This window comes from Hemicordylus capensis, chromosome 6, assembly GCF_027244095.1.
Source record: "Hemicordylus capensis ecotype Gifberg chromosome 6, rHemCap1.1.pri, whole genome shotgun sequence".
Lineage (NCBI taxonomy): Eukaryota > Metazoa > Chordata > Lepidosauria > Squamata > Cordylidae > Hemicordylus > Hemicordylus capensis.
The window spans coordinates 6,594,458-6,650,463 of NC_069662.1; the positions used below are offsets into that span (position 1 = coordinate 6,594,458).

A 56,006-nucleotide genomic window follows, 5' to 3' on the forward strand; every position below is an offset into this window, starting at 1 on the left:
GTTTATTGACCTTATTAATGAAGTTTGCGTGACATTTTCAACTTTTTCAGAAAGTCAAAAATATGGCCTGTTTGGATTATGCCAAATCTTCCAGTGTGCTCTCCAGGATACTTTTCCTTTCCTGGTGGGTCAGTATCAGGCCAGCTGAAATCTGCAGGGGAGGCAACTCGCAGCCCTTTATACACATGGTCTCACCCGCTAAATTCCTGGACAGAAAGGAAGCCTGGCTCCTGGAAAGCTGGGGGAGTCTCCTACTAACTACATTGGCTTCTGTGACTTCTGTTGTTGAGGAATGAGTGAATGAGGCTTCTCCAGACAATGGAGGCATTTTATAATAATCAATTCAAGCTATAAGACCACAATATATTATTGCCATATTCAGACATACTAGACATTCCCCATATTCAAACATTCCCCATATTCATACTAGACATTCCCCATATTCAGACATTCCCCATATTCATACTAGACATTCCCCATATTCAGACATATTCAGACATTCCCCTTCACCTCTGGTTTCCCATGCTGCAATTCTGAATTGACAAAACTGGAGTTAAGGGTGAGAAAGGACCTGCAGTTTCCCTTCCCAAACTCCACTCTCAATCTCTGGTCAGAGTGGGGTCTCACCACCCTTACCTCCACTTCTGTGGCACCAGCATTACACCTGAATGCTGGCGCCACAGTTTCAGCCCCACGGAACCAGAGTTGAGGGAGGAAGCTCCTTCCTAACTCCTACCTGATTGGCTGTGAGGGCTGTCCTGTCAAGAAGGAAACCCGCACAGCCAGCTCCCTCACCTCTCTGCAGTCTTGTTATCTTGAGAGAGGCAGCTCACCTGAACATCCGGAGGTGGACAGGAAAGCAGGGGAGGGGGTGCAGAACTGTGGGTTCATTGGACCCATGGTTCTGTCTTATGTCTGAATGGGGCCTATTTCTTCACTGTCTAACTCTTTGCTATAAAGCTCCAGTCTGGTGGATGGTGGGGGCAAAAGGGGAAAGCAGCAGATATTTTGGAGGGAGCATTCACTATCCTTGTTACCCCTTGGAGTAATCCCTGTTGTTCATGCTACTACATTAGAGAGTTTGCTAACAAACAACTTCTATTTGAAAAAGAAAACGGATGAAACCCATTTTGGGGATTCAGCCCCTTGATGGACAAAGACCGTGTCTGTTTGAATGCAAAAGATAGAGGAAATATCTAGCCACAGAAATGCATAGCTGGATACATCTGTTTTATTCCCCTCTTTGACAGGATGCTTCCTTTTTGTGCATCACGGCTGCCCCCTTGTGCGAACAGATGGAAGCACGTTCTATGGGCTGGTATATTTCGTGCAGAGATTTGAAGTGAAACTCAGGGGGTGATTTATGAGCTCCAGCTAACTCCCCTGGCTCTTGAATCTCATTGAGCCTTTGTGAGTTCACTGAATGTATTATGTAAATCAGGAGTGCTGTTCCCTCAACTATGCATTTGAATAATTCCCCCCTCATTTTACTGAACTCGCCACCAAAAATTAGTAACCCACATTTCCCCAAAAGTGTCTTAATCCACTGTCAAACCTAGTAGCCCATCTCTCCCCACCAAAAGTGAGGAGCTGCTCCTCAAGTTTCCCTTCTGTCTGCACCCCAAAGTTAAATGAGTGAAAAGAACATCTTCTTAAGGAACTGTTCATACCAGGTTGGTATCCTGTCACTGTGTAATTCACAGCTGCGTGTCTGACTTCAATGAATCCACCCCCAAATGTGGTGGGTAACTGATACACAGCACAATGGTATGTCAGCCTACTAATGTGGGGGCATACAACTGCAAAATTGCACAACTGCTGTTACATAACAGTAAGCTTATTCTCTCCAATGTGCTTACTCTTGTATAATGGCACAACTGAGGTGCCTGCAGCATTATTAGTGGCGAGGACTGCTGGTCTTGTGGTAGCAAGCATGAATTGCCCCCTTTGCTAAGCAGGGTATACCTTGGTTTGCATTTGTATGGGAAACTACATGTGAGTACTGTAAGATATTCTGGATACAGCCCTCTCTGTTGGAAACTGTGCCTGGCTGTAGGGAGCTGCCGAGAACACCCCGATAATACACACAATTGGGGCTGTGAGGTAGGATGGGGCTTTCCCCTTCCTACCTTGATAAAAAGCAATGTATAGAAATCAAGTAGCCCAAGTCTGGGGCAGCAGGGGAGGTGGCAGTCCCATAGCTCCACAGCATTTACTGCCTCCTACCCTGGTCATGAGAACAACCTCGTAAAGCAGGTATTGCTTTTTCATGGTGTGTCTTCTAGTGCAGTAATGTGTGCCAAGGTCTCTGACTTCCATTTGCCAACAGATGTCAGGCTGAAGTGTCTCTGGAGATAGTCAGCTATGTGTGATTTTTTAATCAAGCCCAGGTAGCTCTTGGAGTCATTTGGTAGCTCTTGGAGCACAACTAATATATGCCCTCGCCTCTTGCCTGTGGGCTCTCCAGAGGCATCTGGTGGACCACTGTGTGAAACAGGATGCTGGACTAGATAGGCCTTAGACCTGATCCAGCAGGGCTGTTCTTCTGTTCTTAAACTATTTAAGTCATTTCCTTGGTGGTGGAGGGAATCTGATTCACCCCTTGTCCATACCAAGCAAATGAGTGTTTTTGCCTGGCTTTAGATTCACTTCCTCTCACTGTGCCTCTTCTCACACAGTAATACAGAGCGGTGTCCTCAGCTTTCAGATTGTTCATTTGCAGATGGAGCAAGCTGTTGGAATCATCCCGGGAGATGGTGAAGCGCCCTGTCACGGCAGCCGAGTAGTAAATGGGCCTTGAGGATTGACGTACGATTGGCACCCATTCCAGTCCTTTCCCAGGAGCCTGCCTCGCCCAGACCATCCAGGTGTCTCTGAAAGGGAACCCAGAGGCTCCACAGGAGAGGCAGAGGGACTCTCCAGGCCTCTTCACATCCACTGCAGACTGCTGAAGATGGGTCTGTCATTGGACACCTGGGAAGAGAGAGAAAATGCAATGTCCCCTTTATATTAACCCCTCGAATGTAACTGTCCCCTATTTGCCAATTGCACCTGAAAGAAGGAAAGAAATACCTCCGAAGGTTGCTGAAAAGAATGCCAACAGAAGCCAAAAGATCATTTTTTCTCTTTGTTGCTCTGAGAGGGATTGGGAGGAAAGTGGTCAGAGTCACATGGGGTAGCTGTGGCCACAGCTGGGATAGGCAGACTGATTTAAACAGAGTGCTGTCCCTGTATTTACATACTGCTCAAGATAAAAGATGATACCCCACCTTTGGCAATGTGTATTGCTTTGTCCTTTTACATTACAAATGATTTGGGAAATCATGAACCTCTTTATTTAAAATATATATATATATATGCATAGAGACCAGTATTATATGTTCCAAGTGTGTCAGGAAGGCAAGTGGAGGTTCAAATTTAAATAAGTGCCAGTGTGGTGTAGTGGTTAGAGTATTGGACTAGGACCAGGGAGACCTGAGTTCAAATCCCCATTCATCCATGAAACGCACTGGGTGCCTCTGGTCCAGTCATGTATCTCTCAGCCCAACCTATCTCACAGGATGGTTCTAAGGAGAAACATAACCATCTATACTGCTCTGGGCTTCTTAGAGGATGAGTAGGATATAAATTTAAAAATAATACATAATAAAAGCAAAATGCAAAAGTTAAGCAGTAGAATCTCCTGTGGAATCTCCTTTCTTGGAGGGTCTCAACGAAAGTATTGTTGGGTACATACCAGGGATAACTGAAGTTTGAATTTGAGTTGAGACCTAGGTGTGGGCAAAACTGGGTAGTGTTTCCTCTTACCTTGTTTCCACTCAACCAAAAGTTGTTTCCACGCAACCAAAAGTTGGTAACACAGAGAGCTTCCAAACTCAGATAGAACACAGTCTTTATTATGGTCACAGACTAGCATAAAGAACATTTTAAAACCTAAGTAGCAATAGATTTTATACTCTAAGGCTACCATAGATGAGTAAAAATATACAATAAGAAATATAAAGGACGCTAAAATATATTACTAACATAAAATCATTTAAAATATAAAAAGGCACGTGAGGGCTTTTAATGAAGGGCCTAATGTGTATAATACTTCAATTATATTATATATTATTTTATATTTTCTGCATTTTATTGTAGTTAGGATTCATTCCATTTGTGTACTACCCCTTTTGTTTTCTACTAGAATATGAAGTGGGGCCTTCAGCTAAGTTCAGGATTTTGAATTGCTTTGTGTCTCCATTCAAGATAATGACTCCATCATGGGCCTTGACATTCCTGTTAGTGATTAACCACGCACCCCCACCCCCTGAGAATCTGGGATCATCTTGCCTCAGATAGAAACAGGGAGTTTGGGGTGACAATCTGGGGATAAAACGCATTTTAGTTGCTGATAGTAACACCTACAGCTGAATTCTGCAGAAACAATTACCTCCCTCTTTAATTATCTAAATCATTGTAATTTGTTCACTGGGCCAAATCTCTGGTGGCTTGTTAAAAAGAGCTCATGGATGCAATAAGGAAGACTGAAAGAGGTTATAAAACTCTATTCTATTGAGAGTTGAAAGAATAATGCCAGACTCTGACAGTTTGATCATGGAAAAATTCCCATTTTAACTTGATGAGCCAGACTGGAAAAAGAGTGCTGGCCATCTAGGTTGCAACTCAAGGCATGTATTTTTAAAATGCTCCATAGTAAAAGTAACTGTGATATGTTCCTCTTTAAGGGGCAAATATGCTGAAGCAGCCACATCCCCATGTAGCCTGTTTAAGTTGGGCAGTTGCTGTAAGTGGATGCAGAGAAGATTGTATAATGAGAGGAACTGTGTTGCAAGGATGTTTGAAATTGTGCTGCTGCTGCTTCTGCTACCTCCCATAATATGCAAAGTATATACTCTGAAATGCCCTGTGAATGATCCCTTTCATGTCCCACATGAGTGGTACCAGCCTGGTGGCTTCCTCATTGGTGGGATTACCCATCAGATCATTTACATTTCCCACACTGTTTCCTTCAATGAACATCCTTCTCATAACCTGTTTGGATTTCCAATGTAAGACATTATTATTTTTGTCTGTATCATGGGAGCTTGTCCAGATCACAAACTCTAAGGATAGTTTATATTCTTAGTTTATAGTGAAAGCACATTCAAATAGATGTTGGTCTACCATACCTTCCAACTGTTTTCCTATTCTTATGTCTTCTACTAAGTTTATGTGAAATGTGGACTTTGTTACCTCCTTACTTAGTAACCTGGAGAGCAGTATTGGAGTGGAAGGAGTGGTTTGTTATTTCTCTTTTAAATTTTTAATGGCATGAAATTTTCATACAATCAAATGTGTTGAAATTCTAGATGGAAATGAAAAATGAACCATCAAAATAGTGGAAGACAACCTGCAAAACCTTGCATTGATCTTCCTTTTCTGGTAAAAATGACATTTTGTTGCTGTGCTGTATACTTGATTTAGGCAGATCTCCCAACTTTTAAAAAATGAGTGCACCCTTTCTGCCACGCACCATCAGCTCAGGTGAGAGAGAGAGAGAGAGAGAGAGAGAGAGAGGATATTTTTAATGCTGCAACAGAACTCCATACAAGTATTATCTGGATCTTGGAAGCATGCAGTTAATTAAAAAAGAACAGTATACATTTATTGTTGACTAGCAAAATAGAAATATAATGAGCAAGATGTTTTAGCTTTCACCTTCTTCAACTGCTCTGGTGTTACCACATCTTGTTGCTGTGCTGTATAATTGATTTAGTAGAAGAAGAAGGCTGAAGAAGGTGCAAACTGAAATGTCTTGTTCTGTTAATCAAATACACATACACAACAAATAAACATGTGGGGCTACAGCCTGGGTATACAGGAGGGCTCTGGGTACCCCTAGGGGAAACGAGAACCTCCTGTTGGGAACCCCTGATTTAGGGCATGAAACTGCTGTGCTGTCTCCCTACAATCTGGTTCATTATGTGTTTGTTTCAAATCTCTAAATGGAGAAGGTGATTGGTAAAAGGATTTTATTTATTTATTTATTTATTTAACATATTTTTATACCACCCAAAACTTATGTCTCTAGGCTGTTCACAGTTCCATTTACTGTGGAGAAGAAATGTTTCTGTGACTGTATTAACAAAAAGAATGTCAGAAAGACTTTGCTAAAGAGAAACTCAGAATTATTTCACCAGCCATTATAAACATAATTCCTTCAGTTCCTCTCCATTCCTACATGGACTTCTGCATGTCCAGGTGTTTATGAGTTCAACCACATCTGTAAAAAACAAAAGGCTTATCCTAACACTCTAAAACAGTAATAGGCAGAAATGATGGGTATTGTGGAGTAATGACTTCATACACTCTAGATTTCTTTTCTGAAATAATAAGTAGAATTGTTTTCAGAAATAAGAAGTGCTCTGTATTTGCAGTGTGGTACCAAAGTTCTACCAGCACATGCTTGCCTTAGCATTTGCTGTCAATGAGATCAATGAGAACCCCAAGATCTTGCCCAATGTCACGCTTGGGTTCCACATCTATGACAGCTACAATGATGCGAAGATGACTTATCATACCATTCTGGACCTGCTCTTCAAATCACAGAGCTATTTCCCCAGTTATGAATATGGCACCAAGAAAAAACTCATGGCCATCATTGGAGGACTTGGTTCTGATGTCTCCTTTCACATGGCAAATGTCTTAGGTCTTTATAAGATGCCACAGGTATGATCTATGCATTGCGGCATGGGGGTTGTCTGAAATTATAAGCCTTTTGTGTCATTCTGGGAGTGATTTCATTATTAAGGAGAAATGAAGTGTATCACTGGCATAAAATCATTCTCGCCAGGTGCTTTATATTCTTATTATGTGAGAGAATTATTATAAAAGAATTCTGGAAATTCACCAGACCTATACATATCTTCAACAGGTGATTTATGATGCTTGTTTAAATATTATTATTAACTATCTGCATGGTAATAATAATCTTCCATGGCTATATAGTGAATTCAGTTTTAGAGGCAACTATACAAACATGATGCTGTTTGTGATTTCTTTTTATCAAAAATATTACGAGGACATTCACACAATCAAAAACTGTCTTCTATCAGGGTTTGGGAACAGTGTGTCCCTCCAATTTTTGGTTGTGTGGAAGCAAAGTAGGAGGAAAACCTGGGTAGCTTTTTCTCCTACCTTGCTTCCACACAACCAAAAATTGGGAGCTCACACAGCTCCCAAACCTGGGTGGAACACAGTTTTTGATTGTGTGAATGACCTCTATGTGTATGGGATAAATGGAGAAGGAAACGGATCTGCAATGTTATCCTATTCACTTTGTGGAACAAAATTTTTTAAAGCTAGGTTTGAATCTAAAATATTTTCAGATTTGGAAAGCCAACAATCTTAACCATTTCTGTGAAGTTTTAGATAGGAATGGTTTGGTAATGAGATCAGAACTGATCGTCAAGTCTAAAAATTGTCATATTCCTTGGCTCAAATATTTCCAATAGAGCAAATTCCTAAGTTTTTAAAGAATTAAGAATACTTATGAAACAATGAACTAGGTTGAAAAAGCTAATTGTTAATGGCCGGAATGGTATAAAAGGCTTAATATCTATTTTATATCAAATTTAGATAGAGTGGGAGATAAGGAATGTCACTATATAAATGAATGGGTTATATATTGTGATCATAATATTCAAAAGGATAGATAGTCAAGAATATGGTTATCAAATCCATTTACTTAATTTTCATTAAACATTTGGAAGTTGTCATTTGAAGTAATGGTGCATCTCTATATGATACCTCTAGAATGATCACATATCAGTTCCATTTTTTCCTTAAGAAGCTGGAGGCAAAGTGATAATATTGGGACCATACAGTATTTTATTGTTTCTTTTTCTAAAGAAGGTATACTGTATTATATTGAAAACTGAAAAATAAAATGTTTTAAAAACTTTATGTGCATAAGCAGGCACATTCATAGAAGAGCAGGCACATTTACATCTGTTGCATAAGATAAAAAGTTCTGATGTCTCTCTAAAATATCTGCATGTTGTCTTTTAGCTCACATATGGTTCATTTGCCCCCAATGGGAGTCCTGCGATGGGAATCCCTTCCTTTTACCGCATGGTCCCAAATGAAGCCCATCAGCATACAGGAATTATCCAGTTGCTTCATCATTTTGGATGGCTATGGGTTGGGCTTTTTGCGGTGGATGATGAAAATGGAGAACATTTCTTACAGACCTTGGAACGTATGTTTTCCCAGAATGGAATCTGTTCAGCCTTCTCAGAAAGAATCCCAAATCAAGCACATTTTGACACTGGAGACATTATTGATGCAATTTCAAATGTCTATATACCTTTCACAGATCAAAAAGTCAGTGCATTTCTCATTTATGGAGAACCTCTGACAATTTTATGGCTGAGATCAGCTATATTTGGACGAGATCCTGAAAATAAGGAGAATGCTTCATTTAAAAAGGTGTGGATTATGACAGCCCAGATTGATTTCACACTAACAAGCCTTCAAAGGGGCTGGGATTTTGATCTGTTCCAAGGTGCTTTTTCCTTCACAATTCACTCAAAAGAGGTTCAAGGGTTTGAAGAATTTCTTCATATGATAAAACCTCACAGGATGGAAGGAAATGGTTTTTTCAAGGACTTTTGGGAGCAAGCATTTGACTGTTCATTTTCAGGAAGCCAGGATCTGATATTTGCTGATGGAGCATGCACTGGGGAGGAGAAGGTGGAGAACCTCCCCAGGACTCTCTTTGAAATGCAGATGACTGGCCGCAGCTACAGTATTTACAATGCTGTCTATGCTGTGGCACATGCTTTGCATGCTGTTTCTTTATCTACATTCAACTACAGAATTAAGATAAGGAATAAATGTTTGGAACTTCAACATCTCCAGCCGTGGGAGGTAAGATCTCTGCAATGATTTGTTTATGTAAACGGTGCACAGATGCACACAATATCCACAGAGAATATTTTAGAAGTCCCACAAATTTCCCCTATGTTTTCTACCTGAAAATCGGGGTGTGCAAATCAATTTGCCATAAAATCAATTCGGGTCAAAATGGGGATGATTCACAGATTCGACCCCAAATCGAATTGCCCTCAAAATGGAGAGACCAATCCAGAGTCAAGGAGAATCACTCTCTTATTCGACCTGAATTGATTCAGCCAATTCAATTGCCATTTTGAGGCCTGTTTTGCAGAGCCCTCCAAATGATGCTTCTTTCCTGGGAAAGCTGGTTTACCAATTGGGATTGGCGGGTAGACCCACCCTCCGCTCTGGACTTAGCATGCCAGCCTGCTTTATTGAACAGGTCTACCCAGGTGATATACTAAGCCTGAAATGGAGGGCTAGTCTACCATCGATCCAAAAAGACCAGATCTCCCAGAAAAAAGCACCATTTTAAGGCCCATATTCTGAGCAAAATAAGCCTCAAAATGACTCATGAATCACCCAAATCAATTTGATGTGTTCAAGGATGATTAGTTGAAGTCGCCTGCCTAGCTGGCTGCTTTCAATGAATCAATTCAAGGGGTCTGTGATTTGATTCAACCTCAAATCGAATATCACAAACCTGAGAAAGCATAAGCTGTACATTCTTCACACATTTACCACTGAGCCATAGCTGCATTTTCAGGCTGGGTGGAGGTGAAACAACTTTAAAGTACATCAGCCAGGAAAGATATTGGTAAACCTTTGGCCCGTGGACTCCGATGTACCCCTTCCTAGCTTTTAATCTTTCAACAGCTCCACCCATTTCTTCAAGGCATTTGGTTTAACAATTCTGCTGGAGAATCATTATCCTTCAATCCCAAGAAGGAGATGGGAAGTGGATTTGACATTATGAACATGGTTACATTCCCAAACAATTCCTTCCATAGAGTGAAAGTTGGAAGGGTGGATCCCAATGCTCTTGAAGGAAAAGAATTCAGCATTAATGATGATGCAATAGTGTGGCACAGAGGATTTAACCAGGTATGCATTCTAAGATTTCTTCATTGGTCACTCCATTCTCCTGACTGGGGACCCCAGGGTCAGAAGGCGAGACTTGATTCTCATGGGAAATATATGAGGTGGGAAATTCCAAGAATATCCTGCTGGACCTCCAATTATTCTCAGAATGTTCTCTGAATAATTCTCATGCTGTGGCTTCATTGCAAATGAAAAGTTAATCTGCAACTTTTTGCCAATAAATTACCAGTTAATTACCAGCTTAGCACCAGGAATTAGTGTCTCTCACCAGGGGAGGTAAAGTAACGCCTTCTTCAGAAATGGCAGTTTGGTTTGGAAAACCTAACCGGCATGGAAATAAGAATACTTCTTTTATTAATTAATTTGATTTTTGATTAATCTGAGTATGGGATTTGCACAAATTCACCTGGTTAGGTCAGTGGTTGAGAATGAGAATTGGACATGGGATCTTTCTCCACTGCTCTGAAGACCATGGTGTGGCCATGCTCAGATTTATACAAAGAGACTGGTACCTTTATGACTCTAACCTTCTATTGTTTCCCTGTGGGTCCCCAGTGGTGGCTGGACTCTGACACTCATCACCCTATCATCCATCACAGCAGGGCATGATGGGATTTGGAGTACAACACTACCAGGCAAGCCAAAGCTGGGCAGCTGTTATTCAGGTCAGGGGTGGGGTGGCCATCTTGAGGCTCACCATAGGGCTCCAATGCCCATCACCCTATCATCCATCACAGCTGGGCATGATGGAAGCTGGAGTCAGCCAACCACTTCTTGTCAGTGTCAATGAGAGAGCTGAAGCTATGCCTTTTAATGCCACCATGAGGCTCAGCACTGCATAGAATGACAGCATCTTTCATTGCTGGATAATTGCTTGTGATAGGAAGAAGCAAGGCAGTTGCTGCAGAGACTGAATGAGACAAAATGGATTTCCGCATGTACTCCTCTGCTCCCCTGCCTCCTAAAAATGAAGTGTGAGAGATGTTGTGACAAATGAGTATTTGAATGGCTAAATGCGCCACTCTCCTGAACCTTCTGGCAAAATCAGTAATATATGCTTTTAAGAAAATCAGAGACACAGTCAGGCTCTTTCTGCATATTATTCTTCTCGTTATTATTAGCCTATATCCAGACTAGTGTTGCACTAGCATAATCCTGTTGTGCAAGTACAAGGACATTGTGCAATTATATTGAACAAAGAAAGGAAAGTCAGTTCCACATTAGTCCTTGTTGAGAATTTGCACACTAGGTTGCAAAGCATGTTGAACAACCGGTTGCACAACTGGGTTGCACAACCTTTGTAATTCTTTATGTCTCCACTAGCAGTTGGGTAACACTGTGGAACACTACAACATCTTTACACATCTCCGCAGACTTTTTAAGTGTGTAGAACTTGTAGGCAACAACCCCCATTTACACAACATGTTTACTAGGCCTGTGCATGTTTGAAAATATCAGATACGATGCAATATGACAGGTATTGATATTGGGTCTTTTGATCCTTCAGAATATCAGTATCGTTATTGGATTTCTGATTGGAAATCTGATAACTGTCAGTTAAAATTCCCATAGAGTTCTATGGGAAAATACAAGGGGGAAAAACAGAGAAAAAATGGCTTGGCAGAGAGCTTTGAAATTAGGCACACTTATAGTCCAGGATGGTAGGATGTTATGTGGTTAATTTCAATTAAATCTGCCCATCGATTGCTTTTAAATGATTTCTTTAAATTAACCTGGAAATTGTACTCATATCCAAAAATGGCAGCAAAATGTGAAGTCACAGCTGAGAATCACAGGGGGATTCATGTCATATATGAGAATTGCAAGGGAAGTGATGTAACATCCAAAAATCTATCATCCGGTTCTGTGCACACCCCTATGGAATACACGAATGAAATAACAGCTGCAAAGTACAATTCATAGTGTTCCATATTATTCCATATATTTTCTCAACATCTTTAGCAATTAGCTGGTGAGCAAAAAGACATTTAAATACATTCATTTTAAATGTCCTTATTTTTACGGATAGAGCCTGCCACTTTCTGTGTGTAGTGACTCCTGCCGCCCTGGATATCAAAAGGAAATGAAGGAAGGGGAGAAATTTTGCTGCTATAACTGTGTTCCATGTCCAGAGGGAAAGATTTCCCACCAGAATGGTAGGCAACATAGTACTCCAAAATGACATATTATTCAGGTATCATTCAGAGTGTCATATCCGATGATATTCTAGGAAGTGGTAAATTATCATATTGAGCCTCTGTTGCCAAAAAGTAAAGAGAAGTTCATTCATATATATATATATATATATATATATATATATATATATATATATATACACACACACACACACACACACACACAGACTTTCAATGCGGCAGGGTTCACACTTTCAGCTGTACTCCATGGAAGAAGAGATATAAAATTGTGTGTGTGTGTGTGTGTGTGTGTGTGTGTGTGTGTGTGTGTGTACCAAGTGATTCCCAAACTTGGGTCCCCAGATGTTACTGGACAACAACTGCCATCATCCCTAGTCACAATGACCCTCAGCCATTGTGGCTGGAATGATGGGAGCTGCAGTCTGACAATATCTGGGACTCAGCTTTGAGGGCTCCTGCCTTAGCAGATGATGGTTTTGGGAAACTAATAAATCCAAACAGGGCTTCCATTTTGTCAGTTAGTGAATGGGTCAGAATTGTATTGAGGTTCATTCTATATGTCACTGAGTCTGGAAACAGGGATCACCTCCAGCATTTTTGAAACAGGTGTGGTTGTCACTTGCTTCCAATTGTTCTTGTGATGTGCACGGATGGTTCTATCAACCATACATACATTGACCAACCATCGGCCTGCACATACTTGGAAAGCAATTCTGGGAACAGCATGCAAACATTTGTTTTCGACTTTCCATTATCTTCAAAAAGGGACCTCTTCAGACATCCTACCCAGCTCAAGAAACTGTACATGATTTAACCCAGCATATTATTGAATGCCACTCCTCAAATTTTGCTGTGTCTCTCTGGAGGCAGCAGCAGTTGCAGGGAGGGACATCTCCCCAATTTCACTCTAAAAAATATTGCTGTGGCTGGCTGAAGGGAGGGAGGATGAGGAGGGTAGAGTGCCCCCTTTAATTGTACCTTTCAAAATGCCACCAGGAGCAGTGGTGGCCTGACTCCAGCCCTGCCACCCTCCAGTAACTGTAACATCCGTCACCAGGCTTGCTCAGGCTCCACCTCCAAAGCCCAGCAAGCTCCTCTCCCCCTTTATTTCCCTTTCTCTCCCTCCAGAGAAAAGGAACAAAACATTGTTCGTGCAGCAATGGCTGCCTGAAATGTGAGGGGGAGGAGGAGCTCACTGGGCTTTGGAGTCTGGGCCATGCCCCCTTTGTGTGTGACAGCTAAATTTATGACATTCCAAAACATATCACACACACACACACACACACACACACACACACACACACGTACATTGTTATACAGAAGATCATTGTTCTCCTCCTCCTCCTCCTCCTCCTCCTCCTCCTGTTTTTCAGACATGGTTGACTGTTTCAAATGCCCAGAGGATCAGAATCCAAATAAGAATAAAAATGGATGCATCCCCAAAATGATGAGCTTTCTGTCATATGAAGAACCTTTAGGAATCGGTTTAGCCTCAGCTGCTGTTTTCTTTTCCCTGATCACAGCTTTAGTGCTAGGAATTTTTATTAAACACAGAGATACCCCCATCGTCAAAGCCAACAACCGGGAAATCACCTACACTCTCCTTGTCTCCCTCTTGCTTTGCTTCCTCTCTGCTTTGCTATTCCTTGGCCAGCCTGGAAAAGTGACCTGTCTCCTCAGCCAGCCGACTTTTGGCTTCATCTTCTCAGTGGCTATTTCTTGTGTGTTGGCGAAAACCATCACTGTGGTTGTAGCTTTCATAGCCACCAAACCAGGATCTAATATGAGAAAATGGGTGGGGAAAAGGTTGGCCCATTCTATTGTCTTTTCCTGCTCCCTTATTCAAGCAGGCATTTGCACTGTCTGGCTGGCAACCTCTCCCCCATTCCCCAATGTGGACATGCATTCCCTAATTGATGAAATAATTGTGGAATGTAATGAAGGGTCCCTCACCATGTTTTACTCTGCCCTGGGCTATATGGGCTTCTTGGCCATCGCAAGCTTCATGGTGGCATTCTTAGCCCGCACTTTACCTGACAGTTTTAATGAAGCCAAGTTCATCACCTTCAGCATGTTGATGTTCTGCAGTGTTTGGGTGTCCTTTGTTACCACCTACCTGAGCACAAGAGGAAGAGCGACGGTGGTTGTGGGGATCTTCTCCATCTTGGCCTCCAGTGCTGGGTTACTGGGTTGCATCTTTGCCCCTAAATATTACATCATTGTGCTGAGGCCCCAGCTGAACAACAGAGAGCAATTAATATGGAGAAGAAATTAAAGTATCTGTTTATCAGGCTGGCATCCAGACTAGGGGTGTGTACAAAACCAGAAAATCTGTTTGGTTCCAGTAGAACTGGACTCAAACTGAACTGGGCCTGGACTGGTTCTGTTGGGCCCAGTCTGGCTCTAATCCAAACTGGTTCAAGTCCAGCTCGGGGGAGGAAATACTTTTTAAAGGCAACAAAGGTGGACTTACCATGATTACCAGGCTCTGGGGGGTGCTGTTGTGGCTATGGGGGTCCTCCCCTGCCCCTGCCTCTGACCAGCTGTTTTTGGCCCATTACACTCCATTTTGGCCCATCATGGCCTAGCCACAGAGATGTTCATTGTGCATGCATAATGGCCTCCAAAATGGCCACTGACACTACAGACAGTCTGTAACGGGCCAAAAACAGCCCATAATGGGCTGAGAATAACTGGAGTGGTGGTGGAGGGAGGGGGCATAAGGAGGACCCCCCCGGCCACAACAGCATCCCCTGGAGTCCAGCAATGGCAATAAGTCCACCATTTTTCTTTATCTTTAAAAAAACAACCAACCAACAACAACTGGCTCCAGATCAGCTCGGCAGATTCGACTCGACTTCTAGCCAAACTGGGCCAAGTCCAGCTCAATGGTGAGCCCTCAAGTTGGTACACTTTAACAGTGGATCAGCTCGAGGTTGAGCCGATATGCACATCTCTAATATCTCTAAACCATTGCTGAGTAGTTCTGTTGGAATTAAGTTCTCATAGTCTTTTTGCACTATGTTCTTTTTTCCTATTGAAAGCTACATCTTTTTGCCTCATTGTGCACTTTATTTAGACTGCTGAGGTGATTTCTCTACTACAACAATTTGAGTTTTATAATGTCTTAATTATTTATTTTGGAATGGAGAAGGTTGCTAATAAAAGGATATACTGTGAGAAGTATGTTTCTTTGAATTCTACACCAAATAAATTTGGGATACTGAGGTCATAAAAAACTTTGCTGAAGAGAAAAATAAAAATAATTTAGCCATTTATTACATACTTGGCTCCACTTTGGAACAGGCTTGGATTTAAGCATGTACAGGTCTGTATCAGCTCAAAAAGTGTCAGTTAGTTTGAAGGCTATTCTTAGAACCTAGATCAATTAGAGATGGAAATGGCAGATATGGTGGTATAATAACTCCATGGACAGTTGGTTTCTCTTCTGAAACATTAAGTACACTCCATTTGCAGAGTGGTATTAAAGTTCTACCACCATATCCTGGCTTTATCATTTGCTGTAAATGGGATCAACAAGAATTCCCAGATCTTGCTCAATACTACACTTGGATTCCACATCTATGACAGCTGCAACTATTCAATTATGACTTATTGTACAACTCTGGACTTGCTTTTCAAATCACAGAGATGTTTCCACAATTCAGAATGTGGAATCCAGAAAAAGCTCATGGCCATCATTGGAGGACTTGGCTCTGATGTCTCCTTCCATATGGCAAACATCTTAGGTCTCTATAAGATTCCCCAGGTAGGATCTTATGTGCATGGGGCATAGGGATTGCTAGACGTTGCCTTTCATTCCAGAAGTTATTCTGAGGTAAGTGGGAGGGAGGAACATGATTGACTAAAAAACATCGCCACCAATTGCATTATATTCTTGTTATGTGAAACGATTCTGCCCAAAGAATCCTCTATTCTCTCAAACCTCCACATTCCTTCAACACATATTCCTTGCTTAAGCAAATATACCATGTAACATGCTCCTGGTTGTGCCATTGAGTGGTTTTCTTGGTAGAATACAGAAGTGGTTTACCATTGCCTTCTTTTGGACATGCTCCTAATATCTCTTTAAAATATCTGTACAATTCCTATAGTTAATATGAGGCTCAGTCGCACTAGAGCAGAGTGCTGCAATGGGAGTCCCTTCTTTTTACCACATGGTCTCATATGAAGCACACCAGTACATGGGCATTGTCCAATTGCTTCTTCATTGCTTCTTCGTCTTTATTTCTATGTCACCAGATATGTGCAACAGAGTAAAAATAATTAAAACAATTATACAATTTCACATCATAAAAAGTTACAATAATCTCATGGAATAAAGACAAACAGTTATAAATTAATTTCAGTTAAATGCCTGTGTCAAGAACCCACCCTGGCTCCTCTCTCAAGTCCAAGGAGGTGGTTTTTTCTATATTGTTTTATAACAACTTAGTCTCCAGGTTCTGGGAATTTATTCAGTTTTTACTTTCTTTCGCTGCCACCATATGATTACTTATTACCCTGTTCTCAGTACTCAACACCTTGTACAAATGAAACAAATCTTGAGGTGTAGAACAAAAATAATAAGTCTATTGTTTACAACTAATTGGAATAATGATCTCTGCAAGGCAGGGCACATAAACATTTCTACAAAGTTGCTAAGTACATCAGCTGTTTAACTCTCTCAGAGTGGCTTTTCCCTCTTGATAACAATTAGGGAGTTGATATAATTGGGACAGAGGTAAGTAAAACTTGATTTGCAAACTTAGTAAACCAACTCAGACCTTCCTGTTTGTTACCATGAGATTTCACTTCTAGGCACCATTCACATTCAAGGTTTCTTTCCCAGACTTAACACTCTCCCACTTTTAGTGGCAATGCCCCAGTGTACTGCTGGTTCTGCACTCTCCACACATTCACCACTCAAGTCTCCCACAAACCCCTGAACAATCTCTCTTGCTGTGATCACATAAACTGATCTCTCTGCTGAGCTCTGTCCAGCCTCTCACTCCGAATGATCAGTTCCAGCTACCTCCAACTCCAGCTCCAACTGTCTCCTCCTAACCAACTGCCCTTATTTAAATCCTTCCCCACAAACATTCCATGCCTGGTTACTATGGCAACACACACTCTCACACACTCACTCTCCATCCCCTATATGTACATTCTATCACAGCCTGAGAAAACAGGTGTATCTTGAAGGTCTTCCTAAAAGCAAACAGAAAATAAGATGCTCTTATTTTAACTGGGAACATATTCCATAGCCCCAGGGCAGCCACAGAGAAGGTCTGGTCCCAAGTTGCCACCAAATGAGCCAGCAGCAGCCATAACCAGACCTCTCTCCAGATGATCTTAAAAGGCGACAGGGTTCATGACAGATAAAGCGCTCTCTTAAAGTACCCTGGATCCAAGCTGTTGAGGGCTTTATAAGTGATAATCAGCACATTGTATTTCACCCAGAAACATATCAGCCATTTGTGCAGTTCCTTTAAAATCTGTGTTATATGGTGACTTTGGGTTGTTGTGGAGACCAGTCTGGGTGCTGCATTCTGTACCAATTTTAGATTCTGGACTATGTACAAAGGCAGCCCCACATAGAGTGCATTACAGTAGTTAAGCCTGGAGTTTACCAGCATATGCACTACTGTTTTAGTCATAATCTTCCAGAAATTGGCATTGCTGACGTATCAGCTGCATACAAGCTGAGTCAATGGTTTCCTGTTAGGGCATGTTTTTCCTATTGGGGATTGCTCACTGTTAACAGCCTGGAGCCTTCTTGTCTTACTAAGGAGCAGGTGGCTGGGACCAGACTTGAATAAGATCAGACCCAGAGCCAAGTCGTGGAGACATCATTATCTCCCTTTGTGTTTTTCCAAATAACTGTAATTTGTTCACCTGGCAAAATCTCCAGTGGCATTTTAGAAGATAGCCAATCTTCTAACTCAATAAACAAGACTGGAAAAGACCATAAAACCCTGAGCTATTGAATTATAGAAGGATTAAGCTGGACTTTGCCAGTTTGATCCTGACAGTTGCCATCTTCATTTTATCAGTCTTGGAACCAGAGCACTGGCATTCTTGGCTGCTATTCAAGGCATGCATTTGCATCACTCTGAATGCTAAATGTAATGCTGAAACATTTTCCTTTAAGGGGTGCATATGCAGGGTCAGCCACATCCCATCCTAGACAGTTTAACTCTGTCAGCTGCTCTAGATGGGTGCAGATGAGTAAATGTCTAGAGAGAAGTTTTGCTGCCTGGATACTGAGGCTGGTGTCATTGTTTCTTCTGCCTCCCATAGCATGCAAAGCAGATACCATGAAGTGCCCTGTGAATGATCCACTCCTTGTTCCACATGAGTGGTACCAGCCAGGTGGCTTCCTCATTGGTGGGATATCTTCTCAGCTCATTTATACTTCCGATTCAATACCCTTCAAGGAACATCCTTCCGAAAGGGTTTTTGTATTCCCAATGTAAGAAATTGTTGTTTTCAGATTGTTCAGATTGTTTGATTAATGCTTGGCCACATTACAAAAGTTTTAAAAGTGAAAATATGAAGAGCCCACTTCTCTGTTGTTTTCTGAATGTTATGCAATGCACTAAATTTACATGAAATATGAACTTTGCTCCCTCCATAAAAAAGCTCTTCCTACTCTGGAAAACAATGTAAAAATGGGTAGAGTGTTGTTGTTTTTTAATGCATGAAATTTGCATGCAGTCAACTTTCTGCAGATTTCTTGAGCAAGTTAATACATACATGCACACACCAACACCCCGCAAATTCAGGGCAGTGGAAAAAGTAACCTTCAAAAGTCCACACTATTAAATCATGTCAAGTATGTAAAAATGTGGGAAATCTGAAAAAAGAAAAGAAACCACAACTTTGCAAGGGGGGGCTGTGATTATTGGAACTTGAAATCAGATTCTTTTTCTTGATACCGTACAAAGAAATACTTTGAGAAGTATGCTGTGAAGAACCATGGAATGTAAGGAATGGAATGTAAGGAGTCGTGAAAATGTGTCCAAAATAAGATATTGGTGCTAAAACCACCAACTAAAACTAATAATACAGTTGGTAGCTGTTTTGCAGAGTACTCACATTTGCAATTTAATAACCAGGAAATAGAAATTCAGGTCAGATAAAATTCATGCTGGCTACAGAGCAAGATAATGCCTGGTGTGTATTTTGTATATGCAGAATGTTGTTGGTAGAAGGACGTCCCTTTGAAAAAACATGTTTTCATGTATGCATGTGTGTGTGTGTGTGTGGGGGGGAATCTGGAATGTTGGTAAAATAAAACACTGGTAAGTCATTGCATATCCCTTTAGCTTGTCTCCCCCTCAATATGGGCTTGGGGTGATGCATGACCTGAAATTTCTTATTTCAAAAACATCAATAGCAAATAAAAAGAGGCCCTGACACTCCAAGGAACTAGAGACAAAAAGGATGGAGACTGTGTTATACAGCAGTATTATGTACAAAGCTATGCAATGCAGGATTCTTGTGTGAAATAATAAGTAAACTCTATCTGCAGTGTGGTGTCTAAGTTCTACCAACATATCCTTGCCTTAGCATTTGCCATAAAGGAGATCAACAAGAGCCCAAAGATCTTGCCCAATATCACTCTTGGCTTCCACATGTATGACAGCTACAATGATGCAACAATGACCTATCGTACCACTCTGGACCTCCTCTACAAATCAGAGAGATTTTCCTTCAATTATGAATGTGGCACCAAGAAAAAGGTCATAGCCATTATTGGAGGACTTGGATCCGATATCTCCTTCCATATGGCAAATATCTTAAGCCTCTATAAGATGCCACAGGTAGGAACATGGGGATTGTCACCAATTGCAAGGACCCTGCTATTCTGGGAGCAATTTCAAGGGTCAAGGAGCAGGGAATGTGGCTGACAGGAAAGTTGTTCCCTGCATTGCATTCTACTCCCATAAGATGAGAATGTTCTGCCCTAAGAATCCTTGAGTATCTCACCAGGAAAGTTGTTCCCTGCATTGCATTCTACTCCTATCAGATGAGAAAATTCTGCCCTAAGAATCCTCGAGTATCTCACCAAACTAAGTTCTTCAACAAATATTCATTGCAAAAGCAGACACAGAATCATAGAATTTTAAGGCTGCAAGGGTTCTATTGCATTCTTTGACAGACAGCTGTACAGCTTCTCTTTTAAAACCTTCAGTAAAGAGAGCCTATCCCTGCATGACAAGACAGACTGTTCCACTGTAGCAAACCTCTTATGGTTCTTCTTCATGTTTAATTTAAATTGGCCGAATTGTGATTTCAACCAATTGGTTCCAGTTCTTCCCTCAGGTGCATCAATCCACTCTTTCTTCTGTGTAACAGCCCTTCAGATATTTGAAGATGGTTTTCAGATCTCAGTCTTCTCTTTTGCAGGCTGAACATGCACAGTTGCTTCAGAGGTTGCTCAAAGGGCCAAGTTACTGGGCCCTTCACCATCATTGCTGGCCTCTTCTAAACCCCTGCCATGATGATGATGATTTATTCTACTTCTATACCGCCCTTCCAAAAATGGTTCAGGGTGGTTTACACAGAGAAATAATAAATAAATAAGATGGGTCGCTGTCCCCAAAGAGCACACAATCTAAAAGAAACATAAGATAGACACCAGCAACAGCCACTGGAGGTACTGTGCTGGGGGTGGATAGGGCCAGTTACTCTCCCCCTGCTAAATAAAGAGAATCACCATGTTAAAAGGTGCCTCTTTGCCAAGTTAGCAGGGACTGACAATGTATGTATGTGGAGAGAGCTCCTAATTATCTCTAAAATATCTTTTCATTCCCAGTAGTTCACATATGGCTCAGTTGTTCCAGAAGAGAGTGCTATATCATGGGTCCCTCCCTTTTACTGCATGGTCCCAAATGAAGCCCATCAGTATATGGGGATCATTCGATTGCTTCTTCACTTTGGATGGATGTGGGTTGGACTCATTGCTGTGGATCATGACAATGGAGAACGTTTCCTACTAACCATGGAGCTTCTGTTTTCCCAAAACCGAATCTGCTCAGCCTTCACAGGAAGAATTCCTAATAAAATCAGTTTAGATACTTTTGAGGATGTTCACTTAATAATCATAAATGTACATGCACCTTTCACAGATCAAAAAGTCAGTGCATGTATCGTTTATGGAGAATCCTTGACAATTCTATGGCTGACATTTATATTTCTACAAGACCCTGAAAATAAAGTTAATACATCCTTTAGAAAGGTGTGGATTATGACAACTCATATAGATTTCATATTCACAGGCTTTCAAAAGGGTTGGGATTTAAATGTGTTCCAAGGTGCCATTTCCTTCACAATTCATTCAAAAGAGGTTCAAGGGTTTGAGGAATTTCTACAGAATATAAAGCCTTCCCAGGCAGAAGGAAATGGTTTTCTGAAGGACTTTTGGGAGCAAGCTTTTGACTGTTTGGTTCCAATGAGGAAGGAACTGATAGAAACCGATGGAGTGTGTACTGGGGCAGAGAAGCTGGAGAATCTTCCTAGGACTATGTTTGAAATGCACATGACTGGCCACAGCTACAGTATATATAATGCAGTTTATGCCATTGCACATGCTTTGCATGCTATTGACTCACTTGCAACCAAGCACAGAACCAAGATCAGGGATGGAAGTTTTCAACTTCAGTATCTCCAGCCCTGGGAGGTAATGTCTCCTCTGTGAAATTGTTTTCTTTGCATAGGCAAAAAACGCTGCAACCTTGAACACATTATTCATTGAGCACATTTTGTAGTAGCTTCAAACATCCTTCTATATATATGAGAGGTCATAAGCTGTACACTTTTCACGCTTCCACCTCTGCAAAATCACTGCATTTCCATGCTGGGTGGAGAGATCCTTAATAGATATCTCAGCTTGAAGATTCTATTACATTCCTTTTTATCTTCCAACTAGCTTCATCCATTTCTTCAAGGCATTTCATTTAACAACTCAGCTGGAGAAAGTGTGTCTTTTAATGCTAAGAAGGAGATGGGAGGTGGATTTGACATCATGAACATGGTCACATTCCCAAACCAGTCTTTTCTTAGAGTTCAAGTTGGAAGTGTGGATCCCAATGATCATGAAGGAAAAGAATTTATCATTAATGAAAAGATCATTATGTGGCACAGAGGATTTAACCAGGTATGCATTCCTGGATTTCTTCAACAGCCACTCCATTCTCCAAACTGAGAACATTTCCCTGCATAAGTTGACTCTGTCTTGGGTGATTGGGGTAATACAGTCAGTAGCACTTATTGCATTCATAAACTAATGTGACATTGGGGGGGGGGGGATTTCTGGAGAAATTAAACATAGTACATCTCTTCCATGCCATAAGATGGCCATCTAATATCTGTTGAATAATGCACACGTGTGCCTTCTTGTTATTTTCTCTGATCTCCAAATATTCATTAGCCAAGCAATAGACTGAACAAGTGCAGAGAAAATATAAGCAGATTGTTTCCACGTACAATTATGTATATTATTTGATATGAAACATTTACATTTGTATTCATCAAGTAGTGAACAACAAAATGTTAAATCCTAAAGTCCTTAAATTTTTGAATAGGTGCTGCCAGTTTCGATTTGTAGTGACTCCTGTCTCCCTGGTTACCACAAGAAAAGAAAAGAAGGGGAGAAATTTTGCTGCTACAATTGTGCTCCATGCCCAGAAGAGAAAATTTCCAACCAAAAGGGTATTTATTTATTGTTTTTATTTATTACATTTATAAACTGCCCCATCTAGAGGCTCTGGGTAGGGTAGGTGATATAATCCCCATACATGATTAAACCAGAGTATCATGTCAGATTTCATCTACTGAGTAGCACATTTCCATGTTCTGCAATAAAGTTCCTGACTAGCTAGTGGTCTGTTGCATGCTGACTTAAGGTTTAGGATATTCCTCTACACTTCTGCACTGGATTTAGAAATCTTGGAAAACAGATCACTAACCTACAGAACCAGTTCCTTTTGAAAAGAATGGGATCATGGTCATCTTCACACTATGGAAGTAGTGATGAGAAATCAAGCAATGCACATATCTGTGTAAACCACTTCTTAGGGATAATGTCTTGGAGCAATAGATAATTTTAGCAGACACCATCGTGTTCACTTGTGCTGCGGTGTTGACAAGCAGTCAACCCTCCAATTTTGAATTTTGTTTTCAGCTGTGCCCAGCTAAACTACATCATGAACTGATGTGGTTTGAGGCTTGCTGGCCACTATTTGAGACCTGCAGGAAGGACTCATAGCCAGGGATATGGGCTGACACTTGAACTCGGTATCTGTGCAATTGTGCAAAGGGACTTTTGTGCAAGTGTAAAAATTGTGCATGAATGCACACATAACCATACAAACAGCACTAGATGGAAATGGTACTATAGAACAAGAAGTCTGGTGAGAACTAATCTACCTACTCTGCTTTCATTGTAACTTCAAGGGATAATTGTCATCTTCAACTTCATGCCTTTTTTGTTGCTAAACACCAAATGAAATACACAGGGCACAGTGAAACAGTAGTCCCATCTGTAAGAAGAGGGTGCAGTGTGCATAGGTGGAGGATGGAAGTGTGAGACAAAGAGGTCATTAGAAAACAAGGTGTTTGTAGCACCACAACTGTACTATATTGCATCCAAACTGGTGCCAGCATTGCAAAAGGGGGGGGGAGAGACACACACAGCTGCCATCCTGAAATGGGTTCTGAAATACATTTATGGGATATTAAAGTTTAATGTCCTCTATGCATACTAAATTTGGTGCAAATCAGTTTGGTGGTTCAAACATTAGCTTATTTCTATCCCCAACGTTTGTGTGTTCACCTTGAATTGGGGTGGATGACATCATCACAAAATAAACCATTAAATTGTCCCTATGTGGCACTAACATTTGGTGCAAATGAGTCCAGGCATTGCAAATTTGTTAGGAACACAAACACACACACGGATGGATAGAAGGACAAATTGACCAACACGGAGACACACAGACATGGACAGCAGGGTAATCTCATATGATTACTTTCCATGAGGAAAGTAGGCTAAAAAACATGCCATTGAAACGTCCCTATGTCCCTTTAGTACAACTCTACTAAATTTGATTCAAATTAATCCCAGCATTACGCAGTTAATAGGGGGGGATCACACACACAGCCATCATCTTGACATGGGTTCTGGAATTAATTAATGGGATATAAATGTTTAATGTCTATAATCTTAACATGCATACCAAGTATGGTGGTTCACAAGTTAGCCCACTTCCACCTCAGAAATTCATGTGTCTGCCATCTTGAATAGGAGGGAATTATGTCATTACAAAATACATCATTGTTAAAAACTGTGCACAATTTGGTCCAAATTGTTAGGTTGGCACACACAGAGAGACATACATGGACAGACACAGACATGGAGAGCAAGGCCACCTCATAAGGCTACTTCCATGAGTTAAGTAGGCTAACAACACACCATTTAAGTGGCCCTATGGGGCATTTCAAATTTGTCCAGGAATTGTGAAGTTGTTAGGGACACACACACACAGATGGACGCATAGACTGCAAGGTTGTCTCATAAGACTACTCTCCATGAGGAAATTAAGCTAAAAATAGTATGTCCAGAAACAAATGTAACCCCATTCCACCCCCACCCAAGAATTACAATTTTTATAGTAGCCTTCATTTTTAAAAGGCAGTTGTCACAGCATTTGCATGCAATTTGTAATAGCATGCAAACATTCATGTTCAACTTTCCCACTAGCTGATCCAAACATAATAACTATTGTTATTCTGTTTTCCAGATGAGGTTGACTGCTTCAGATGTCCCAAGGATCAGTATCCAAGCAAGAACAAAGTTAAATGCATCCCCAAAGCTATAAGCTTTCTGTCTTATGAAGAGCCGTTAGGGATCAGCTTAGTGTTCGCAGCTGTTTATTTTTCCCTCATCACAGGCTTAGTACTAGGGATTTTTATTAAGCATAAAGATACACCTATAGTAAAGGCCAATAATCGGGACATAACATACACCCTCCTCATCTCCCTCAAGTTTTGTTTCCTCTCTTCTTTACTATTCCTTGGCAAACCTGGGAACATTACCTGCTTCCTCCGCCAGCCAACGTTTGGCATCATCTTCTCAGTGGCCATTTCTTGTGTGTTGGCCAAGACAATCACTGTGGTTCTGGCTTTCATGGCCACAAAGCCAGGCTCTAGGATGCGCAAGTGGTTGAGGAACAGACTGGCCTATCCAATTGTGTTTTCCAGCTCCCTTATTCAAGCATGCATTTGCGTGGTATGGCTGACCACCTGTCCCCCATTCCCCAACCTGGATATGCATTCCGTAACTGAAGAAATCACTGTGGAATGTAACGAAGGGTCCGCCACCATGTTTTATTTGGTCTTGGGCTATATGGGCCTCCTGGCCCTCGCCAGCTTCATGATGGCATTCCTAGCCCGCAAGTTACCTGACAGTTTTAATGAAGCCAAGTTCATCACCTTCAGCATGTTGGTGTTCTGCAGTGTGTGGCTGTCCTTTGTGCCTAGCTACCTCAGCACCAAGGGGAAATCCATGGTGGCTGTGGAGATCTTCTCCATCTTGGCCTCCGGTGTTGGGTTATTGGGTTGCATCTTTTCCCCTAAATGCTATATCATTGTGTTGAGGCCCCAGTTGAACAAGAGGGAACTAATAAGGATGAAGAATTAAACAAATCCGTTCCTGGTAACATATAGTTGCATGTAAAAGCTCGGCGGGAGTTTTAGGAGCAGAATGTTTGCTATGACAACCATTACATAATCATAAGTCTTCCTATACAGCTTTTGGTCTTGCCCCAGCTCCCCTTCGGACTCCCTCATGAACTACCTCCCAAGGTTATCTGCAACTGGGCTTTGCTCCCTCCCTTGAGCCAATGAGGGCACAGCTCCAGGGATCCATGACTCAGGAGCCCCATTCACTACAATCTAAGACAGAAATCAATAGGATGGACATAGAAAGAAATGAAACAAAAGACTATTGACAGCGAGGGGTCAAATGAAACAAAATGGTGTGCAGCAAGGTGGTTAAAGAAGTGAAAATGGGCCCTTGCCTACCCTTCTTTTCCTACATCAATTTTATAGGGATGTGCATGAATGGATTTTTTTCAATTTGTTTTGTGCATGAATCAAATCACCCCTGATTTGTTTTGTGTCCAAATCTGTCCCCCCCCCCACTCACCCCAGATTCGATTTGGATTTGATTCAATTTGATTTGGATTCAGATCATTTCAGCCCACGTATAAGGCTACTAGGAGCACCAAATTTGTGTGGTGGGTAAGTCCCACTAGGCACCACCTACTACCCATATATCAAGGCAGTGAGACACTTGGTTGATTTTTAAATGATTTTCTTTAGTTTTTACTGATTTTGTATAGATAGAAAATAGAAATATGAACTACCCCCGCCCGCCCCACACAAACATTGGAGTATTTAGTTTAGTTTTTAGTCATTTTTGTGCATGCACATCCCTAAATTGTGATGAATATTGATACGAATGCAATGAATATTTATATATTCATTACATCCCTAAATTATATCTTGTTCTTTTATGCTTTGCCTATGTTTTATATTCTACATGTGAGATGCTGTATTGGATATTAGATATGCTGTACTAGAAGCTATATAAATAAACTAATAAAGAAACGTTTAAATAAAGAAACATTTTCTAACAAGTTCTGTTTAAGGTGAATGGATCTTCATTGTTTAATGAATTTTTTATTTGTTTTATTTTTCTCATAGGGTATAATAGGGACTTGAACTGGCCCATTATTCCCTATTTAGAGCACCTAGGGGCACAAGCCTAGGGTGTGTGCACCTAGGGGCACAAACGCAGGGGTGCCTACCCAACAAACCCCAAAGCAATCAGACACTCCTGTGATTATTAATGATTTTCTTAAGATTTTTTCAATTCTTGCATTTCTCCCATAGGGAATAATGGGGATTTGAGGATCCCACATTCCACCCCTTTGGGGGCTGCCAGTACACCCAAACATGGGTTTGGGTGCAAGGCAGGTATGACCTCAACTCCCCCCCACCACACACCAGCATCCCCAAGTTTGTAGGTTTTATTGTTTTATTTTAATAATTTTTAAATAGAATTTTTCCTTTCACTGCAATGCATAGGAGTCTCTCCCAATTCATAAGTGCAACTGTGTGTGACCTTAATTGCTGTCAACTCTGAGTTCAGAGTTCACAGCAATTAGGGTCACTCTCACTGGTCATCTAGGCTCAGCTTAGCTCATAATCAAGGCATGAATTTGTAGCACTCTTGATGTAAAAGGAAGGTTGATAGAGGGGAATATAGCAATAGCAATAGCACTTACATTTATATACCGCTCTATAGCCTGAGCTCTCTAAGCGGTTTACAATGATTTTTAGCATATTGCCCCCAACATTCTGGGTACTCATTTTACCGACCTCGGAAGGATGGAAGGCTGAGTCAACCTTGAGCCCCTGGTCAGGATCGAACTTGTAACCTTCTGGTTACAGGGCGGCAGTTTTACCACTGCACCACCAGGGGCTCTGCATAGGCAGTCCATTTTCACCTTTTAAGTCATGCAACAGGCATATAGAAAAATAGGAAAATCTGCTTCTAAACTGAAATAAACTTTGCTGTGCTCCAGGATGTTGGGAATGGTAGTCTTGCTGCTTCTGCTGCCTCATCTAGCATGCAAAACGGACACTATGAAGTGCACCGTAAATGACCCCCTCCCTGTTCCACATGAGTGGTACCAGCCTGGTGGTCTCCTCATTGGTGGGATTGCTTCTCAGATCATTCACCACTTTATCTTCCCAGTTTCCTTCAAGGAACTCCCTTCTCAGAAACTATTTGAGTTTCCAAAGTAAGAACGATTGCTTTCTCCCTATATTGTATTTGCTTAACCAGATCACAAACCGGAAGAAGTGAGCCACTCACCGCCTCCCTCGGTGGCACGGCTGGTTTGCCCACAGCCCCTCCTCTGAGGAGCACATGGGCCCGGGGAGCCAGCTCCCATTGGCCCCGGCTGTTTCTGGGGCGGGGCTGGAATGGATGAGCCGGCAGCGCATCTGCCCTGGCATGAGTCCACCTCTTGCCAGTGAACCCTCCCTCCCATCCCTCAGATACTCCCATCCCTCAGATATAGATTGGGCATTAGCTGGTCGCCATTCGGTGCCGGGGAGGAATTTTTTGGATCTACACCTAACTGGCAGGTGGTGTGCACCTTTTTTCGCCTGCCTCAGGCTATACCTGTATTCCCAGTAGCTAGATAGAGTATTAACTGGGGTGACTCTCACCATGGATGGGCAGGTACAGTGCAGTGGGGAACAGCTAAGAAAATGGGTGTGGCACCGTAGGGAAGCATTGTACATCAAGGAGGAGGGGTGGATCCCTTGAAGCTCAACAGATCAGGGATGCTGCTTAACTCCTACCTCTCTGCAGGCGACATCCTTTCTGTATGGCTGTGCAGCAACGGGGGGTGGGGGTGGCGTTTGATATTGGAGGCCTGACCTTAGGGTGGCAAAGAAGGGTGCCCCCACTTTAGAGCAGAGGAGCTGACTTGAGCCAAGGTACTATCGCCACAGTCATTTAGGTGATGGCGGCCATGGGCGTGGCCTGCCTGCTAGGTACTGCACTGTAAGGAGGAGGAGGGCCAATCCCAGCTGATATGCCTTGTAGGCATGATACAACGAAACCTCAATAAAATGGCCATTTCCACCACAGCAATGTCTCTGTGTCTCCTTGGGTCTGGGCGCAATGCTTCATGCAAGTCAAGATACTCAAAGAAACCAGGATCAGGCTGCTATTGGATTATTTAGTGTTTTGCTTGCTTTTAAATCTCTAAATACAGAAAAGTATCTACTGTAGAATGCATATGTTTCCATGAATGCATTTCCAATAAATTTTGGAATGCTGGTGTCATGAAAGACTTTGATATTCCCCTCAGGGGATGAAGCCACTCTGGGAAGAGCAGAAGGTTTCAAGTTCCCTCCTTGGCTTCTCCAAGATAGGGCTCAGAGAGATTCCTGCATGCAACCTTGGAGAAGCTGCTGCCAGTCTGTGAAGACAATACTGAGCTAGATAGACCAATGGTTTGACTCAGTATATGGCAGTTTCCTATGTTCCTATGCTCAAGAGAAAGTGGAAATCATTGCATTAGCGATTACAAATATATTTATTTCAGCATCTCCCCATGCCTATAAGGGCTTGGAGCTGTGCATATCCAAGTGTTTTTCATTATTTACTCAAAAACATCATAAGATACCCTAGCGATTCTAAGAGTGAGGAAAATGATGGGTATTGTGGTGTAATGAATTCATGCATGGCAGATTTCTTTTCTGAAATAATAAATAAATTATATTTGCAGTGTGGTGGCAAAGTTCTACCAGCATATAGTGGCCTCATCATTTGCTGTAAATGAGATCAACAAGAATCCCAAAGTCTCGTTCCAACATCACACTTGGGTTCCACATCTATGACAGCTACAACGATGCAAGGGTAACCTAACATACCACTCTGGACCTGATCTTCAAATCACACAGATTTACTCCCAGTTATGAGTGTGGCACTGAGAAGAAACTCTTAGCTATCATTGGAGCACTTGGTTCTGATGTCTCTATGCACATAGCAAACACTGTAGGTCTTTACAAGATTCCACAGGTAGGATCTGTCATGAATGACTATTTTCTCCTGTCATTCTGGGAGTCATCTCAAGGGTTAGGAAGGAGGAAGCAAAATAGGGGATAGGAAAGCATTCCTGACAATTGCATAATATTCCCATTATGTAAGAAAGTTCTGCCCAACAAATCCCATCCTGTGGCAGCTTCATTGGTTACCTGTCTGCTTCCAGGATAAATTCAAGGTGCTGGTCTTGACCTTTAAAGCTCTACACAGCTTGGGGATGGGGGACCTTTCGGACCACATTCGCCCATATGAACCTCCCAGGGCCCTCTGCTCATCATCATCTCAGGCCCTGCTCATGGCCCCGCCACTAACAGAGATTCAGTTGGCAGGGAATAGAGGCAGGGCCTTTTTGGTTGTGGCCTCTCAGCTTTGGAACGTCCTCTCTGAAGAACTTTGCCATGCTCCCTCCCTGAGTGTTTTTAAAAAACAACTAAAAACATATTTTTAAAGAGGCTTCTTAATGATCCATCTTTGGTTATATCCGGTAGGTTCTTTAGTTTAAATTCTCAATTTTTAGTTTTTAAAATAACTTTTAATTTGAAACTTAGTTATGATTATGGTTTTAGCCTGACTTTTAACTTTGCTTAATTTGGTTAATTTTTATTACTTTTATTTTACATTGTATCTATTTTATTGTTGTGAGCCGCCCCGAGCAGTAGTGTACTGGAGGGGCGGGGTATACATATTTCAAATGAAAGAAAGAAAGAAAGAAAGAAAGAAAGAAAGAATAAAATCCTCCGTGACCAAGCATACAGATCCCATCAGCAAACAGTCATTGCATAAGCAAATGCACCACCCAATCACTTCTAAAATATATCTAAATTTCTTGTAGTTCGCTTCATAGGAACATAGGAAGCTGCCATAGACTGAGTCAGAACATTGGTCTATCTAGCTCAGTATTGTCTTCACAGACTGGCAGCGGCTTCTCCAAGGTTGCAGGCAGGAATTTCTCTCAGCCCTATCTTGGAGTAGGGACGTGCACGAACCGGTCCGGAGGCCATGTTGGAGGCCTCCGGACCGGTTTGGAGCCGGACCGGTCTGGCGGTCTGGCACCGAGGGGGGGCTACCTTTAAGGGTGGGGAGTAGAACTTACCCCTCCCGCCGCTCTTCCCCCTCTGGCGCTGTAGTTTAAAACGAAGTTTTTGGGGCGGCAGCATTCCTCACTGCCGCCCCTGCCCCCGTCGTCACCTGGAACGCTCCGTAATAGCAACACGCATGCGCGCGCGCCGGCACGCGCACATGCATGTTGCGTGTTGCTATTACGGAGCGTTCTAGGCAACGATGGTGCCAGTCCAGACCAGTCCGGACCATGCACATCCCTATCTTGGAGATGCCAGGGAAGGAACTTGGAACCTAGATGCTCTTCCCAGAGCAGTTCCATCCCCTGAGGGGAATATCTTACTGTTCACAGTTCTAGTCTCCCATTCATATGCAACCAGGGCAGACCCTGCTTAGCTAAGGGGACAAGTAATGCTTGCTACCACAAGAACAGGTCTCCTCTCCTAAGAACCCCATGGACTCCATGATGGGAGTCCTTCAGTAGGACTCCCAACATGAAATTTAGGCCTGGTCTAATTTAGACATGCCCGGAGGTACTTAAGAGGGTGCCTTCTTCTGTCAATCTCCTTCGTTCATTAAGGCCACTTGGAAGTGTTAATGAACATCTGCCTGCAGATGCTGCCAGTTCATTTTGACAGTGACTTGGTGTTGGACCTTCTCCACAGCCACCCACTGGAATTGAGTTTGGAATGCACTCCTTGCTGAAATTAGGTCCATTCAGTCCACCAGGCAAATTAGGTGGTCACCTTGGCTGCCAAGCTAGGAGGGGCACTGACAGTCCAGGTCATAGGCCACCCCCTGGCTGGCAGGGGCAGGTAATAGAGTGGGTGGGCAAGAAGCTGATGAAATGAGTGGGCACTCCCCATCCCTGTCATGTTCGCCTTGCTCTCCTCCACTCTCCAGGCCACCCTTCCTGCTTTGGGGCTGTCATGGAGAGGAAAACAAGAAGCTTATAATGTCACATGCTTTTTAATACTTGCCTAAACTAGCTTTTTAATGCTTGCCTTAACCATGCCCCTTGAATTGTTCCAAGGCATTTTGACTCCCCTCCCTTTGAAAGAATGCCAGTTGGGCATGGACCTTCAAGATTTAGCAATGCTCTTTCTCCTCAGTCAAGGTAATGGCTCTATCCTTAGACCTGACTTTCTGATGGTGTACACATTGAGAATCTGGAATCTCCCTGTCCCACTTAGGGACAGGAAGGTTACATCACATTGGGGGTGGGTGGGCACAAAGCATATTTATCACCACTAGAAACAACCAGAGACAAACTCTGCAGAGGAAATTATCTCCCACTGCAATTATCCAAATCACACTCATCATTCATCATTCATCATTCACCTGACGAAAACTCCATTGGATTTGGAGAAGGAACTCATGAACACAACCAGCAAGATGGAAATAAGTTATAAAACATTGTGCTGTTTTGATATCAAGGGAAGAATTAAACTTGACTCTGTTTGATTTCTATCCATATTTTCATTTTATCAGACAGACTTGAAATCGGAGCGCTGGCAAGCTAGGTTGCTCTTCAAGGCATGTTTTGCATCAATCTAGATCCTAAAAAGCTCTCTGTTACATTTCTCTTTAAGGTGTAATTGTGCAGAGTCAGCCACGCTCCCAAATAATCTGCATGCGTTAGGCAGTTGCAATAGATTGATGCTACAGAGTTGCTATAGAGACGTCTGTGACTACAGAGACATTTTAATGCTAGGATGCTGGGATTACTGGTGTTACTGCTTCTGCTACCACCCACAGTGTGCAAAGGAGATAATATAGAGTGCCCTTTGAGTGATCCCCTCCAAATTCCACATGAGTGGTACCAGCCAGGTGGTCTCCTCATTGGTGGGATAACTTCTCAGCTTGTGTACACATTCCACACAATTTCCTTCAAGGAATATCCTTCACAGGAGTTATTTGGATTTCCAGTGTAAGGAATTACTGTTTTCCTCTTTATCACGTGAGTTTGGCCACTTCATAGATTCTGAGAATACTTTATAAAATGCAAAGGATGCTCCCAAATAACATTGGTCCGCCCCAGGAGCATGCTTCTGAGTTGCTAGAATGCTCTTGCACATTCTACTAAGTTGATCTGATATATATTTTCACCTCATGAGAGTTCTTTCTGTTTTGGAAACAAATTTCATACCTTGCTTCCACACAATCATTTCTACACAGGTTTCACTCCTACCTTGCTTTCACAAAACCAAAAACTGGGAGCACTCACAGCTCCGAAACCCAGGTAGAACACAGTTTTTGATTGTGTGGATGATCTCACTGTGTTTCCTTCAATTCAAACAGTTTAGAAATCTTATTGACTAACTTCCAGAATAACACAGAACTGGTGCAGGGATGGTGCATGTGTGAATGGGGATGGGTGCTTTTTGTGAAGCTGACCGTGCATTCCAAAAATATGTTCCTGAGGGGTCACACAGCCTTCGAGGACATATTTTTGGGAAACATCAAAAAGAAGCAAAGGTTGGGGGGAAAAAACCTGTCTCTTTTGTAATGCACAGGTAGCATTAACCTACACCACCACTTCATTAGTCAGTAGTCTGGATGTTTGTCATGGTTTGGCTTCCTGAAACTGATTTGTATGTCTTTTTGCATTATGTTCTTTTTTCCTGTTGAAAGTTACATCATGTTGCCTCGTTGTGCCCTGCTGAGCTGATTTCTCTACTACTGCAGTTTGATTTTTATAATTTTGAAATTATTCAATTTTAACTCTTAAATGGATGAGGTTGCTAGTGAAAGGCTGAAGTTGAATGCACCGTTAAAGAAATTTGGGACACTGGGTTCATAAAAGACTTTGCTGAAGAGAAATTAGGCATAATTGTACCATTCATAACATACTGGTCACCATTTTGGAACAGGTTTGGATTTATGCACACCCAGCTCAAAAAGTGTCAGTCAGTTTGAAGGCTATTCTTAGAACCTAGATCAATTAGAGATGGAAATGGCAGATATGGTGGTATAATAACTCCATGGAAAGTTGGTTTCTCTTCTGAAATATTAATTACACTCAATTTGCAGTGTGGTATTAAAGTTCTACCAGCATATCCTGTCTTTATCATTTGCTGTAAATGAGATCAACAAGAATTCCCAGATCTTGCTCAATACTACACTTGGATTCCACATCTACGACAGCTGCAACTGTGCAATTATGACTTATCGTACTACTCTGGACTTGCTCTTCAAATCACAGAGATGTTTCCTCAATTATGAATGTGGGACTCAGAAAAAGCTCACAGCCATCATTGGAGGACTTGGCTCGGAGGTCACCTTCCACATGGCAAACATCTTAGGTCTTTATAAGATTCCCCAGGTAAGAACATAAGAACATAAGAATAACTCTGCTGGATCAGGCACGAGGCCCATCTAGTCCAGCATCCTGTTTCAAACAGTCGCCCACCAGGGAACCCATAGGCAAGAGTTATGTGCATGCCCTCTCTCTTGCTGTTGCTCCCCTGCAAGGTAGGATCTTATGTGCATGGGGCATAGGGATTGACAGACATTGCCTGTCATTCCAGGAGTGATTCTGAGATAAGTGGGAGGGAGGAACATGATTGACTAAAAAACATCGTCACCAATTTTATTATATTCTTGTTATGTGAAAAGATTCTGCCCAAAGAATCCTCTACTCTCTCAAACCTCCAAATTCCTTCAACACATATTTCTTGCTTAAGCAAATATACCATGTAACATGCCCCTGGTTGTGCCTTTGAGTGGTTTTCTTCATAGACTACAGGAGTAGTTAACCATTGCTTTCTTCTGGACATGCTCCTAATATCTCTTTAAAATATCTGTATGATTCCTATAGTTAATATATGGCTCAGTCGCACTAGAGCAGAGTGCTGCAATGGGAGTCCCTTCTTTTTACCACATGGTCTCAAATGAAGCGCTCCAGTACATGGGCATTATCCAATTGCTTCTTCATTTTGGATGGACGTGGGTTGGGCTCTTTGCTGTTGACAATGAGACTGGAGAACATTTTGCACAGACTCTGGAAACCTTGTTTTCCCAGAATGGAATCTGTTCCGCCTTCACAGAACGAATCCCAAATAAGGCATCTTTCGATATTCCAGAAGATGTTTTTGATGCCATCTCGAATATTTATGCACCTTTCTCAGATGAAAAAGTCAGTACATTTATCATTCATGGAGAATCTTTGACAATATTATGGTTGAGAACTGTTATATTTTTACGAGATCCTGAAAATAAGGAAAACACCTCTTTTAGAAAGGTATGGATTATGACCACTCAGATGGATTTCATATTAACAGGACTTCAAAGAGGATGGGATTTTAATCTATTCCAAGGTGCAATTTCCTTCACTTTTCACTCAAAAAAGGTTGAAGGGTTTGAGGAGTTTCTTCAAATGTTAAAACCTTCCCAGAAAGAAAGAAATTGTTTTCTTAAGGTATTTTGGGAGCAAGCATTTGACTGCTCACTTCCAACAAGCCAGGATGCGACAGAGGTTGATGCTGGAGCATGTACTGGGAAGGAGAACTTGGAGAAGCTTCCTAGCACTATGTTTGAAATGCAGATGACTGGCCACAGCTACAGTGTGTATAATGCTGTCCATGCTATTGCACATGCTTTGCATGTCATCCATGTATCTATGTCCAACCACAGAAAAAAGATGAGTTGTAGACATTTTGAACTTCAAAATCTGCAGCCTTGGGAGGTAAGATGTTCCACAATGATATGGTTTTCTTTCCATAGTCATATTAGATGTTAGTTTAAATTTTCTTCCACTATGTCATACCTGAAAAGGCATGAGACTTACATTGCACCCAGTCCAAATGAAGGTACGAGACAAGAGTTTATGGAGAAAATTAGGCCACAATGTTAATTGAACAATAATGCAAGAAGATTGGCATGCAACCCCCAACACTGCAGAAACTACATACTTGCTGCTGCTACACAATTCCAATCTTAACACCTAGGGCCATTTGCTGCCCATCTTAGCCCACCTAATGTGCAGGCACCGGCCCTAGGATTTGCCATCCCCAAGCTACCAAGCCTTAGAGCGTGGAGATTCCAACAGCAGGTCAGAGTAATCCATTAACCAGCACTCCCCAAGTCACCAAGCCTCAAGGGACTGGCAAGGATTCCTCCCCATTCCAAATGCATGCCTAGAACCTGTTCACTGAATCTAAATGACTCAAAATAAACCACACTGCACCTGCTGTTGTGACCCAAAACTAACTAAAGCCCATAATACACGGTAGGCAAAAATGGTCCAGATCAAAGCCAATCTGCCAAGGGTCAACAAATTTCTACCCAACTCCTAAAGAGTCGGGTAGCTGAAGCCCACACTATGAACAGGGACAGCTAGGAGAGGTTGCTAACTTAAAACAGAATGAATGGGGAGCAAATGGCAAACAAGTTCCACCCCCAACAGGAGCACCAGTCAGTGGCTGGCCTCCATATGCCTCATGCCTCATTCAGAAGCTGGGGCAAAGATCCCATATACCAGACAAACTCGAGAGAGCCATCTTTTTTTTGTTACCCTTTTACCATAGCAAAACTTTGTTTTTGGATAAATATTTATTGTTAAATATCTGTACATAGAAAGATGTTTGTATATATCAGCGTGAAGACTCCAGTATGTCCCTTCCCCTTTAATGTTTCTACTAGCTCCACCAATTTCTTCAAAGCATTTCTTTTAACAATTCAGCTGGAGAAACAATTTCTTTTAATAGTAAAAAGGAAATCAAAGGTGGATTTGACATAATGAACATGGTTCTATCCACAAACCAGTCATTTCGTAGAGTTCAAGTTGGAAGGGTGGATCCCAGCGCTCTTGCAGGGAAAGAATTTACCATTAATGAGAAGATCTTTACATGGCACAGAGGTTTTAACCAGGTATGCATTCTAGGATGTCTTCAGTGGCCACCCTCTTCTTCAGGCAGAAAATATTCCTTTGCTTCATAAACCGATTTTATCATGGGTGATCAGACTCTCACAAAGTCTGTTGTACTTGACTTGTATTCAAAAGAATGAGAGATATGATTTGAAAGAACCAGGAAAACACTGTTCATTGGAACATTTGAAAACATTCATATTTTCTGTAGTAGGGAAACATAGTAAAACTCTGGTATCCTTGATTGATCTGTGGTAGCTCTTTGGGGCAACCAGATCTATTTCCTTGCTGCCATGCCAGAAACAACCCTTATGTGCACAACTTGGAATTGTTACTATTAAAAGAAATTGAAATAAAAGAACTACTTAAAGCCTTACCAGCCAGAAATGTGGGAGACCATCTGGTGGTTTGTAGCCCAATGGAACTCCAAGTACTATCTTCACACACTAGGCAAGCTTTTGTTTCACTTCTCTTATGATATAGTCTCGATCTCACCAAATATAGCCTTAAGGTCTTAGCTGTTTGGCATGCCACATTGGCCTTGACCCCATGCCTCATTAAAATTCTGAGACTGTCTAATGAAATTATCTGAGTTAAAAGTAATCTTCAAAATGGGCAATCCTGACTCTTATATTAAAAAGATTGCCTGATTTTTTTAAGGGGAATTTAACCCCCTTTTCCATCACTGCCACACACTGAGTTGAAACGTTCAATGAGCTGGCCATCATGAACCCCAGGATCTCTCACCTGGTCAGTCACCAAAAGCTCAGACCCCCCACCAGCGCATATATGAAGTTGGGGTTTTTTGCCGCAATACATACCACTTTACACTTGCTTACATTGAAGGAACCACAGAAGGGTGTTTGTAAGTCGTGAAGTGCCTGTAGTCTGAAATAATAATTCCTGCAATACTCTATAAAAGAATACAGATTGTTGCAATTCTCATTTTCTTTGATATGAATTATTTGCATCTTTGTCTGTAAGAGCAATAGCACACATGGGCATTTTGGGAGCACAAACCTGAAGGGCTTTTGGAAGCCACACACCCCTTAAGGGAAAGCTTGGGGGATTCTTTTTTTGAGGGGGGGGCTTGTATTTCATGTGGCATGTGCACACTGCTCTCCACTCCCTGGGAGTCTCCAAATTTCCTGGGGGCGTCTTCAGAAGACCCCCACCATCTCCACACCTGACCCTCTGACCTTTCCTGGTTTCTGTGCCATGTGTGTGGCCAGGGGTGGGGGGTGAGAGCCAAGTGGGGTCCTGTGTGGTGGTGGTGGGTGGGCCTGTGCCAATGGGGAGCAGGAGAATGGCAGTGGAGCACAGCAGGATCAGGTGTGGTTAGACAATGGGTGTGGTGGCTACTGTGTCAGACCAAAGGAACATCTAGCTCAGTATGGTCTTCACAGAAGACCAGTGGCTACTCCAAGGTTGCAGGCAGGAATCTCTCTCAGCCCTATCTTGGAGCTGCTGCCAGGTGGGGAACTTGGAACCATCTTCTCTCCCAGAGCAGATCCATCTCCTAAGGGGAATGTCTTACAGTGCTCACACACCAAGTCTCCCATTCATATGCAACCAGAGCAGACCCTGCTTAGCTAAGGGGACAAGTCACGCTTGCTAGCACAAGACCAACTCTCCTCTCCTTTTGGAAAGAGCTATTATATTATAGCTCTACCCTGATCAATAAGATCAGCTATGATACATTTAAACAATGTCCATCCTAAATGTATGTATGTATGTATGTATGTATGTATGTATTTATTTATTTATTATACTTTTGGACAGGGGCTGCCTCTTTCTGTCTGTAGTGACTCCTGCCTCCCTGGTTTTCAGAAGCAAAAGAAGGAAGGGGAGAAATTTTGTTGCTACAGTTGTGCTCCATGTCCAGAAGGGAAGATTTCCAACCAAAAGGGTCGGTGAAATATTCTCCTGAATTGCCAGTATTCAGGGATCAGTGAGAGTGTAATGTCAGAGGACACCTCCTAAGTAATACATGATCACATTGTGTATGCAAATTCTTGGCTAGGCAGTGGTCTGTGGCATGTTGCCAGCATTGTAGAAGATTTCTCCATACAGTTTACCTCTCCATACAGTGCCACACTAGTGCACTGGACTAGACATCTTGGGAAACAAATCATTCATCTAAAGCAGCATTTGTGTGGAATGGGATGGAATCCTATTCACCTTTGCACTATGAGAGGAGTGATGAGAAGATATGTGCATGTGTCCTGGGTGGATAATGGGTTTGGGGAAATCAGAATTCAAATAGGGGCAGTTGCTGGTGAGGGCGGAGCTGGGAAAATGGTGAGAGGTACCTTGAAAAAGTCATCACTGGCAGTACCACTCGCACATACAAGCCACTTCGAGCAGCGGCATACTGCCATGCTGACCATGCAAATGGCCTCTGCATATAAGCAGAGGCCAGGTGATTACCAGATCCATGGCAGCCATCATGTACAATGCTGGGTCAAGCGCTGCTGTTCACAGTTTCTTGCAGGAGCCAGTGGTACTGCCAGTGATCACTTTTTCAAGGTACCTTTAACTGCCCCCTCCTGAGTGCTGCCCTCACTGGCTGCCACTGAATAGGGGCCATAATTCTGTGACTTGATCAACCTTCTGGAAATACATTATGGTTTTGACAAGCAGTCTCCCTTCATTGAGGTATTTAACTTTCTTCTGCACCCTAGCAAACTGCTCCATAAACTCTGTGGATCAGCTTCCATATAAAGTACTTCTGACCATCAAGGAGCTAGGGATGTCATGTTTTGAGCTTGGGAAGATGAGAACTGGATTCAATACTTTTGAATTTTAGTTAGAGCTAAAATGCCATCCTGATGAGCTAGGGGCCTAAGATAAAGAAAAGTTCCAGCAGACTGAAAGACCATACCCTAACAAAATCCACCTTAAAGATTCACCACACTGAATTTCTTGACTTTGTCCCCCAGGAAATCAACCCCACAACAAGGATTTCCAAGCACCTACAGCCAACAGTATGTTAAGTTCTAGACATTAGACAGCTGGTCAAAATGCCTCCCAGTACTGTCCTGTAACTAATCCAGCCAAGTCCCCTGCAACTGTACCCTCCCTCTGCCCTTTGAGTTTGCAGTGCTAGCTATGCACAGACCTCTTCACAAGCCCAAGTGGATTCACATGTCAGGGTCCAACCCTAAGCTTGAAATCAGAGAATTAAAGTGCTCACTATCTTGCATTTGCTGGTGATGATTCTTGCCCTGTGATCCGCAAAAGTTGTCTCAGAGCTCTCATTTTACCTGGATTTAGTTAGTGGCATGGACCATACACAAATAGGCTTTTAGAATTTTCAAGATCATCAGTCAGCCTTGAATGCCTCCTTGTTCCTACAATGAATCTGTTCTCATTTTTCTTCTCTCAAGTCAGCAGATAAAGGAATGGTATAAAGCTGATCATTTCCTTTCCTCCTTTTTCTACATCTTCATTATTTTGTCTCTTTCTTCCTCTCACTTCCACTTTTACACCAGCATTCAGACCCAGTTCCCTGGCATCTCATGTACATGCAAGTACTTAAAAAGGCCTCTTTGGAATGTCATGTACAGTAAATGTTTCTTTTCCACTATCTTTTCCAACTCCCTGAAACTAAAAGTGCAAAAAAGAATCCTCATCAATCCTAAAGAATAACTCTATACTTTTTAAAAAAAAAATGCTTAAGCAAAGGTAAAAGCATACTAATCATAATCATCATTCCATTTTTCAGACACGAAGGACTGTTTCAAATGCCCAGAAGATCAGTATCCAAACAAAGAGAAAAATGGATGCATCACCAAAATGATGAGCATTCTGTCTTGTGAAGAACCTTTAGGAATCAGTTTGGCTTCAATAGCTGTTTCATTCTCCCTGGTAACAGCTTTGGTGCTAGGAATTTTTATTAAGCACAAAGATACCCCCATTGTCAAAGCCAACAATCGTGATATCACCTATACTCTCCTCATCTCCCTCCTGCTTTGCTTCCCCTCTTCTTTGCTGTTCCTTGGCCAGCCTGGGAAAGTGACCTGTTTTCTCCGCCAGCCAACCTTTGGCATCATCTTCACAGTGGCCGTTTCTTGTGTGTTGGCCAAAACCATCACTGTGGTTGTAGCTTTCAGGGCCACCAAACCAGGGTCCAGCATGAGGAAGTGGGCGAGGAAAGGAATGGGCAACTGGATTATCCTTTCCTGCTCCCTTACTCAAGCGGGCATTTGTGCTGTGTGGTTAGGAACGTCTCCCCCATTCCCAGATTTAGACATGGACTCTTTAGCTGAAGAAATCATTGTGCAATGTAATGAAGGGTCTCTCACCATGTTTTACTCTGTCCTGGGCTACATGGGCTTCTTGGCCATCCTGAGCTTCATGGTGGCATTCTTAGCCCGCAAATTACCTGACAGTTTTAATGAAGCCAAGTTCATCACCTTCAGCATGTTGGCATTCTGCAGTGTTTGGGTGTCATTTGTTCCCACCTACCTGAGCACAAGAGGAAGAGAGATGGTGGCCGTGGAGATCTTCTCTCTCTTGGCCTCCAGTGCTGGGTTACTGGGTTGCATTTTCCCCCCTAAATGTTACATTATTGTGCTCAGGCCCCAGTTAAACAACAGGGAGCAACTTATCAGGAGGAAGATTGGAAGGCTCTGAATGTTTTTCTTTTATTATATTGTTTTGCAAATAAAGCAATAGTTCGAGCCACATAGAAATTGCAATTACACGACGGCATTAATTACAAATCTCTATTTGAAATTATTTACAAGCCTTCTGGTTGAACTTCTGTGCCTGCTCCTGGTCTCCTTCAGTCCCCCTCACTAACTGGGCTTTCTTTCTGAGTGAGGTTCTTGGCATTTAAATTAGGCTTCCTCCTTTTGAATTCTCAGTCGGGCGGCAGGGTATCTCCCAGTCCCTGCCGCCCTCTTCAATGTCCCCGCTCGGCTGGCGGCTGCCCCCTGCGCAGCCCCAAGACCCCTGCTGCCCCTTCCCTTCCCATTTCAAGGGGTTGGCAGGAGAACTCCCCTGCTGTCCCTGTCCGCTTCGCCAGCTGGGCTGAAAATGGCTTCTAGGAAGCCTTTTGCGTGCCTGCACAAAAGGCTTCCTAGAAGCCATTTGCAACCCAGCCGGCGAAGCAGACGGGGACGGCAGGGGAGTTCTCCTGCCGGCCCCTTGAAATGGGAAGGGAAGGGGTGGCAGGGGTCTTGGGGCTGCACAGGGGGTGTCCGCCAGCCGAGCGGGGGCATTGAAGAGGGTGGCAGGGACTGGGAGATACCCTCCCGCCCGATTGAGAATTCAAAAGGAGGAAGCCGCGCCGCGCCGCGCCGCGCCGAGAGGGGGAATGAAGCGGGCGACAGGGAGGTATGCCGCCCGCTTACTCAAAGAAATACGGTGCCGTTCTTGGGAGGGGTAAGTAAAGCCCCCCGTACTTATTTCGAACCCTCCACCCGAACCAAAACCACCCCATGTATGGACAGGTCTGGAGGCCTTTAGAATGGCCTCCGAACCAGTCCATGCATATGACTAGCCACTTGGACCTCGAACTCCCAAGCCCCTGCCAGCTCTGTGAAGGAGCCAGCAGTCATGTGGGCAGCCAATCCGGCAGCCCAGGTCTTCCCCTCCGGTCATCTGGGTCCAGTCCACAAACCTGCTCTGGGTGAGTCTCACCGATCATGAGACCTGCCTCGCTCTTTAAATGGAGCAGAGAAGACTCAAAGACAAGGATGCTGAGCAGTGTATAAGAACACACAGAGCAGGCATCCCATAAGCAATTCTAATGCAGTTACACATCCAGATGACTATGTGGTAGAATCCTATGATTATTCACAGGATATGTAGGTGCCTTATATTTTACACTCTAGGAGGCAGTTCTCACATGCAGCCTAACCCAAGCTAAGGAAGCCCAAACTGGGTTAGGCTGCACATGAGAACCGCCGGGATTGGGCCTGATACTGGCAGGGCCACACCGCCTCACCTGCCTTTTTAGCCCAGCTGCAAGTTGGGATGAAGGGAGCAAGCTCTCCCTTAACCCGGGCTCTGCAGCTGTATATCTCTTCAGGCTGCACACAGCCTGAGGAGACACAGAGACGTGTACCTAGAGTGCCCGCCCACTGGTGGAATCCCCCAATGCACCGAGCTCAGTGTGTGCAACATTTTGGGAAACCCAGAGGTCAAGATGTGTCATCCCAGCCGCCAGAGCAATCTTTCAGGAATTGTCGGGGTGGGATGGGGTGGGGAGTAAGGTTTTTCAGCCTCCTCCCCACACCCACCTGGCTTCTCAAATAGACGTTTGAATACCCACAAGGTATCCTTGGAAAACAGACAAATGGATCATAGAACAAATCAATCCAGAATTTTCACATGAGGCACAAATGACCAGGCTCAAACTATCATATGTGGGACGCATTATGTGAAGATCCAGCTCCCCTGAGAAGTCCATAATGCTGGGAAAAGTTGAAGGAAAGAGAATAAGACGATGACCAGCAGCAAAGTGGATGGACTCAATTACAACAGCAATGAATGCACCACTGAGAGACCTTAAAGGCCAAGTGGAAGATAGCTCATCCTGGAGAGAATCTATCTATGTGGTCGCTAAGAGTCTACACTGGCTTGATGGGACTTAATCTATCTATCTATCTATCTATCTATCTATCTATCTATCTATCTATCTATCTATCTATCTATCTATCTATCTCCCTTGAACCAGAATTTGGAAGCATCAGTTACCCGCTGTGGTGTGTTTAATGAATTTTTCGCAGACAAAATCTCTCGGATTCGGGCCGACCTAGATGGAGACTCCACAATTAATCTGATGTCTGAACTGGAGGTGTCCGACAACCCCTCTTATATGATTCGGCTGGATCAATTTCAGTTTGTGACTCCTGAGGATGTGGACAAGCTGCTTGGAGCGGTGAGGCCTACCACTTGTCCTCTTGACCCTTGTCCAACATGGCTTGTTCTATCTAGCAGGGAGGCTGTTGTAGGCGGCCTGGTAGAAATCATAAATGCTTCTCTGAGGGAGGGCAGGATGCCTTCTTGTCTTAAGGAGGTGATTATTAGACCTCTTCTAAAGAAGCCTGCGTTAGATCCCTCAGAGTTGAGCAATTATATCCAATCTCCCATGGTTGGGCAAGGTAATTGAGAGGGTGGTGGCCTCTCAGCTCCAGGCAGTCTTGGAGGAAACTGATTATCTAGACCCATTTCAAACTGGTTTTCGGGCGGGCTATGGGGTGGAGACTGCCTTGGTCGGCCTGATGGATGATCTCCAATTGTCAATGGACAGAGGAAGTGTGACTCTGTTGGTCCTCTTGGATCTCTCGGCGGCTTTCGATACTATCGACCATAGTATCCTTCTGGAACGTCTGAGGGGGTTGGGGGTGGGAGGCATTGTTTTTCAGTGGTTCCGCTCCTACCTCTCGGACAGATTCCAGATGGTGTCGATTGGAGATTGTTGCTCTTCAAAATCTGAGCTTAGGTATGGTGTTCCTCAAGGCTCCATACTCTCTCCAATGCTTTTTAACATCTACATGAAACCGCTCGGAGAGATCATCAGGGGATTTGGAGCTGGGTGTTACCAGTATGCTGATGACACCCAGATCTACTTCTCCATGTCAACTTCTTCAGGAGTTGGCATATCCTCCCTAAATGCCTGCCTGGAAGCAGTAATGGGCTGGATGAGGGAGAATAAACTGAAGCTGAATCCAGATAAGACGGAGGTACTTATTGTGCGGGGTCAGAACTCTAGAGACGATTTTGATCTGCCTGTTCTAGACGGGGTCACATTTCCCCAAAAGGAACAGGTTCGCAGTCTGGGAGTACTTCTGGATCAACGTCTCTCCTTGGTTTCTCAGGCTGAGGCGGTGGCCAGGAGTGCCTTCTATCAGCTTCGGCTGATACGCCAGCTGCGCCCGTTTCTCGAGATCAGTGACCTCAAAACAGTGGTACATTTGTTGGTAACCTCCAGACTGGACTTCTGTAATGCGCTCTACGTGGGGCTTCCTTTGTACGTAGTCCGGAAACTTCAGTTGGTCCAGAATGCGGCAGCCAGGCTGGTCTCTGGGTCATCTCGGAGAGACCACATTACTCCTTTGTTGATGGAGTTACACTGGCTGCCAGTAGGTTTCCGGGCAAAATACAAAGTGCTAGTTATTACTTATAAAGCCCTAAATGGCTTAGGCCCTGGGTATCTAAGAGAGCGTCTTCTTCGCTATGAGCCCCACCGGCCACTGAGGTCACTTGAGGAGGTCCGTCTCCAGTTGCCGCCAACTCGTTTGGTGGCTACACAGAGACGGGCCTTTTCAGCTGCTGCCCCGAGATTGTGGAATGCACTCCCTGCTGAGATACGATCCTCCCCATCTCTTGCAATTTTCAGAAAACACCTGAAAACACATCTCTTCAGCCAGGCTTTCTCAGCTTTTTTAAAATTTGTTTTTAAATTGTTTGATTGTTTAATTGTAGTTTTATGATGTTTTTAATTGTTAATTATTGTTATGTTTTATAACTTTTATTTTAATTATTAACTGATTTTAAGGTGTTTTAATGTAAACCGCCCTGAGCCTTTTGGAAGGGCGGTATAAAAGTTTTATTATTATTAATAATAATAATAATAATAATAATATCTATCTGTCTATCTATCTATCTATCTATCTATCTATCTATCTATCTATCTATCTATCCTTGTAGTATTTTTTTGTAATCTATTTATTAATGGCTATGGACTGCATTCTGAAAGTTGTCTTACTCCTGACTTTCTCAATGACTGTCTCTGTGGACTGCATTGTAGATATCCATTGTCCTGCTAACATCGATAAACAACTTCCTCTTGGAATTTTAGTACAACTCTGATACTAATGAGATTGGACTTTGGACATATCCTGCCAATAATCAAAAAATTCTGCCACATAGGAAGTTTGTATGATGTTAAGGTCTTTTAAATCAACTAAGTTTTACTGATCCATGTTGTATGCTTTATGTTTTTATTAATTCTTTCCATAACCCTTAATAACTTTGCCATTATATAATTGTGAATTGAGGTGCATAATAGTATTTTTATGGTAACATTCCTGGATTATTTGTAGAATGTAGATTGTTCTCCATGGAGATATGTGCCATTGACAGCTATGTGTCCTTAGTAATGTGTGCTTGAGGTTGATCTTTCAGTATCCCTAAGGAAAATGTAGACAGAGCAACCATTTAGTTTAAAAAGGCCCATTGAGTCCAGCATACTGTTTAGACAGTAAGTATGCCCTCCAAATGCCTCAGAGAAGTCCACAGGCAAGAGGTGAGGGCATGCTCTCTCTCCTGCTGTTGCTCCCCTGCAACTGGCATATTTGTCACCAAGAGAAACAACCAGAGACAAACTCTGAAGAGGTCATTATCTCCCACTACTATTATCCAAATCATACTAATTTATTCACCTGGAAAAAACCCCAATGGATTTGTAAAAGGAACTCATGATCTCAACCAGCAAGCCTGAAAGAAGTTATAAAACCTTGCGCTCTTGAGAGCTCAAGGGAAGAATTAAACCAGACTCTGTCACTTTGATCTCTACCCGTATTTTCATGTTAACAAACAGACTTGAAATCAGAACATTGGCAATCTTAGCTTCTCTTCCAGGCTTGCTGTGCATCACTCTTGATCCTACAAATCTTTCTGATACTTTTTTCTTTAAGGTGTAAATATGATGTCAGCTTCATCCCAAAATAATCTGCCTGAGTCAGAAAGTTGCTATAATTTGTTGCAGGGATGTCTGTGCCTAAGGAGAGATTTTGCAGCTAGGATGCTGGGATTACTGGTGTTTCTGCTTTGTCTGTCTCTCATAGTATGCAAAGCTGAGAATAAGAAGTGCCCTGTGAGTGATCTCCTCCGAATTCCACATGAGTGGTACCAGCCAGGTGGGCTCCTCATTGGTGGGATTGCTTCTCATCTCATGTACACATTCAACACAGTTTCTGTGCACTACACCACCACTCGCTCTGGGCTACCCCAGCACCCCGCAAGTGCAGTTATGGGACTGCTGAAACCTCCTTTCTTCCTTATGGAGAAAAACCTTAATGATGCGTAAATGTCAAAAATCACTTAAAAACCAGCCCTTTGCCCAATTCCTTTCAAATAATTCTGGAAGCTTCCTTGCCCCCCTTGGGCACTACCACCCACCACACTCTGCTCTAAGCCACCCCTTTCCCTCCAACGTGAAGAGATACATTTGCCAGAATTCTCATTATTCCCTATGAGGAATTTAAAAATACTTTTAAAATTCACCAATAATCGAGTACTGTCTGATTGCCTTGGGGTTTGGTGGGTGGTAGGCACCCCTGGGTGCTGCCACCCACCTCACTTTTGTATCCTTAGGTGGTCCACAATAGGGGATATTGGGCCGGGTCAAGTCCCATTATACCCTATGAGAAAAATAATTAAAAATATTTCAAATATTCATAAAAATTGTAGGAGTGTCTGATTGCTTTGAGGTTTGGGTGGTAGCTGGCACCCATGGGTGCTACACAATAGGGAATAATGGGCTGGTTCGAGTCCCATTATATCCTATGAGAAAAAAAATTAAGATATATTTCAAAAATTCATTAAAAATTGGACGAGTGTCCGATTACTTTAGGGGTTGGGTGGTAGGTACCCATGGGTGCCAACTACCATCCCAACCACTGTTGGAGGTTTGAACCAGTTCAAACTGGTTCAAACCAGTTTGAATCGAACCCACCAAGTTTAGTTCAAATTCAAATCTGCAAATCAAACCTGATGTCTGGTTAGGTTCAAATTTGAACCATCAAATCAAACAGGTTTGAATTTGAACTGGTTTGCACATCCTTAATGTGCTCCCTATTGAAATAAAAGCCTCCCCATCTCTGGAAACTTTAAAAAAGGCACTGAAGGAACATTTATTCACCCAGGCTTTTAATTAGATTTTTAGTTTTAAAATATTTGTTTTGGGTTTTAAAATTTTTAAATGTTTTCAATGATTTTAATTGTTAATTGATTTGATGTTTTAAATGATTTTAATTTTAAGCTGCCCAGAGATGCAAGTTTTGGGTGCTATAGAAATATTTTAAATAAATAAATAAGCAACGGTCTCAATTGAAAAAATGTAAAAAGAACATAAAACCATTATTAAAACAGTATTGAACACCCTGCAAAACCAGGCCAAACATTTATGGTTTTAAAACCCTGGAAGGCCAAGCCAAACAAATAGGTCTTAAGGGCTCTCCTGAAGGCCATAATGAACTCAGATTGCGAATTTCTGACAGGAATGCATTCCACAGCCCTGGAGCAGCCACAGAAGACTGACAATAAAAATGCTAATTTTATAATGCCTTTATACAGATATATGGTGCAGCCACATCTGGAGTACTGTGTACAGCTTTGGTCACATAATCTTAAGAATGACATTGTAGAACTAGAAAAGGTGCAGAAGAGGGCAACCAAGATGATCAGGAGCCTGGAGCACCTTCTTTATGAGGCTAGGCTACAGCATCTGGGGCTCTTTACCTTGGAAAAGAGGTGACTAAGGGGAGACATGATCGAGGGGTATAAAATTATGCATGGAGTGGAGAGGGTGGAAAGAGATAAATTTTTCTCCCTCTCTCACAACACTAGAACCAGGGGTCACCCCATAAAACTGAAGGTCGGGAGATTTAGGACCGACAAAAGGAAGTACTTTTTCACACAGGACATAATCTATGGAATTCTTTGCCATGGGATGTGGTGATGGCCACCAGCTTGGATGGCTTTAAAGGGGACTTAGACAGGTTCATGCTGGACAGGTGTATCAATGGCTTCTAGTCTGGTGGTTGTGGGCCACTTCCAGCCTCAGAGGCACAATGCCTCTCAATACCAGTTACAGGGGAGCAACAACAGGAGAGAGGGCATACACATACCTTTTGCCTGTGGGGCCCCCAGAGGCATCTGGTGGGCCACTGTGTGGATGCTGGACTAGATGGAGCTGTTCTTATGTTCTTAGCTCCCAAATCTGGGTAGAGCACAGTTTTTGAATGGGTGAATGACATCACTAAATTTTAGTGAATTGATGTGGTTTTCTAAAAGGGGACCTAATGTTCCAAAGGCAAATGCAATTCATGATGCATTAATAAAGACCTGTGAGAAACCTAACTGGCCCCAAGAATTTCTCCTACATATTCTTTTATTAATTATGAAGGTTTGAAGAAGGCCAGGAGGCTAAACCTTGCCATTTGAGTGGAACAACTTTCTAAACAGCCATGGGGAACATCTGCATGATCTCCATTACACATTAACGTCATCGAGAGAGGTCCATTTCTATATGTTGCTAGCTTGTCTGGTAAAGACTCGAGAGCGGACATTCTCTTTAGGAGCTCCTGGGCTGTGGATTGTGCTCCCTATTGATATTTGTGACTTACCATCTTTATCAGCCTTTAAAAGAACCCATAGGAAGCATTTGTTTACCCTGGCTTTGAGTAATCTTTGCATGTTTTAAATTGGTTTAAATCATTGTTGTTTTAATAGTTTGTTTTATTGCATTTTTATTGTATTTAATATTGTGAACTGCCAAGAGCCTCAGAGTCCAGAAATGAGTAGACAGCGTAATCTATTGAGGCTTCATAAACTCAACTGTCAAAAACAGATGGTTTGAGTATTTCAAAGTAATATCCTTGAGTAAGGATGGAATTTCTGGTGCACGTGAATGTGGTTCTGAGGGCAGGTTCACAAGTAGCACTGATTCTTAGATTCACTGATGCCTCCAAAGCCCCAGGAATCCACACACACTCTATTTCTAGTCAGAGAAAGATGTGCCATGACTGGTTGTGTCATTGGAACCTACCATATCTTGGCATATATTACTGCATTTGTGGTATGAAAGCTAACATCTGTAAGTAAGATTTGCAGTGAGGGAAAGATGTCAGATTTCAGACTACAAGTAGGGTAGAATATGTTTAGAATCGTGGGTTCTTACAACATGTCCAATCTTGGCATAGCCATCCCAAGAACTCAAGTAGGTTGCAAACACATTCCATGGGCTCCATCGATCCTGCTGAAGCTCAAGTTCAGCTCCTCATGTGAGCTTGCCCTAAGAGAAGTGATACGTTGTGACTTTAAAGCTGTTAATTGTATTGCTGGGCCATTCTGAAAACCATAAACGTTTGGGGAATATGTCAGCAGCTAATTGAAGTTTGAATGCATAGAATTGGAAAGAAAGTCATCTTCCAATAAAGGATGAAGCCCAGAGTGGATGAAGAGGGGCACAATTCCCATTGCTCTCTCATCCCTTTAAGCAGAATATTCATTTGCAGGAATGCCTGCAGCCTGGGGCAGTGATTTCACTACCAACAATGAGCATTGCTTCATTGCCTCATGACCACCATGTTATCTAGGAGCCTTCTACTGAGCCAGACCATTGGTGCCTGCAGCTCAGTATTATCTACACAGACTGGAAGCAGCTCATCCTTCTAAGTTTCAGGCAAGAGTCTTTCTAGCCCTATCTTGGAGATGCCAGGGTCAAATCTGGCACCTTCTTCATGCAAGCATTCAAGTGCTCTTCTCAGAGTGGCCCCATCCCCTAAGGGGAATATCTTACAATGCTCACATGTAGTCTCCAATTCAAATGCAAACCAAGGCAGACCCTGCTTAGCAAAGGGAACAATTCATGCTTTCTACCCCAAGATCACAAAACCAGCTCTCCTCCCATCCACCTGCTTCCAAGCACTTCACTAACTGCCTGGATGTCTCTTTCTCTCAGCCACTTCCCCTGCAGAGAAAGAGAGCAAAAAAGGAAAGGGAGGCATCCAGCAAAGCACTTGACCAGCCATTAGGGAAGGGCAGAGTTAACCAGGGAGGTGGAATGACCCTGCCACTGACATCAGCATGTGGGCAAAATTGGAGCATGGGCAGCAGCATCTTTGTTTCAGCTTGAATGACTAAGGATGTGCATGGAACAATTATTTCCATTTGATATGTACCCAAATCGAATCACCCGCAATTTGTTTTTGGTCTGACTCCCCCACTGAATCACCCCAGATTCCATTTGGATCCGAATCAATCTGAATCCAAATCTGAATCAATTTGGAGCAAACAAGGGGTTCTAGGTTCAAAAGATTTGGATGGGTGGTAGTGCCCAATGGGTTGACGCTATCACCATAATTTCAAAGAAATTGGGCAAAGAAGTGATTTTAAACAATTTTTTTGAAGTTTGTGCATCTTTAAGCTTTTTCCCATAGGGAATAGAAGAGATTTGGGTACAATAGTTTTGTACCCAAATCGATTTGCACATCCCTATGAGTGACAACTGTTTCTGTTGTGCCCACAGATAAAAAGCATGGCTGCAACTCAGAATAACGACTGACATCCAGATTATATTACTCAATGGATGACCGAATGAAAGTAATAGGACATGATAGTCCTGTCTAACATGTCCTATTAATTTCAATAGGACTCCCAGAAAGAAATTTAGACCTGGAGTGCTTAAGACTGGCCCGGGGGTACTTAAGAGAGTGCCTTCTTCTGTCTATCTCCATCATTCATTAAGGCCACTCACCTGTGGATGTTAATGAACATCTGTCTGCATGTCCTGCCAGTTCATATGGCAGTGACTCTGGGTTGGGCCTTCTACATAGACACCCATTAGGTTTGGAATGCAATCCCTGATGAAATCAGGGATGGCCAGCCAGCTAGGCAAACTTGTGCAGTTGCCTAGATGCCAAGCTGGGAGGGGCACCACCATGGTCACAGGTCACCACCATGGCCATCAGTGGCTAGTGTCAGAGCAGGTGGGCAAGTAGAGGATGGACTGAGATGGCATTCCCCATCCCTGTCACATTCCCCCGACTCTCCTCCCCTTGGCAGCCCACCCCTCCTTCCGTTGGCCTGCTGTGGTGAGGAGATCAAGAGGATAATAATGTCACAATCTTTATTAATGCTTTCCTTAACTAACTCTTGTGCCCCTTCAAGTGCCCCTTCATTTTGACCCCCATCCCCTTAAAAGAATTGCAGTTGGGCATGGGTCTTCAAGATTTAGCACTGCTCTGTCTCCTCAGCCAGGGCAATGGTTCTATCCTTAGACCTGACTTTTCTGTTGGTCAACATCTTGAGAAGCTGGAATCTCCCTGTTCCACGAAGGAACAGGCAAGTTACATCAGATTTGGTGGGGGGATACAAAACAAAGCATATTGATCACCAAGAGAAACAACCAGAGACAAACTCTGTAGAGGTGATTATCTCCCACTACCATTATCCAAATCATACTAATTTATTTACCTGGCAAAATCCCCAATGGATTTCTGAAAGGAACTCAATGATCTCAACAAGCAAGGCAGAAATAAGTTATAAAACCTTACGCTTTTGAGAGCTTAAGGGAAGATTTAAACCGGACTCTGTCACTTTGCTCTCTACCTGTATTTTCGTGTTCACAGACAGACTTGAATTCAGGGCGTTGGCAATCTTAGCTTCTCTTCCCGGCTTGCTATGCATCACTCTTGATCCTGCAAATTTTTCTTATACATTTTTCTTTAAGGTGTACATATGAATTTAGCCACACTCCAAAATAATCTCAATACAGGAAGTTTGATGTAGGGATGTCTGTGCCAAAAGAGAGGTTTTGTTGCTAGGATGCTGGGGTTACTGGTGTTTCAGCTTTGTCTGTCTCTCATAGTGTTCCAAGTTGAGAATATAAAGTGTCCTGTTAGTGATCCCCTCCAAATTCCACATGAGTGGTACCAGCCAGGGGAGCTCCTCATTGGTGGGATGGCTTCTCATCTCTTGTACACATTCCACACAGTTTCCTTCAGAGAATATCCTTCTCAGGAGTTGCTTGGATTTCCATCGTAAGTAGTTACTGTTTCCCCCTTTATCATGTCAGCTTGGCCACACTGTGAATTCTGAGAATGCTTTTTGAAAGTGAAAGGATGCTCCCAAATATCATTGCTCCACCCCAGGAGCAGACTTCAAATTTGCTGTCCGACCTTTGCACATTCTACTCCGTTTATCTGATATGTATTCTGGTTAAAGGAATGTTCTTTCTGTTTTGCAAGAGGATTTGGGGCTGAGGGACAATCTTTATGCTTTTCCTAATTGCATCAGAATTATATTCAGTGACTGGCGTGCAATTTATTTTTTAAAAGTGTCTAAACATGTCAATGAAGAAGCCGTTCAAAGAGCTGTACTATTAGACTTTGGTCACATCTACATTCAACGGAAAAGTAAGTGGCATTGGAAAATCAAAATGGTGTTGAGAAAATCCACCGCTTTGTGGAAAGTGCACTGTGAACTTCTCTGTTTGGATTTAGATTCTGAATGAAGAAAATAGATACAATAAGTATGTTCCGATGGGGCAAAGTTCAGGGAAGATGAGGATTGTCTAAATGCGCCCAAACACGTTGCTAGTGCTAATGCTGGCCTGGGAGTTGATAGCTTTCAATAACTTCAAAATTAAAATTAACACAGGACAAACCTCCACGGGGGTTCCACAGCAAGTTCATGTCAAGTGATGTTATATTCTTAAAAGACATGGCCTTCATTTCTTCCTTGATTCAGAACAGGGATTGCACAATACATTTAGAACTGGTATATAGAGAGCATCTTAGTGCCTTTTATATGAAATTCTCATTCATTTTCACATTCTCCTTTTACCCTTTTTTCAGCAGTACCTTTTCTGTTATACCCCCCCACCCTGTAAGTTGTATTCCAAAGCCTTTTCTCTTCTTAGACAACTGTATGTTCACTCTGATCTAGGGATATGCAAACAGGTTCAAGCTTGGACTGGTTCGAACTTGAACCAGTTTGGTTAGAAGGTTCGAACTTGGAGCAAACTAGTCATTGAATTGGCAATGCTGGTCTGATTTTGAACTACTCGATCCAGGTTCGACTCAAACTCGTTCGAGCAAGTTTGAAGGTTCTAGAGTCCATTTTAGATGTTGTCCTCCATTTTATGTGACTTGTGTTGCTTGATTGAATTGGTTGAGCTCTTGCTTTCCTGATTTGCCTGATGAGTCTGGCTCTTTGGTAGGCTCTGCACTGTGGCAGTCCTTGATCACTGGCACTCTATTAGCCAGGGAAGAAGGCAAAGGTGTGGTCTCCCAAAGGAGGGAGTTTCAAATTCTATTTAAAGCCAAGCCTCTGGCCCAGCAAAATCACTCTGGCTGCATTCTTCATAGGTTCCTTCTGACCTGCTGTTTCTGGTACTGGTGGTAAGTCTGGCTGGTAAACCCCGCTTTTTTTTGTTGTTGTTGTTTATTTCCATTCCCTTATTCCCTTCTGCCTACTTTTCTATTTCCCCATCCCACTATTCCCCCTTGCTTTAAACCCTTTCCCCCCTAGTGTGATTGTTTGTGTTTGTTCTCTGCTGTTGGTTCTCCCCACTCCCAAGTGAGTCTCAGTTTCTCTCTCTCCCCGCCCCCCTCTCTCCCCCCTCTCCTCTGGGCCTTAGGGCCCTGGCTCTCTGTCCTGAGGCAAAGAGAGAGCTCTTTGGCCATTTCCCTAACCTCCACCAGTCCCCACTTTCCCACCACCTTTTTTTGCTTCTGTGGTGATTGCTGCTTTTTAATCTGTTGGCTGAGCTGAATAGAGAGTCCTCAGCTCAGGATCCACTGCCAGTTGTTTCTATTTTATTCTGATTTTTTGGGGGGTGGGGGTGGTTCCCCCCTTGTTTTCTCCGGAGCAGGTGCTTCTCTTTGTTAATCCTTTTCTTGCTGTGCTTAGCACACCGCCTGCTCAAGCAGCCAGCTGCAACTTTCTCCCCTTTCCTCCCCATCCCCACAGCCACTCCCACCAACCTTTTTATTTATTTGATCTGTGTTTTTACTTTAATTTATTTATTTGGGCAAGTGATTAGCAGCAAAGCTTTTCATTCTGCCCTCCCCCTGCCCTGGCTGTGCCTGCCTGCCCACACTGTGCCAGCCTGCCACTGGTCTGGGTTTCCTTGTTCATTCTCCTGACCAGTGTGTGAGGAAGAAGATCTCCAGGACAACAAGGGGATAAGTACTTACTTTTTATTGTCCCCCTTTCCCCCTTTAGTGTTCCTTAAATAGGGCATCCTTTCATATATGGGTGTGGGAGGTATATTTCCTGTGGTGGTTTTTATTATTATTATTGGTTACAGGTTGTTTCTTGTTTTCACAGGTTCCCCCTTAATTGCCCCAATTCTGTACTTTATTGCATTTTTTATTGTATTGTATTTTTGTGGGTGGAGTGTGTGGGTAGGCTTGTTTTAAATTGGTCTGCCTTTAGGGTTTTAGGTTTAGGGTTTAAAAAAAAAGTAAAGCCACCAGGATCTTTGGGAATGTCTGAGTACCATATGACAAGCAAAGCATGCATCAGGGTGGCAGGCAGAGGTGGGGGTTCCCCAAACTGGTGTGGGAGGCTTGGTGGGTGCGGAGAAGACACCAGCATGGGGTTCTACAAGTCCTCATCAGTGAATCTTTTGGCCAAGGTGAGGCAGTGGCACAAAGTCTCTCCTATCTGGAGGAGTCTTCTGCCACTGAGCCAGGTCCTCAATCCGTGGTGGTTCCATTGGGTGTTGCACCATTGGGATTGGTGCCTATCCAGTGCAGAGCCTGGTGGTGTGGGTGGCTCTCCTGCCAAGCAAGCTGCTTCCATGGTGGGGGTGGAGCGCAGGGGCTTGATGGCTATCAGAGCAGCCAGATTTTTGATACCTCTTGTGGCCCCTCCAATGCTTCTCTTTCCACTCAGTGAGGGTTCCCCTGATGATGCCCAGGTCATGGCATAGTCCAGTTCTGGGTTGTCGTCACACCCTCGCTCTCAGATAGCGAGGATGAAGGGGAAGCTGACAGCCCTTCAGCCGATGCAGGGGTGCCTGAGGGGCAGAGCCCGGTTGTCGGTTCCCAAGAGATGGCTGATGTTTCAGAACAGGCACAGCAGTCTGAGGCAGCAGAGACAGTGACGGACAAACTGGAAGATGAGCTGTGCAGGCAACCCCCACTGACTCCACAGCAACGGCACGTCACAAGGTGGCGGGCACAGCCGGAAACCATCAGGAGAAGTAAATGCCTCTTGCAGAGGGCTGATAAGCCTTGAATCCCTGCCAGCTGAGAGTTATCAGCTTGGATTATAAAGCACATCTACAACTTTCAGTTAGCCGCTGGAAGACAACGTTTGTCATCCCTCTTTTCGACAGCTTTCAGCCTGAGCCAGAGAGAGAGAAATATTTCTGAGCCATGTTTCGCTTCTGCAACCCAGTTTGTTTTGTGAACTATCTTCCTAGACTTCGCGTCCAGGTGGCCAGGTTGCTGACAGTCTTCCCAGTCAGGCTCCGAGGGGGAAGGGTCTG

General features: G+C 42.9%; 3 protein-coding genes across 3 annotated transcripts; all 3 read left to right on the plus strand.

Annotated features, from left to right (window-relative positions):
• The first annotated feature begins 4,836 nt into the window (after positions 1-4,836).
• Positions 4,837-20,557, plus strand: LOC128329576 (vomeronasal type-2 receptor 26-like). Its single transcript, XM_053261047.1, has 9 exons — positions 4,837-5,051; positions 6,420-6,711; positions 8,053-8,913; positions 9,757-9,984; positions 12,011-12,137; positions 13,511-14,387; positions 15,615-15,906; positions 19,727-19,966; positions 20,510-20,557. Exons 1-9 carry the CDS (start codon positions 4,837-4,839, stop codon positions 20,555-20,557), a joined length of 3,180 nt encoding a protein of 1,059 aa, XP_053117022.1.
• A 470-nt stretch (positions 20,558-21,027) lies between these two features.
• Positions 21,028-25,962, plus strand: LOC128331481 (vomeronasal type-2 receptor 26-like). Its single transcript, XM_053264956.1, has 4 exons — positions 21,028-21,825; positions 22,075-22,302; positions 22,730-22,856; positions 24,947-25,962. The coding sequence occupies exons 1-4, from the start codon at positions 21,028-21,030 to the stop codon at positions 25,843-25,845; spliced, it is 2,052 nt and encodes a 683-aa protein (XP_053120931.1). The 3' UTR covers positions 25,846-25,962.
• Positions 25,963-34,777: 8,815 nt separating this feature from the next.
• LOC128331480 (vomeronasal type-2 receptor 26-like) lies at positions 34,778-41,401 on the plus strand. The gene is made up of 4 exons (XM_053264955.1): positions 34,778-35,581; positions 36,538-36,765; positions 38,546-38,672; positions 40,491-41,401. Exons 1-4 carry the CDS (start codon positions 34,778-34,780, stop codon positions 41,399-41,401), a joined length of 2,070 nt encoding a protein of 689 aa, XP_053120930.1.
• Positions 41,402-56,006: the final 14,605 nt, after the last annotated feature.

Bases quoted from the DNA above. Each gene is read 5' to 3' on its own strand.
- LOC128329576 (XM_053261047.1), top strand. From the start codon at position 4,837: ATGTTTGAAATTGTGCTGCTGCTGCTTCTGCTACCTCCCATAATATGC. The intron at 8,914-9,756 runs GTAAGATCTCTG...ATCTTTCAACAG, and splicing joins AACATCTCCAGCCGTGGGAG to CTCCACCCATTTCTTCAAGG. The intron at 9,985-12,010 runs GTATGCATTCTA...TTTTACGGATAG, and splicing joins GGCACAGAGGATTTAACCAG to AGCCTGCCACTTTCTGTGTG.
- LOC128331481 (XM_053264956.1), top strand. From the start codon at position 21,028: ATGGTCCCAAATGAAGCCCATCAGTATATGGGGATCATTCGATTGCTT. The intron at 21,826-22,074 runs GTAATGTCTCCT...TCTTCCAACTAG, and splicing joins AGTATCTCCAGCCCTGGGAG to CTTCATCCATTTCTTCAAGG. The intron at 22,857-24,946 runs GTATTTATTTAT...TCTGTTTTCCAG, and splicing joins GAAAATTTCCAACCAAAAGG to ATGAGGTTGACTGCTTCAGA.
- LOC128331480 (XM_053264955.1), top strand. From the start codon at position 34,778: ATGGTCTCAAATGAAGCGCTCCAGTACATGGGCATTATCCAATTGCTT. The intron at 35,582-36,537 runs GTAAGATGTTCC...TGTTTCTACTAG, and splicing joins AAAATCTGCAGCCTTGGGAG to CTCCACCAATTTCTTCAAAG. The intron at 36,766-38,545 runs GTATGCATTCTA...ACTTTTGGACAG, and splicing joins GGCACAGAGGTTTTAACCAG to GGGCTGCCTCTTTCTGTCTG.